This window comes from Aythya marila, assembly GCF_965140915.1.
Source record: "Aythya marila genome assembly, chromosome: 1".
Lineage (NCBI taxonomy): Eukaryota > Metazoa > Chordata > Aves > Anseriformes > Anatidae > Aythya > Aythya marila.
Window position 1 is genome coordinate 199,246,723 of NC_139042.1, and position 72,089 is coordinate 199,318,811.

Genomic DNA, 72,089 nt, shown 5'->3' on the forward strand with positions numbered 1-72,089 from the left:
TACAGCTTGTCCTTGGTTATGTACTTGAGCTTTGTCTGCTTTTCTGTTTTGTTCATTTTATATTTCAGGAATAATTTAAAAATAATGAAATAATAATTTAAGAAATAAGGAGCTATACTCCCTGTAGACCCTCTCTTCAGATGGACATAGCAGAAAAGGTGACTTTTTGCACCTTTAACACTGAGGTGCAGTTCTCTGAACCTCCTCTTTATCTCCTTTCATCCAGGTCAAATATTGTGTGTGAAGCTAGATGATGAAAGAAAGAATGGATACACGGATTCTTCACTTTCTCAGTTTTCTTCACCTTGGAGCCCGGACTTGGAAGTTGTTTGATAAAAGGGCTGGCTGATGTGAATACACAGCTGACCCAGAAGCGTTTTGAATTAGACTGTCTCTGGACTTCTGAATGACACTGTTACTTGGAAAACAACACCCAGTATTTTAGCATTTGGGGCCAATGCAAAAAGTTCAAGAACAAGAGTCATACATTATTAGTAACAACAGATCAGAAGAAAGAACTCAGAGATGTTTTTGACACAGGCACTTCTTTTCTGTTGTAGTAGTTCTCAGCTCCTCATGGAGGAGCTTGTGTGCAAGCTACAGACCAGATTTTCAGTGGGTAAAATATTACCTTTGCATTAGCAATGTTAGTACAACATTCAACCTTACATGATTTTCAATAGCTTAAAACCTTCCATTTGGCAGAGCAAAATGAGCAGTCAATTCATATATCTTTTGGGCAACATGTAGATGTATAAAACATGAAAAAATCCCTTTTATTATTTATTTTTATTCTAGTATCCCAAGATTTAGTCAGAAAGCTATAACTCCTGTGAAAGATAATACCTGAGGTATTGTTACACAGCTAACAGTCACCAACTTTGAAAAGATCTGTTGAAATCAGAATTTTGCAGTGGGGATGCATGATCATTATATTCCCCCCAAAAAAAGTTTTTTTAATAAAAAATTGATTATTTATGTGTAAGGAACAGTTGCAAGCATGTAGCTACTGATCAATTCCATTTATTTTTCTTTGAAATAACTTTAGAAAATAACAACAAAGCCCTTCTTTATACATAGATAGCCACACCTTTCATTCAAAATGATTGCTAAAAATCATTCTTCTAATCTGTTAGAAGAAATACTTCAGAAATGTTTACTTGTTCTCTCAGTTTGGCAGTATGCAGTATCCAAGACAGCTGACTCACAAAGCAAAAGATCTTTATCTGAAAGTTTGAGGAAAAAAGTGTTTTTTTTTTTTGTTTTGTTTTTGTTTTTAATAATTCAACACCTTTCCATGGAATTTCCATTGTCCTCTGACCATGTTCTGAACAAAATGCTGAACAGATTTACTGATATTTTCCACATAAATTCAGCCTCTGGCAAACACCTGGTGTTAAATTGCAAGGCAGCCAGTTAAAGTTTAGAAAGGGAATATGATTGAAAACAGAATTTTAAAGTAGAAAATATAAGGCAATTTGATAAGCTTTGCTACTAGATCCGCCTTTAATCTGCAAGTAATTACGTGCCTGGTACACAATTTGAATAGCATAGTTCTTTGGGTTTGTATGATTAATAAACTCCATGCATTCAAATGGCTTATTAGTCAGCTCTTAGCACTAGTTTTTTAATCATGAGATCAAATATGGACAGAACAAAGAGTTGGATAACTACTGTCCTACTGTAATTCACTGTTAAATCTGAATGATTTTGTGGTAGTTATCTGAGATGTCAGTGTTTCCAGGATGTGTGCAATTTTGAATTTCCAGATGTTGGCTTGCACAGAAAACACATCACACTTTTCCCTACTATTACTTCTCCCATGAAAAGAATTTCTATAGCAAATGCTGAGCTGCTATGAATGAAGAGAAGAAGCACTGTGAAACACAAAGTTGTCAACATTGCAAAGTCTGAGAAACTGAACACTGGAAAAGTGTTTAGTGGCAAAGGAAAAGCTATAATGTGGGAAGGATAGAGATTATATATCATATGTATCAAATTGTAAACTGGTGCCAGTTCTTTGTTGCAGAAAAAGAAGAGCACTGAAAAGATAATTTGTTATTAGTAGTAGTATTAATTATTTGAAATTTATTTTTATGTTCTAAAATAGGAGTGAGATGGAGCTTTAGATGTTAGAACTTGTGAGGGAAAGCTCTGAGCTAATATATATGTGAGCTAATATATATCACATGCAAATCAAAGTAAGGTATTTAGGACTTTTTAATTTTAAATTTTGAAAAAAAAAATGATGACAGACAAATAATAATAAAAATCATTTCAAAAAAGATGTAGTTTCTCAAATAAGTTCAGAACTCACTGAAATCCATGGAAGCTATTAAATACATCAGATACTGAAAAACAGGTCCAGGTTGATTTAGGTAATCATGCTGACATTTATCATCTGTCACATTTACTATACCTCAACCTTACCTTAAAAGCTTTATCCCCGTTCATTTAAAATGAGGTGTTTCTTAGCACTAGCATTTAAAAAGGCCCAACATGTACTAAAAAAATAGATGAAGCTTACAGAAGGAAAGTAAGTTTTTAACTGATTGTAATGAAATGGGGAAAAAAAGGAATGCCCATGTAATAATGATAATGAGGTTCAAGAATTATATCTAAGAAAATACATCCCTCTCCTCTCCTCTCCTCTCCTCTCCTCTCCTCTCCTCTCCTCTCCTCTCCTCTCCTCTCCTCTCCTCTCCTCTCCTCTCCTCTCCTCTCCTCTCCTCTCCTCTCCTCTCCTCTCCTCTCCTCTCCTCTCCTCTCCTCTCCTCTCCTCTCCTCTCCTCTCCTCTCCTCTCCTCTCCTCTCCTCTCCTCTCCTCTCCTCTCTTCCCCTTACTTTCCCTTACCGTCCGTTCTCTTTCTCTCTGTCTCTTTGTAATTTGCCACTACACTGTATTTGCCACTACATTTGTATTTCTGCCATATACTGATGTTTCTTGTAAGGGTAGAATTCAAAATATTTCCTAGATAGGTGTTTGATATAAATTTGTTTATACCTTGACTAACCATTATGTATGAATTTGAGTTTGTTTAACTCTCTTGACACAGATGCCAAAGAACAAGAAGTCTTTACTGTTTTTAACTGTTTAACACTGCAATGAGAACTTATCCAGATGTCAAAAAATGCCAGATGTCACTAGCATGGCTTTGGACTACTCACTCAAAGAAGAATTGTTGGCACTCAAGAGTCTACATCAAAGTCTGTGGAAAGCAACAGAAAGGTTTCTTCTGACTTAATTTGAGTCTTGATCTGATATCAATGTAAATTGTTATAGGCCAATTCATGCAAGTGGTATAGGATCAGACCATGTAGGAGATTTTATTATTTATTATGAAAACAGTATAAATAAATCTATTTTTGATATCTCAAAAGAAGAACAAAGGGGGCTGAAGTACTTTTAAAATCTTTCACCAGGACCAAAAATATAGAAGGAACAATATCCTACACTACACAAGAGAAAAATCAGAATTTAATTATGTTCTGTACAAATAAAATCCAATTTCTATTAAGAAACATTCATTTCCAATGAGCAGACAGACCACTGTTTGTAAGGCATTCATTATACTTTTTAAAAATCACAGTTGCTAGGAATAGCTCTATTAAAATTGCCTGTATCTGAATTCCTTTGTGCTTACAATTATCCTATTACTTTTGTTTCATAGATCACTTTATTTTATGTATGAAGCAACAATCAGATATTATGGACAGATATGTAATAGTTAGGACCAGGGAACATTCCTGGTTATAGGTCTTAATATTACAATAGGTCTCTTAACATGGTACTGGCTGAGCATGGTACAGGTGTGGGCCGGCTAGCACAATTGGACATGGTTTGAGAATTAAGAAAAATCAGGGCTGATTCCCAGTAAGTGGTTTGCAGACACACAGTGTGATTTGGAGTCTGAGTTTACCAACAAGGGTACAGGCTTGATTAGAGCTGGGCATAGTAGAAGAGAATGACCCTGAAGAGATTTCATTTACTAGTGCAGAGACAGCTAATGTGCTTCATCAGACTTGGTCCTAGTTAAGAAATGCAGGAATTCCATAAGAAATCCTAGAGGAACCAGTTCCCATGTGAAAGAATCAGGAGGTGTGATGGGGGGAGGGAAAAAACTCCCTCGAGTCATTTATGCTTTTTTCTATTGATCTGCCAAACACATATCCATGCTATAATTTGCAGCAGTGCATATGTTGTGCAAGCAGTATTTATGAGGACAAAATAATCCAGATTTGTCAGTAAAGGAGACAAAGCAGGCATACAATGTGCTCACTTTGCATCTGGAGCATATCAGGCTTCACAAGAACACTGTGTCATATGTAACCTACAAGATAGTGATTGATCTTTATAGCTGAAATCTCAGGGGACAGTTTTGTGAAAGATGACAGCACGAATGTCAGTAGTTAGTCTAGCTCTTTGAAATGCATTTAAATGGGAAATAATTCCACTAGACAAGCTTGATCTCTATAAAACTTGGAAATCTGGATCACAAGATATGTCACTGATAAACATCAGCTGTATTATTTTAATTTTACCAAGGAGTAAGAAGTTATTGATCACTCTCAGAAGAAACTACACAATATCACAATCCAGAGAATAAAACAACAGAAAAACATAAGTTTTTTCATATATTATCCCACATTAAGCTTAACTAGTGAATCACAAATTCTGAAGCAAGTCATAGTGTCTATCAGCAAGTCTATGTTTTGCTGTAAAAAGTGCACAACTTCATTCGGATTTTATTTTTTTTTCCCCTGGAAAGAAAAGGTGAGGATTAATTACTGTAATTATGATAACTTACAATGACAGAACACAGAAATCCAGAAAGACAAAAATCTCCTCTGGGTTTTCTGCAAATGACACTCTATAGTAACATTTGGCAAAGACCAGTAGAAGTGTTTCAACCTTTGAATCTGAGAATTTGTCTATATATGGAGATATAAGAGAGGTTATGGCAAATACTGTTTCACCAGTTTCCTTATATCATACAAGTTAAGCATCACTATGGTGTGACTGACACCGGCTGGCTTACTGAGTAACATTATTGCTATTCACTTGGGCACTTGTATACATCAAGTGGAAAGCGTTCTTGACTGATGTTGTTAATATTCTGACCAAGAAACACCTGAGGCACCCTATAGGACATGCTGTAGAAACCCATTCAGCACTGATTTTTTATGCTTCTGAGTGTGATTTATACTTATACACATCTAATCTAATGTTCAGATTAGTTAAGAATTTCAAAAAAAGTTCATTGTTTTTCAGAGATATACAAGAGACATTAGAGTTTGTTAATCAGTGACATCTACAAATTTACGTAACAGCCTTATGGTTTTAAGAGTTTTCACTAGATACTAAGAATTTGATATGGGAAACTGCAGAATTGAACCTCTTCCATTACAGGAAACTCTAATAACCACCAGGTAAGATGTAAGGCTGAAAGATTATTTCTTGAAGTAACTCTGCTGAAATTCATGACATGTTCAAACATAAGAAATCGAAACAGAGGGGCTGAATTCAGAACATTCTGTGTGTAGAAACTTAAATGCTAAGATACTATTCATAAATTTTCTGCTAAAGAGCCATAAGATAAAATATATAAAGTGTACAAATGCTTGTACTGCACACTCATTTCCCTTTCCCAGGAAGTGTCCTAACTGCTTGGACCCAAGTGTCTGCATTTCACCTAAACTGCATGTTGGGATTATAAATGCCTCTCTGAACCTCAACCCTAACCTGAGAATATAATATTAGCTTGAGCCTGTGGTGCCTTGAATTCTTTGCCAGAACCTCCTCCTTTTCCATGCCAAACACACAAATGACACATGTGTCGTACTTTCTGTGGTTTGGCAGTAATTTCAATCTGAATCTGAGCCAGGCACATAAACCGTGCATAAGACACCTCCATATGCCACTGGTTACATGGCTTGTTTCCAGATGGAGTGCAGCCAAGAAGCTATTGAGGTGATTGTGGGGAATCAAGGTATCCTGCCTTGGTGCCTGTGTGGTGCTCAGGGCTGATGTCAGTCCTAAAGTGCAATTCTAGTCCAACTGTAATTAGCAACAGAGATTCCAATGTGTCAATGAGGTCAAATTTACCGAGACAGCCCTCAGGGGTGATAGATAAGCATTCATCTCCTTGGGATTTGAGTTGCTGCTATACCATTTATAATGAAGTGGCTCAAGGTTGATGAGCATAAATTAGATTTTTTATAGCCCTTTGCATTCTGTAAGGTGCCTTAGAAGGCAGGATAAATTCTTCCTTTTCTTAAAGCATCACAAATGTTAAAGTACTTTTATGTCCTTTACCAAAGTTAATAATATTAACAAATTATTGAACATAGAGTATGAAATGGGAGGAAAACTAGAAAAGGTGAAGTGTGAAGAGTTGCTTTACCTTTTAGTGAACTCTGTTTCATCAGCTTCCCTTTTCTTTGGGCCTAATTCAAGACAGAGAAGTGAAGCAATATTACTAGATGGCTGTAAACCTCAGGGAAATCCTCTATTGAGGCAATGATGGTCCTTAAGGGAATGTTAGGCTTTATTGTTTCTCTGGTTCTTTGAACACCATGTTCTTGAAATCATTAACATCCAGAATTTTACTCTCTAACTAGATAACTTGGTTATTTTAAAGATATGTATTATAATATTCTATTGAATTTCCATTTCTGCTTCAAAAGTAGTCCACTGGGAAAGGAGAAACATTTCCAAAGGCTCAAACCATAATGGAGAAGACACAGAGTTAGAGCTTCTACAGTCAGAGCTCCTACAGTATTGCCCTAGCCTATAGAAGATGTCAAATTCAAGAGCCTGTTTAGAAAATATGATAATTTTTTAATTTTTTTTTTTACCTTGAAATACAGGAACTTCAAATGCCTTCACAACAATCTTTTGAAAAACAGATTTACACTTTAAAAATATTTCAGATTTATTATTATTATTATTATTATATTTTATTATTATTTATTATTTTTAATTATTTTTATTATTATTATTTATTATTTTATTTTATTATTAATAATTTTACTACAGGTATTCTTACATGTCAAATGTTTTCCACATTTAATAAAGGATTTGATGATAACTTTGCACTTTGTTTAACTTCTTTATACATTTCAGAGCATTCAGATATTTCTTTAGTATGGATAGCTTTATAATATAATGTATATTACTAGACCTGGATCATAATACAGGTTCCAGTGTAAATTCCAAACACTAGAGATGGCCATGATTCCAACTCACATCTGTACTAGTTGAAATCACATTAAGTATTCATTAGATTAGGTATGCATAAGTATAAATCAAATTCAGAAGAAAAAAAAAATGGCATAAGAAGTTTATCTGAAAAACAAACTTAAACATAAAATTCTTAAAAATAGTGAGAAAGCAACAGGTGATGGGCACAAACTGAAACACAGGAGGTTGCAACTGACCATCAAACACTTAAGTGTGAGGGCAACAGATTACTGAAACTGGTTGCCAATAGATTGTAGACTCTCCCTCCTTGGAGATATTCAAAAGCCATCAGAAAATCATCCTAGACAACCTTCTCAAATGCTCCTGGGCAACCTGGTACTACTGCCTGAATAGGTGGGTTGGACCAGAAGACCCTTCTAACCACAGTCTTTCTGTAATTCTGTAACTATTTCCACTTGGGTCAACCTTACTCTACACAGTGCAGCAAGCAGTCATTTCACTTCCTTATAGAAGAAAACATCAAGAGTAAAATAGCTTGTGGGCTTAAGTTTGGAGAAGGTGGTAAACAGAAAAACAAACATTGTTTTAATCCACTTCACTTTTTTAAGATTAAAAAATAAAATAAAATAAAATAAAATAAAATAAAATAAAATAAAATAAAATAAAATAAAATAAAATAAAATAAAATAAAATAAAATAAAATAAGGTAAAAAAAAAAAAGGTTAGTTCGGTTAGTTCCAAGTGAAATTTTGAAAGGCACAAGAAGACAAGAAGATGGAGCTCTCATCTAAATTGCACTCAAAAATATTCTTCCATTGAAAATGCAACCAATTCTTTGCTCTGGCTCCCAGATTCACCATGATCGACACTTTGTCCATGAATAGTTACACATACTCATTTGAAGGATCATGAACACAATTTTATGTATTTATTTTAGTTGAACTTGTGTCTCACCTGATTTTCTCCACAAATTCTCAAAAATGAGTGGTTTATAACCCAAGGCACTAATTTTACACTATGTAATTGCTGTAAAATCACATTTATTTAAATACATACTTTACACATTCGAGATAAAAAGGGAGTTGATACCTTGCAGACAAGAAGGTCAAAAGCATAAGATAGCTGGAGGGCTGTTGCAGGGTGAGAAAATCAATTAAGTAAGGATAGTTTAATTTTACCTCTTTTTAAAAGCTTAGCAACTGGAGGACAAGCTATGTTATTTATATTCCAGCCAGTGATGGGAAAAGGCGGGGGTAGCATTTTCTGAGAGAAATTTCAGGAACCTCTGCTCCAGAAGAAATTTGCATGGACTTTTCTTGCCTTCCACCACTCACTTTTTCTACCCTATTTACTGAAGAGGGCTTTAGGGCAGTGTTGTAAAGCCTAACCAGGCAAGAAATGAAAATGGAAAATGTTTTTGTACTTTCATATCACTCTCCCATCTGTCAGGGCCTTGAGGCCATCAACAGGTATGTGCAACCCTCACCACCTCCAGGGCTTCCCCTACACTTCCCATTTCCACTACCCCATTCCAACTACCCAGGGCCATTGGTTTCTGCTCCAGTGAGTCCATAGGATACTGTGTCCAGCTTGGCCATAGCCCTGCCCAGACATGGCCCCCTCTAAACCAGGCCTACCCGCAGGCCAACATCTTGTTCTAAACCAGGCCTACCCGCAGGCCAACATCTTGTTCTGAAATTGGCCTGTCCCCATCTTCAAGGACATGCCTGGGGCTCGAGGTGCCCTGGCTGTCCCCAGCCTCTCCTTTGCCTGGCCTGGAGAAGACAGGCCCAGGCCACCAGGCCCTGGTTGGCAGTCCCAGACCTCAGACCTCCAACCTCAGACCAGGGAGCTGCAGACCTTCACAGTGTCCATATGACAATGTAAAGGTATAGTAGAAGATGACGTTTGACAGTTATTGTTAGCCCTGGCAAGGAAATTAATTTTAGAATCTCTGAATATAAGAGACCAGAGAGGTGCCTCCATGACCTGATTTGTTGCCTTGCTTTGGTCTCTAATGGCAGAAGGGCATTGTTCTTGTAGAGCATTCCCCTGTGAAGAAAGAAGTGGCTGCTTCTGTATAAACCACATAATTTTTCTTCTCCTTACAGTGCTAAAAATTGGATTTATGTATCGGCTTATATAACTATATTTTATAGGATTTTTTCCTTCTAATATTTGATTTAGAGGGAAGTTTTGTTACATTTTTGTCCCAACTTGTGTAATGTGGTCCATTACTATGGCTTTTCAGAAGCAATATAAGTAATAGCCACATTCACTCCCCGTTCTGAATGGTCATTCCCAAGTTTGAAGGGCATTCAGCAACTTGATGAAGCTAAACTTTCTGATTAGAGAATTTCAGAATGAACATCATTGTTAAAATTATCATCGTTCACTAGGGACCAAGCCGCAGGCTGGCTTTGAGGTTTTCTGCAATAAAATACACAATGAACTCATTGCCCTGTCTGCCAACAGCCAATGTGAGGCCCTTGACAGCATGATGATATCAAACCTCCAAATAAAAAGCAATTCTCCTAGCAGACTGTAGCTTCCGGCAATGTACATAGCTTGATACAGTCATTAGTTTTTATGCAGTTTTAGAGCAAACGTTTTACTAGGAACCCAATTTTCTTCTGACAGAAGAGACTATTAGACACCCCAAGCATGACAAGTGTCAAGAGCTCCTTCCAGCTGAAACATGCTGTTGACAGAAGGTGGTTTGCCATCAAAGCTATATCCGTATATTTTGTTTGCTTGGTTTGACCATTTAAAAAATTGAGGACTATCCTATTTATCTCTTATGATCTCCTCTACTGACTGTGGTTAATATCCTTCCTAAAAGTCTGCAAAGGGGCCTCTTTAAAGGCTGCATTCAAAGAATGCTTTGATTTTTGAATAGGTAACAGCCTTGAGTTTTGCATTATGCAAGGACAGCTGGCAAAGCATGTGGGCTGTGAAATAAGCGGGAGGCTTGATAAAATCCATCCTGAAAGAGAAAACAAGGTTAGGAGCAATGAGCTGTGACTGACTAGAGCTGTGGGAGCTTGGAAACCTTCTCTCCAAATGCAAATGCTTAAGGTTACTTATTTGAATTGTCTGTTGAAAGACATTGCATTCTGCAACAGGATGAAATGAGGAAAGATGAAGCTCAGTCCTCTCTTTTGTTGTTCTGCAATGCCCAGCATCCATTTCCAAAGAAAGTGTGCAACTTGGAATAAGCTACTTCATTTCTACTTGAGGGGCACATACTATATGGGAATATAAAGCCAACTGTGTTCATCTTTTTGAATTTCAGAGTATTCTACATTCTACATACAGGGATTTTTTATTTTCCTAGTCTCCTTTCAGACACAAGAATTACATGTATTGCTTCATGACACTGATCAAGAATTTCTCATTTAATTTTGCTGAGGATGACCAACAAAATATGAGATTTTCTTACCCATTAACTTCATAAAGCATGTCCTAGAGACAAAGTGTACATAAAATACAGTATTAAAAAACAACAACAACAACAACAACAACAAACAAACAAAAACAATAAAACCCACATTTATGAAGGAATACAATATTACTACATTACTAATACAATATTACTGCATTAATACAACTGTAGTAAAAACTCTTTAAGTATTCTAGTAACCAGACAGAAATAACACACCTAGAGACTTTATTTCTTGTTTTTGTGGAGATAGTATTGATCACCTCAGCCAACATTAGCACAATTTGTGTTGTCTAGATATAACATTGCTCTCTTCATTAAAAAATGAGTTACAAGCAGACAAGGTAACCTCACAATAAATTAGGTGGAATAGACAAAGATGTAACACACCTGAAATAAAAATCAAACCTGATAGACTGATGGCATGCCAGCTTGAAATATCAAACAAAATTAACATAATTAACCTTTAAGGAATACTAAAAAGCAATCTGATTTTATATGCTTAATGGTGTGTTACTTTATTAAGCTTTAACATTGTGATTACACAAGTAATCACTTATATGAACAATCCTATAGAAGACGGGATCCTCTTTTTATATTAGTCTAATTCAGGCATGTTTATTTTGTGAGTCATTCTATTAGTTTCAAAATAACTTCTCAAGTCATGCTGCAAATAAATTATCTTTTAATGAGAATTGTATGCTAATTCATTGTTTGTACCAAGATTTAAATCATGGAAAAATTAATACTGAAGTTGTCTCTGACTTTCTTGGGACACTTGTGGAGAATGCCAAGTATGCTTCTCTGCAGTATCTGTACAGATGTTGTGGAAATAATCAAGATGAATAGACATAGTATAGTCACAAATCAAACAGTTACAACATAGGTGCCAAAGATGCATTTAAGCAGACTTCATGGTATGCAGGACCAGAGCAAGGTCAAAAGCTGGAAGGATGAAGTACTAAAGACAGATAGGGAGCTGCAGCTTTGATCTTTTAACTCAACTAAATGCTGAAAATGATTTGTGTGAGAAGCTGCTGCTTCACACAATGAGGTGTGATACAATCAGTGAGATAATCAATAACTTTTTGTCTCAGAAAAGAATATCTTCTGTCCTTCACTGAGTTTCTGTCAGAAAATTTAATCTGTGCTTTGCAAAAGAAAATGTTTTATATCATATACCTCTGAAAAAGTACTGATTTTTTAGAAGTTGTTTTAAAAGTTACTGTACTTTATATGAATGATTAAGGAATATGTGTGGAAAGATACACTTTTTATTAAGGTAGGGTTGATTAATCCCTACCAGAGCAGATCGGAAGTGGTGGATAGGGACAGCATTAAAAAAAATAAAATAAAACAAACTAACTCTCCAAAGAAACATTTAATGGTTCAAAGACAAAGACAATTTCTATTTCCCATTTTCTGTGCAGAAATCTTGGAAGGACTTGAACTAAGGAGATCATACTTGATTAGATTAAGTGATTTTGGAATATATAAAGTACATTTGGAAAATCTAAATGCATACAATTTGATAAAGTGATTTGTACTTATTAGTTATGATAAAAGCTAGTCTATAATAATCTGCCCTTAACCTGTGAAGTTTAAATAGAAGAACAGATTTTAAATATTCCTACAATACAGGGATATATATTTAAAGAAGACTTGGAATTTCACTGAATAGTTTTAGCTTGATTTCACAGTTTGGCAAAAAATATTTTTTTCTCTTAAATGCAGTTGCCATTTAATTCAATAGGGTCCATGTGCATATTCCCAAAGCAAATTCTGACAATTGGAATTAGTGTTTTTCTGTTAATGTCATTTAAAGTACTAGGCAATTGCAGGCTCGATGGCTAACCGTTATGAGAATTTTGTGTATTCAGGCAGAAAAAGTTTCAGAGGATTTGTTCAAAATAAAATACCTTGTAAAATATAAAATCACAGGAATGATTAATAGTATGAAATGTTAGCCTATGGAACACTGCATCAGAAAATTAGTATTGTAACCTATACACTAGTTTAAATGTGATATTTTAGTGAAAAGAAAAAAAAAAAAAAGTCAAAGAGAAACTACACTTGCAGTAATGTAATCACACTGGCTGCTGCATTGCTCTTGTCCATAAAATTCACCATAACACGTCGTTGCACTGATGGTGAACTAATGGCTACAGATTAGGTGATAACCATGGCTACGGAAACCTACAAAAATTGTTTCCTCATTACTGAAAAGAATGTAATATCTTCCTTTGGAGTCTGATCTATCTTTTGCTTTAAGTATCTGAAAAAGTATGTCTAAACCATTAGATGGATTTTTTTTTTTTTTCTACCAACATTTCTCCTTTTAGTTTTATGAACTCAGGATCTGAATGTTCATATCTACAGTTCCAGAGGTCAAACCCTGCATTTGTTTTGGACAAAGGAAAAAGGATTTTCTACATTGTTCAAACTCTTACTGTTAATAAAAATATTCTACAGATTTAAGAAATTAAATTAAAAAAATGCATTAGCATGAAAATATAGATGAATGCAATCCCAGCTTGCTAAGAGACACGTTCTGTTTCTTTGTTTGTTTCTTGTGCATTCTAGAAAGAGGCATATTTTCATAAACAAGAAGGCAAAATGAGATGTGTTCAGTACTAAGAACAAATATATATATTTAATGACTCATTCTATTAGTTATACTTTGCTAAATATATATAACGGTCCTCCTTTTTTTTTAGAAAGATATAATAAATCAGTTATAAAAATATACATACACACAAAAAATAGAAAACACTTTAACAATATGATATTATATAGTCTTTAATAATAATAATAAATAATACTAAAATGTAATAATCAAGGTATCTATCTACATCTGTACTGAAAGTCTTTCAAATGACGTCTAGGACATCATATATCCATTTATTTCTCTACCACCCATAGTAATATGATTCCTTCACTATTTGTCACAGACATTAAAAGCATAACTGACTTCCAATTAGTAAAACTGCATATACACCCCAAAGAGAGTCAAGGCCCACTTTTATCTACATGATGTGAAGGCATCAGATAATTCGTCCCATATGGAAAGAAGCTCTAATGTCTACAGGTCAGTTTCCCGTGATCTACAGAAACTGAGGAAAACATGTTTGTTTACAGATATATCTTGACTACTGTAAAAGACACTGCTTCAGGAATTATTAAATAAAGTATAAAATTGATTTCTGGATACTATTGTGAAAGAAAATTAAACCTGCAGCTACAGAAAAACAAACAAACAAACAAACAAACAAAAACAACACATCAAATCAAATAAAGACCATGGGGAATACTGGAGTACTTTAAAAGGGGTGTTGAAGTTTTCACTATTCTATCTCCTGAAGACAAGAAAGAGGTAGCAAAAGGGAACCTCTTCCCATTTTGATTTTTTTTTTTTTTAGAATCTTTTTTCATTCTGTACTTATTCCTCTGAATACCCTTTTGTTAAAAAGAAAAAAAATAAAAATGTTTCCATGGCCCTTGAACTATTGTATGTACAGTTTGTGCAGTGGAACTTCTATCAACCATTGAGATTATTTATGCTATGACTCCACCTATTCCTTTGTATATGACTCTCATATTCACGAAGACTCCATATTCACAATGTCAACCAGCAAAGCTTAATAAAAGTAAAAATGATAGTCAGCTTCATTAAATGTATGTGTTTCATATGAGGAAAGCCACATATTCTGAATTTGTCCCTAAATCTTTGAATTTCTCCATGGGACTGACTTTAATATCACAGCCCACTGTGAGTTTAGGATTTGGATTCACCTGTCTATTTTGGTACTCTGGTTTGTTAATTCTCCTGCTCTGTCACAACAGTAAAGTAAACAGCAAAATTGTAGGTACCCAGGAGTTTAATGCCTTCTTAGGGCAAAAGCAATTTGCTTCTCCAACAGTGAAATATACTAATATTCTATCAGTTTTAGAGATTATTTTCAGGGTGATGAAAACAATTTAAAGTTTCAAACTGAGTGACTCAGATGATAGGTATTTTCTTCCCTCCTCTGTCAAAGAGAGTTTCAATTCATACACAGGTTTCTCTTTCTTCGATAAGAAAGAATTCTTACAGTAACAGTTCAGTGAACAAAGACAAATATTTTGCAACATATATGGATTTCTGTATTCTCTACAGCACTTGCTTCCCTGTGAAGAAATTCTCCAAAGCAAAGAAGCAATAGGGAGATCGCTCTGGATAAGTGCAAGGAAACTATTTTAAAATTACATTCTTTCTTAGGGAGGATACTGCAAAGGGTGAAAGAATACGAAATAGTGTAGAGATTATCAATCCTGCAAGTGTGACATGTAAGAATTTATTTTTCTTTCCCAATTTAAAATTTAAAAATTGCAGAAGTCAGGATAGGCCAGTGCTTGCATCTCCTGGCTTTTTCTTGGCCTTGCTGATGTCACGGTATTTTTATATGCAGTCTAGTACATTGAGGCTTTATTAGAATTTACAGTCCAGGACCCCAACAAAAGATCTGTGTTCCTTTCCTGACTTGATCTGATTCCTTCGGCAGATCTCCTAATTGGTGCCTCTCAGTCCTTCTGCTGAAGGAAGTGAACTACTGACTTATCCTGATCAAAGTTATGCTTGGTGTCTTAGTGAGGTACTGCACTTTGCAGTAAACTCCATGTAATTTATGGCTACATTCATATACTGGTGATGTTAAGCACCTCTGGTTTTAATCTTAGTCTATTGACTTGATTCAACAGAGTTTTTTCATAAATTTTCTTCATTTTTAAAAGTCTTCTACATCTCCTGAAAGTGATATCTTCTATGTATACATAATTTACAGAATAATTCATGTATTAAATTATAGAAACATTAAAAGAAAAAAAAAAAAGTAAAAATAGTAAAGAGCAAGCATATTTTGTCTTTTGAAATATTTAGCTAGTGACTTTCCAGGGACTCTCATTTTATTGATAAATTGTTTTAGCAATAACTCTTAGATGTTTAAAGATAAATCCATGCTGTAGATAAATCCTGTGGAAAAGGGGAGTTACTATTAGAGTTCCTTAGTTACTATTAGAGTTCCTTCAGAGTACGACTTAAAACTAGTTGTCTTTTTTCACTTCAAGTACAGGAGTGGAAAAAAAAATCTCAGGAATGTAGTAATTTGATTTAAAATACAGCTATGTCATTCAGATCAAATAAATTTAAAGTAGTTGAGCCTTCTGTCTCTTTTTTTAATTAAAAATATCAGTAGACTTCATAGGCTGATGAACATTGGCCATTCACTCATTCAAGTTATTACTGTTAATAGCAATATCTATCCTTCACAAATTGTTCTTAAACGTGCCTGGGGATCTTGAGACCAACTGTGTAGCTGGAGGGAAGGATCCTATCTTGGCTGTATGCATGCCAATAGCTGGAGGTGTCCCTTCCACAAGATGTGCTTTCTGAGGCGAGAGATTTTAATACTGGAATGGCAACCATTGCGTAGCTGTGAGTCAACCCAACCTCGGGAGTCCAAGGTTAAAGCTGCCAAGCATACTCATACAGACGAAATATGAAACTTTCAGAAATGTAATATTATAACCCAGAAGAGCAAAGTACTTGCCCCCAGGACAAAGGACAATTAAGATTTTGCATAACTTCATGTTATTGAAAACTATAACAGCAATTTCAAGTTAGAGAAGTCATTTTAATTCAAGTATCAGTAAATTCATAGCTAAAGAAAACTTCAGTTTTGGCACATCAGGTCCACAGGAATGCTAAATTAAACTAGCCAAGAACCCTTTTAAACCCTTACCTCCATTTTTTTTTTTTTTTTCAGTACTGACCTATTACATTTAATTTGAGAAATACATTTATTTTTAATACACTGTTCTACATTGTGACAATTTAGTGTGGGGAAAGTGATGAGAATGTCATAGGACATTGGCTTTTATTACAGAAAAACAGCAGCATCAAAGCCTGGATCTGTTTTTCTGTTGTACAAAAAAAGTATTCTCATTTTGGCTTAGACTTTCTGAAAACCATTGAGATAGATCACGTAAGTGTAAAAAATATGTTAGTCTTTGTTTCATCTGTTTGACTTGGGTTGTTTGGGTTAGAAACTGGCTGGATAGCCGGGCCCAAAGAGTCGTGGTAAATGGAGCCAAGTCCAGTTGGAGGCCAGTCACTAGTGGTGTCCCCCAGGGCTCGGTGCTGGGGCCGGTCCTCTTTAATATCTTCATCGATGATCTGGACGAGGGCATTGAGTGCACCCTCAGTAAGTTTGCAGATGACACCAAGTTAGGTGCGTGTGTCGATCTGCTTGAGGGTAGGAAGGCTCTGCAGGAGGATCTGGGTAGGCTGCACTGATGGGCTGAGGTCAACTGCATGAAGTTCAACAAGGCCAAATGTCGGGTCCTGCACCTGGGGCGCAATAACCCCAAGCAGAGCTACAGGCTGGGAGAGGAGTGGTTGGAGAGCTGCCTGGCGGAGAAGGACCTGGGAGTGATGGTGGATAGTCAGCTGAATATGAGCCAGCAGTGTGCTCAGGTGGCCAAGAAGGCCAACGGCATCCTGGCTTGTATCAGGAACAGTGTGACCAGCAGGGCTAGGGAGGTGATCGTCCCCCTGTACTCAGCTCTGGTGAGGCCGCACCTCGAGTACTGTGTTCAGTTTTGGGCCCCTTGCTACAAGAAGGACATCGAGGTGCTTGAGCGGGTGCAGAGAAGGGCGACAAAGCTGGTGAGGGGCCTGGAGAACAAGTCCTACGAGGAGTGGCTGAGGGAGCTGGGCTTGTTCAGCCTGGAGAAGAGGAGGCTCAGGGGCGACCTTATCGCTCTCTACAGGTACCTCAAGGGAGGCTGTAGCGAGGTGGGGGTTGGCCTGTTCTCCCACGTGCCTGGTGACAGGACGAGGGGGAATGGGCTTAAGTTGAGCCAGGGGAGTTTTAGGTTAGATGTTAGGAAGAACTTCTTTACTGAGAGGGTTGTGAGGCATTGGAACAGGCTGCCTAGGGAAGTGGTGGAATCACCATCCCTGGAAGTCTTCAAAAGACGTTTAGATGTAGAGCTTAGGGATATGGTTTAGTGGGGACTGCTAGCGTTAGGTCAGAGGTTGGACTCGATGATCTTGAGGTCTCTTCCAACCTAGAAATTCTGTATGATTCTGTGACTTCATCTACTCTTTTCTCCTTTTTAATCTGTGCCTGGCCAGGGAAGAGAGAAGCTCTTCATGGAAGTTGTGGTCTCTAATGTTACAATTTCTAACTCCATGGGGCCTAAGTTTGCTGTAGTACATATTTACCTAATATTTTAGAATTCTTTGAGGTACATTTTCCCCTAACATAATGCAGACCTTTTGTTGTTCTGGTTTGTTAGAGGAGAAATTGTTCAAGGTGCTCATGTGGCTCTTTTAGCATACTCTCCTGACTCTTAGCTGGTAGGAATCACTGTTTAAGAAGGCAAAGAAGACTAGATGACTGAAATAACACTTCAAATATTAACCAGTTTAATACTTCCTGTCCTAATTCCACATCATTTGAAATAAAACAAAATAAAATCTCAGTTCTTCCCACTAAGTGGTAGCATAAATCGTATGAGGGTCTCGTAACAGAAAATGTCCAGCTTTCTATGACCATAGGGTGTGATGATCTGCTGACACTTACTTTGTTGACATCTAAGGATTCCACTTAAATCAGGCATGAATGTAATTTGCATTGAATTAAATGAAATTTGAGGAAGTCTGTAAAAGAAATGTTACATATCTACCATTTTTGGGGTGAAAGTGGAGGTTTTCTGATATAAAGAGATTACCTCAGATGCAAGAGACATTTCCCTTGGTGTTGAAATATTGAGATTTTCCTGTTCCTTGCAATCAATATTTGAAAGCCAATCTTCTTATTGGGTAGCTCCATTTTGTATCTTCTCTGTCTTGTCATAAACAAGTTTAAAAATATATCTCTTTGTTGTCACAAGCCAACATGGATATTTTTTAAACTTTTAATTCTAATTTTCATTAAGATTTACAGAAAATAACAGAGAAGGAAAATTTAAGTGCTAAGTCTATAACTGACTTCACAGGCTATGCAGTCACAGGAATGATAGTTAACTTAAATAGTTGTATCAGTTAAGGTCAATAACAATTTTTATTAAGTGCAATTTAAATAAGTTAATAATGTGTGATCAAGTTCTGCCACTGTTCTTTACATGGATTGGTCTCTTTTCCCTCTGGAAAGCCCTTTCACTATGGGATCAACTACAGTATAATTACACAGTGTTAAGCCTTACCTTGGATGGTAAAAAATAATCCAAATAATATTTATCTATCATTTTTGATACACAAACACATTTATCTTCAAACTATAATTAAGGTGTTTAGAAACAACCATTCTTAGTACGTCTTACTAGGAAGCCTGTGAGATGTAATAGGTTAAAGAGCAGAAAAGGTTAGAGAAATACTAGCAGAAGATCAGTGCTTTCAATTAATTGTGCACATTTGTAGAGTCACTATGGAGGGGAGGGAAGAAGAGGGGAGGAAGAAAAACTGAAAAGATTCAGTTCTTTCATAAATATTAAGGAGTTGTAAGCTGAGGTAAAACCAGCCGTGTAGTATAAAATCATAGAATGGGCTGGACGGGACCTTAAAGGTCACCTAATTCCACCCTCCCTGACATGGGCAGGGATGCTACCTACTAGATCAGGATGCCCAGGGCCCCGTCCAACCTGGCCTTGAACACCTTCAGGGATGGGGCATCCACAACCACTCTGGGAAACCTTTACCACCCTCATAGCAAAAAATTTCCTCCTAACATCCAATCTAAATCTTCTGTCTTTTAATTTAAAACTATTTCCCCTTGTCCTGTTATTAGTTGTTCTCAGTTTTTATAAGCTTTTTTTTTTTTTTTTTTTTTTTTTTTTTTAAGTTTTTATACTTTTTTAAAGTATTGGAAAGCTGCAATGAGGTCACCTTGGAGCCTTATCTTCTTCAGGCTGAACATCCCCAGCTCTCTCAGTCTTTCTTCATGAGAGGTACTTCAGTTCTCTGCTAGAGAGCTCAATTCTTTCTATTTCCATAGCCTGTTCAGTGAAAAACAGGCTTCAGTTCTCACTTGTGCATAAGGCAAGGGACAGATGCTCAGCTCTGTATTCCTCCAGTAGCAAATGACATATTTTCAAGCACAGTTTCTAACCACTGGCTCTGAATGGTTATATATATGTTCTTGGTTTTCAAGTTTTTGTTGTTTTTGTTTAGGTTTTGTTTTCTAAAGTAGGGTCATTTTGCACATGCAGTACATGAACAGATTTTAGCACTGCAAAACTTGTGATATGTCTCTATTCCAAAGAAATATGGTCTTCAGAGAATGAAGACCAACCTAGAGATGTCTTTTAGAGGTGAAGCATATCATGAAGAATGTTGTATTAATAGAAAACATTTCCTTCACAAGAAACAGTTAGCATCATTGCAAACACACTGTAACTGCCAGGTATACTGCTCAAAGCCAAAAAGATCTCACCTAAATCAGCCTCTGTTTATTACATTTCTGCTGGTTGATAACCTTTGCTGAAATAAATAATAATAATAATAAATAAATAATAATAATAATAAAGATATTTAATACCCTAGGGGAAAAAATAAATAAATAAAAAAATATATATCAGAGCTCAAAAATAGCTTATAAATAAAATACTGAAGTGACTAGGAACTATCAAAACTGATTTAATTAAAACAAAGTTCAATGAGTAAAAAATTTAATTTTAGGTAAAAAAATTGCAAAACCTCTTCTTTCCATATGGTTTGACATATCCTGTATCTAGGCTTGCTCAAAATGTGTCAAGAAATACTATTGTGGGCTTATTATACAACTTGTCTCTTATGTATTTAACCTTAGGAGAAGACAGGAAGACTCTCTGTGTATGAAAAGTGAGCAAGAGTTTCACAGCTTTCTGAGAGATATCAACCAGAAGTCACAAGACATTTGAGAATTTATCCCTCTCCTCCCTTCCTACCTCCTCCCCCCAAAAAACAAACAAAAAATAATATGTTGAAAATTCCTACTGTCATAAATTAGAAAATATCATGATGAAGATTGACTCCTGAATAGTGGCTACTTTTGAAACAAGAATGTCTCACTGGCTCCAGCTGAGGAGACAGGAACCCATCCATACCACCTCAGGATCCTCACTGTGCTGAACCACAAAGAATTATGATTTACCTCTCTGCTTGCTCAGAGACCTCTCCACTTCATGACAATGTGTGCAAAGAAAATGTCCTGTCCTCAGGTTTCACTGCATCTTGTCCCAGGTTATCACACAAAAAGGTGCTTAAACATACTATTCTAGTATGTATTTCACAGAAGTGTGATGCAGTTCTTCCTGAACTTGTAAAGTGCTGTCCACTGAAATGATGAGGGAAACAAAACAAAACAAAACAAAAAAACTCCAGCGGTAGGCATTCTTTTTTTTGGCATATTTGTACCTCCTTCTCCATCCTGTTCTTGTCTTCAGATGTGGTGGAAAGAAGGCTATATTTCTCTGCTTCATCCTGCAGACCATCATCTACATTTGCCCTCTCCAAGGAATGTGAGACACCCTAATTAATTTACACAGGTGTCTTCAAGCTAATTTTGCCAAAAGCTCACAGTCTCTCAGTTGCAATCTCTACTGTGCTTGCAGTTCAGCACAGACGTGCCTGCCATCACCTGGGTCCTGTTCAAGCTGCATCTCTCTGGTCTCTGTGGGGGCTAGTCACGTAAGTAGGCATCAAGCTTTTAAAACATGGTTTGTAACCTGAAATATGCTGAGCTCCACAGTGCTGCAAAAGCAGCTTTTTGCAGAAGAACTAGCTAATTTAAAACTTGTTTGGATAAAACTGCAATGCAGTTACTTCTGTGAAATTCATGAGTTATGGATAACCAGCTTTAGTATGCTTTTCCTGTGACTGCAGTATAGGCATACTTTGACGTGACAGTATTCTGCTGCTTTTTGATATACATAATCTATGCCAACCTAATACTGGTTTTAATCTTCATCCATCATGCAAATGTTGTGCCAAAATTCATCAATAACACAAGTCTTGCTAGTGTTATAAAAGGACCATCACCTTGTGGTGTGTGTCTTTTCTATATTAATTTCAATACTATATATATGTATATTATAATTAAAACATAAAGAATACATTTATTTACATATAGATTCCTGCAGACTCGTAATCATCTCCTTACACTGTAACAATCCTGCCTCCAACCAAGTGAGTAAAGACCATGCAACCTATCCTTTTTACTACATCCAACTCACAGCTACCTGAGACAAGTTCCCTGGAGAGTTTTAGATTTGCCTTTTTATGGGGAAACAATACTAGGTTAATCTAGTTCCAATTTTCAAAACAAGGAGCTAAATATAAATGGAATGTACAGTATGTGGATAGAGAGCACCAATACCTATTTCAGATTCTTTGCATTTTGCTGTTTATTAGTTTCCTGCCTCACTAAGATAAATTGTCTTTAATTTATAGCCTGCTTTATTGTGGTAAATTAAAACAAGTGTAGGATAGATTACTTATTGAGAAATAGATGTGTATCTGTATGGGTGTGACAAGTTCATAAAAAGCTTAAAGAAGGATTAGTTTAATGACCTATCTTGTCAATAAGATTAAGCTCTAAAATTTGACCTACTGACCATAACTTGTTTGGAGAAAACTTGCCAGTAACTTATTCCACTTGCACTGCAACTGAATGTGTGGAGAAATAGCTCACTTATAAATAAAGTTATATTGTAGTAGTCATGGGTCTGTTGCCATGCCACCAGCATTAAAGCACTCAAGTAATTTTGTTATCTATCCAATGACAGTTATAGGAAAAATTTATTCTGTGGCTGGTGCACTTGCACTAAAAGTTATTTTAACAGCTCAGACCATAGATTTTGTACGAGTTTACCACCAAAAATGTTAATTACCTTAGTCTTTGAGGATATTTTATGAAATAGCTAATGCTTCATACTATGTTATCCCAAGAGAACTCTGAAAACTACTGTTAGAATTCTAGTGCTAATTTATAGAAATTCACTCACTATTCTAATCTTCAACTATTTAACATATTCTGTTTTGTATCAGTATTACACACACATGCAATTATGTTCTTTTTCTTGAGTGATTGCCATATGTAAGCTATTGTCTTTTAATAGTGATGTACAATTAACTCTCTTCTTTGCAGGAACTATCACATGGAGCTGTTCTCTGCTTTTTAGAGCTTCTTCATGCCTCTGCCTTCTCCCGTTAGTCTTCCCTTCAGTACAGTTTGTTCTGAATTATCACTAGCAAAAGCAAAGACTGTGAAAAATCTTTGATCAAACCAGCTGAAATTATCAGTCCGTTTTAACAAATAAACTGAAAACTGGTTAAGCCATTGGTCAAGGTGGTTCATATACCCATATACCACTCAAGGCTTGAAAATTGTGTGAGCAGTAGTCAGCAGAGACTGTAGATCTAGCATGCTTGGCTATGATTTGGCAGTAGTCGATTGGTTGTGCTTAGCCTCCAACATTTAAGTAAGAAACTAAGATTTATGTTCTCTGGATAGTCAAAATTTCCACTGAAACTTTTTTTTTTTTTTTTTTTACCCCCTCTTGGTGCATCTTGATCCCATCTTCCTTTTTGGAAAAGGTGTTCGTTTGTACTCAAGTTTCTGTAGGATGCAGTCTTCCTTTTCTAAGAAGTTTGACTATTTAAAGAGAGAAATACCAAAAGGGTATATTATCTCAGCCAGATTGAATGTTTCTAAACCATTACACATGCTGTAGTACCTCCCAGTTCTCTGTTATCATCCATCATATGTTTTATGCCTATTACGGTAATGACTAAGCGATTATTAATTATGGGACGTCATTTTTCTGAGAAGTGTCTAAAATATAAATATAAAGATTGTGAAGGAGACATCTCTTGAGAACAGCCTCTAATAGCTACAGCTGACAATATTCTGTGACATGTCAATTGAAGTTTATGCTATACAAAACAATTATCCAAGAAAAATACAGTAAAAATGCAAGTGAATATTTTGTGGCAGAGACAAACTAAAATATTACAGGCATAATATTCACTAGTAGTATAAAACACGTATATGGCTTGCCAGCTGTCTCAGACACAGGGTGTTTCTGTTGTCAATTGTACCAGTTTTTATTTCTGGGTCCTCTGTTACCACCTGCTATTTCAATATCTAAACAAAAGTTCAACATATTAAGACATCTGCTTCCCTGGTGGGTGTTTCTGAATCTTAAAAATATTTGAAAAGCAATCCTCTTTCCTTTCAATAATGTTCTCTAAAGGTGCTTGTCAAATAATGTGATTCCATATGCAAGCATCCTTTTATTTGCCTATTTAGGTTATAAACTAATGGGACTCCATACAATTCTTACAATTCAGATTTTGAAGGTTTGAAAACTTATCAGTTGAGATAGTAACTATTTGGTTCCTTAGACTGTGATTTCAACTATTGTTACCCAGAGTGTCTAAAGAGATGAAAAACAGCTGTGCAGTTCTTAAGCTTTTTGCTTGAAGTAGAATACAGAAAGAGACAGAAAAAGAATATAAATTAAATAAAGATGGCTGTAAATGTGAATGTTCTATATTTAAGTAGTTATCATTATTACTGTAGTAAGGCTACAGTTTGAATATGAAATGACCTAAATATGCATCTGAAATGTACTTTTAAGAGAGTTTATACAAAACCTTTATACCATTTTTATGTTAATATAATACTTGAAGTTTATGGCTCTTATAAAGCATTTAAAAGTGTAACTTTACCTTGAAAGCTATCTGCAAATGAAACTGTACTTGAGTAAGTATCTTCTTTATTCTTATCTACACTAAAAAGGTTTATCTACTGTAGATATTTAAACTGGAATACTGTACTGAGTAGCTATGCTACTTTAAACTCTCCTTTGGATGCAGTAATATGAGGATAGAGGTGCTTCTTAAAGTTCTAGTAGAAATGATTTACATTAATGTAACCACACAAGTTCAGAAAACAAAAATGAACTATAAAGGTTTAACTGTATGCATATGCAACTCTGGAGTGGCAATGAAGAACAGCACAGAAAAAAAAAAATAAAACAAAACAAACAAAAAAAAAAAAAACACAAAAAAAGCATAATTTAAACAGTGCTAATACAATTCTTTTTCTAGGACAGACTATACTAATCTAATTCTCCCTCTATTTAGTACAATGAAAAACTATTTGCTTTATGGCTACTTCCAGGGTTATTCTCCTGAAACAATTTTAGAGATGGATGAAGTTTTTCACTTAATATTTCTTGAGGGGAAAAAAAAAAAAAAAGAAGAAAAAAGTATTCAGCATTACTGAAATGTATTGAATGTATATTATTTATAAACTGGAACCTCCCAAATTATAATGCATTCCATTTTATAATTCATTACCTTTCAGGTAGAAAACATGGATGAAAAAATATTTTGATTTTATTTGAAAAATTAGAAATCAACTTGTTCTTAATCTTGAACTTAAATATATTTATGTTCTTTCTGAATTGACAGATACTTGTTCCCCCTTTAAACAAAATAACTACCCACCAGCAGTATTATCTAGCCAGCACTACAAGTTTGACAATAATGTGAATGAAGCTTTGGGGCTTTAATACCGCATCAAGTCAGCAGCTCTCATGATACATGTTATGGCTGAAACCTGAACCAGAACCTGGGTAATGTATTTCCCTCAGCTTTCCCTGTCATCTGCTATGTATTTAATACTTTCCTGAGTTCTGCTCATTCTGTTTTCCTAATTCCACCTCCTTTTTGCCATTACTGTTATCATCTTTGACCTTTCTCTTGTGTTTCACTGCTCATTTACACACCTTGTTATGCGTTTAGCACATATGGTGAAAAACTAGCTGTGAGTAGAAGCTGTGAATGCCCAGTCTAAAACTCACTGTATGTGAAAAGCCCTCAAAGAGTTTTGGATCAGGACTCTGTGAAAGAACAGTACTAAAACAACTCCCAAGTACATCATTGCCATTGCAGTTAGAAGAACGTTCCAAAATTAGCTTCAGCTTCATTAGATATAACCAAATAAGTGAGTCCATCAAAGAGTATTTTTGTACTGACATTTGACTGCTTCTAAAAGTTCACTAGACTTATTTTAATCTTTTGTTTTGTTTTTACACATCTTAAATGCTGACAAACTGTGTGTCGTGATATTGCAGAATCACTACTGAATTAATATTACTTAGTAAGAGGATAATTTATACTAGATTATGATTGCAGACAATCCCATGCATTTCTCCATCTGGCCCAGGAAACAAACTCATGAGCATGCTTAAATTCAAATGTTCAAAAAATAAAAGCAGAAAGAAAATGCTATCACATCTTGTTCTGCAAATAGTCTCTGTGTATAGGTCACTGGAAGTTGGGAGAATACAGAAGGGATGTCTGGCCTATACTGATCTCTGAAACACATCCTGCTAGTGTTGAGTTGCCATGTTGCAACTTTTTTTTTTTTTTTTTTTTTTTTTCTGTAAGATTCTATGCTTTTTCTTGATTTTTTTTTTTTTCCTCTTGAATCCTGGAGGTGTTATATATCTCTGTCTCAGCAACCTTCTGCTTGCATTTTTGCCCTAATCTTCTTGCATGGCTCTGCTCTGTGAACTTTCTCAAGACTTTCAAGAATGTTTTCCAAAGTGAGAGTCACAGCTACCCAGTGGTGCTGTGCCACTGGCAGCTGAGCTGAGGCTTGGGGAGGTGGCAGGGAACCAGAACGTACATGAATCAGATGATGCAGAGGATGCAGGAAACTGGAAATGTAACCACAACTTAGAAAAGTATTTGTCAAGAACAGGGAAAACAAATGAACAGTATTGTTATGGAATAGAAAGTTTTCAAGCTTTCTCCACACTCTTTTCTACTCAAATCATTTTTTTTTTTCTTATGATTTTATATTTGTGTCAATACACTGACTATAAAAACTAGTTTGCACAGAATTGAAGAAATCAATCCATGTTGGTTTTCTGCAACTGAACACCATTAGCAATATGAAAAAAGTAGTCTGTAGATTTCACCACAGAACTCCCAGTTCCGTTGTACAGTAACTACAGTATTTGTATAAGGTCAAGCAAAATTGAAGTGAATTTCTTTTTTTTTTTTTTGCTTTTGGACATTACCTTACAATAAACAAACATTAAAATCAACTTGAAACTTCTTGTAAAAGTATAAAAACCCTATTAACTTCTAAAGAGAAAAGAAATATGAATTAGAGAATTGAAAATAGCCATTTTTGTATACATTGTAATTTAGTATGCTGTGTTCATACAGCTATTTTCAATGATAAAGCACAACTTGAAAGTGTTATCACGGAAAAACAGATAAAAAAATAGCATTGAACTTTCATCAGTTTATTTTTTATCAATGTAGATTATCTAATTTAACAATGCAGAAAAACAGAAAACCCATTTTTGTGCCAAAATTCTGGCACAGTAAGATCTAACTTCCAGAATCTGCTTTATAAACTTGGATAAGTTAGTTCATATCTAGCACATCAATCTTTGATTTTGGAGCACAAGAATGTTTCACAAACACATAGTAGCTCTGTACATTCCATTACATCAAACATCCTGCAGCAACCTGGACTTTTAACATCATTTCCTCTGCTGACTCAGTTGTTTCTATTAAGGGATTTTTCTTCCATGAAAAGAAAATAAAATTTGCAGAAAAGAACCTAAATGGGAGGATGAATGCATTTTAGCAAAAATGTATAAGCGTATAACCATATTGTGTAATACGCGTACTTGTTCAAAAGGCTAAGCAGATTCATGGGAAAGTTTGCATTAGATCTGTTATTTATTTATTTTTTTGTTTACTATTCTGTGTATTTGATGTGTTTTGTCTGTCATCTGCCCCTGCTCCATCAGGGCCACTTTAAGCAGGTTGTGTAGGACCACATCCAGGAAGCTTTTGAAGCTGTCCAAGGAGGGAGGCTACACAGCCTTTTCCACCCAGCCTCTCTGGGCAACTTGTGCCAGTGCTCCATCACCCACACAATAAAGAAGTGTTTCCTGATGTTTAAATGGCTCCTTTTGTGTTCTAGTTTGCGCCCGCTGCCTCTTTTCCTGGCACTAGGCACCACTGAACAGAGCCTGGCTCTGTCCTCTTTGCACCCTCCCTTCAGGTGTTTATACAATTGATAAGATCCCCTATGAGCCTCCTCTTCTTTAGGCTGAAGTCATAGCTCCCTCAGTCTCTTCTCAGAGCAGAGGTGCTCCAGTCCCTCAATCGTCTTGGTGGCCCTCCACTGGATTCTTTTCAGTATGTTCAAGTCTCATACTCCGGGGCCCAGAATTGGACACAGCTCTCCAGGTGTGGCCTCACCAGTGCTGAATACAGAGGAAGGATCATCTTTCTTGACCTGCTGGCAGGACTTTGCCTAATGCAGCCAAGAATACCATTAGCTTTCTTAGCAGCAAGGGCACATTGCTGACTCATGTTCAACTTGGTGTCTACCAGGACTGCCAGGTCCTTTATTGCAGAGCCGCTCTGCAGCTGGGAGCTAGGTGGCCCCCAGTATGCACCAGTGCCTGCAGCTGTTCCTCCCCACATGCAAGATTCTGCATTTCTCCTTACTGAACTTCATGAGGTTCCTGTCAGCTCAGCACACCTCTCCAGCATGTTGAAGTTCCTCTGGAATGTATTTGGAGGTTGATGCATTTTATTAGTGCATGGAATTTCATCAGCCTGTAGTTCATAACATTAGCCTTTTTTTTTTTTTTTTTTTTTTTTCCCAAAATGACAGATCTCTTGAAGATGAAAAGTACATGTTAGTGATAATCTCTTTTATTCTTCTGAGGAGTTTCCAAAATACCAGGACTCCTGAATCTGGATATCTAGCCCATTTGATTACATCTCTGTTTAAAAATGAATAAATAAATAAAATGATTTTTTTCTCAATTGCTTTAATAAAAGATTTCTAGCATAATTCATTGAAAGTGGTACCTGACAGTTTGTGGTATTCTATGTCACACAACCAATTTTGTGTTCTAGCTTCATAGTCTCTTGTTATGAGGGTTGAGCACTCCCCAAACCCAGTGTTTAACACGTGATCCTCAGGCTTGTACTTGCCCTGACTCAAACAACTACTGTTCCAGTACATTACACACTATGTCAGTACTCACACCATAAGGACAAATGTTTGCTAGATTTCACTGGTCCTGTGTGGGTTTAAGTATGGTGGTGCAGCCACTGTTCATGGCCAAGGAGATTGCTTCTGCACATCTTCTTTATAAGTGATATATCACTGGAATGGTCTACAAGACAGGGTACTCAAATTTGGAAAGCCTAACAGAGGGGGAAAAGCAATCTGTTTCAGTAATGTGAAAGTTAAAAGAACAGATCTGATGATAGTCTGCAGATATCTATGCAAGGGGAATGCTTTTCTTGGTGGAGCTGTCTAATCCAACAGATGAGGCTGGATAGTGACCAGAAAGAAATCACATACTTTAAAATAGGGGTAATGAATCATTGGTACAACCTATTTTGGGAAGGAGGAATGATGGGACGCCTCAGAAAATGAAGAACTGAATGAATAATATATATGTTTTTAATCAAATATAAATAGCATAAATTTTAGGTTTAAAATAATAATAATAATCTAAGCCTGAAGTAGGAGTTCATTTATCTTACTATCAGAAATTGATCAATTTATTTTGTAGAGTCAAAGTAGCAGCTAAAATGATGCTTAACAGCATGAGTAAAAATGGTCATTTGTATTGTAGGTAATGTAATACACTCCCTTCCAACTTGAACCATTCAATAACTCTGTGATGAATCCCAAACATCAGTGCAGACTGGGGGATGCATGGATTGAAAGTAACCCTGGGAGAAGAACTTGCAGGTTTTGGTGGATGAAAATTGGACATGAGCAGGCAGTGTGCACAGGCAACCCAGGAAGTCAATCATATCCTTGGCTGCATCAGAACTGTGTCCAGCAGGTCAGAGGAGGTGATTGTCCCCCATTACTCCATCCTTGTGAGACCCCACCTAGAGTATTGCATCCATTTCTGGAACCCCCAGCACAAGAATCAGAATCATAGAATAGTTTGTGTTGGAATTGACCTTAAAGACCATCTAGTTTCAACCCCCTGCAATGGGCAGGGCCACCTCCCACTAGATCAGGTTGCTTAATGTCCCATCCAACCTGGCTTTAAACACTTCCAGGCATGGGGCATTCTCAGATGCTCTGGGCAACCTGTTCCAATGTCTCACCACCCTCAAAGTAAAGAATTTCTTCTTTATATCTCGTCTAAACTTACCCTCTTTTAGTTTAATGCCATTATTCCTTGTCCTATTACTGTCCTGACAAAGTGTCCCTCTCCAACTTTCCTGTAGCCCTGTTTATGTACTGGAAAGGCACTAGAAGGTCTTCCTGGAGCCTTCTCTTCTCCAGGCTGAACAACCCCAGCTCCCTCAGCCTGTCTCCATAGCAGAGATGGGACACTGAGCTGTTGACTGGAACTCTTTGAGTGTGATCATGAAGCCAGTTCCTTAGCCACTGAATGGTCCATCTGTCAAATCCACATCTCTGCAATTTAGAGATAAGGATATAATGAAGGACAGTGTAGAATATTTTGTGCATTTCCAGGTAGATGATATCTGTTGCTCTTCCCCCGTCCACCAATGCTTTAACCCTGTTGAAGAAAGACACCAGATTTTTCAGGCCTGATCTGCCCTTAAATGAAGCCACTTTGACTATCAGCAATTATTTTCCACATGCCTTAGCATAGTTTCCAGAAGAATCTGCTCCATGATCTTGCCAGACACAGAGGTAAGACTGACTGTTCTGTAGAAAGAAGACCTAGATGAGATAAAGAGGGTCCAAAGGAGGGCCACAAAGATGATCAGAGGGCTGGGGAATCTCTGTTGTGAAGAAAAGCTGAGAGATCTGTAGTTGTTTAGTCTGAAGAAGGGAAAGCTCTAGGACACCTCATGGTGGCCTTCCAATACTTAAAAGGGGGCTTATAAAAAAGATGGAGATAGACTTTACAAAGGCATGTAGTGATAGGACAAATGGCTAATGGTTTAAAACTGAAGTAGAGTAGATTTAGATTAGATTTAAGGAAAAATTTTTTTACTCTGAGGGTGGCGAGGCACTGGAACAGTTTGCCAAAAGAAGCTGTGGATGCCCCAACTCTGAAGGTGTTCAAGACCAGGTTGGATGGGTCTTTGGGCAACTTGGTCTAGTGGATGGTATCCCTGCCCATGGCAGTGGGGTTGGAATTGAGATCCCCTCCAGCCTAAACCATTCTGTGATTCTGTGGGGAAGGAAAAAAAAAAGGTAAACAAACAAGCAACAACAAAACAGAATAGTAAATAACAGCACAACAATAGTAAATAATAACACATAAATATTATCTTTAATTAAATTACCTTTTTTTTTTTTTAAATAAACAATATATCTTCTATATCTATTTCATAATACATGATTTAATTTCCGTAATGTAGGCCCAGGAATGCTATGACTACAATTCACAGAATATTATATACTATATAATTAATATTCACAGAATACTATATACTATATATGTGTATAAATGCTATGTATATAATATTACATATATAATATTATATATATATAAATAATATTACACGTTCTATACATATATATTGCACATTATATAAACAGTAAACATAGTATGCATATTATGATATATATGTGTACATTTGTGTGTGTGCATTTATAGACTGTTTTAAACTATGTAAAGCTATAGTATTCATAGTACAACACAAAGTATAGCACATCATATTATAGCACAGTATATCATGCTGTTCCAAGGATGCAGTAAATTGTCACTCACAGAGAAGGATATTACTCAGGGGAGGAAGCTTCACATAAATCAAGAACTTTGCTTGGAAAAGGCCAGATTTTGCTCAAAGTCATCTCCATTTCATGCGCCAGGTTTGCTGTCAGGACTGTGCCCAGGAGAGCCCTCCTCATGCAGGAGTTCCTGTTGGCTTCTGTGACAGAGAGATATTCCTCAACATGGGCTCAGCATGGGGCAGGTGTTTAGGGGAGCTTTCTGGCAGAAAAGACAGGTTTGGTTCTTGCTAGACATTGTTTTCTCCTTCCTCATCATCCACTTGTTTTCAGACCTGAGCTGATTCTTTATTTTTTTAATGGTTCTTTGCTCTGTTTTTTTTCTTAAATTCTAGACAGATCATCTCATTGGGATCCTTTTATTTATTTTTAAAGTTCTTGGAAGAAACTCAAAATCCTCTTTATTGCATCTGTACTCTTCACTCCAAACTGTCCCTTGGCATCCAATGTCAGCTTCTTACCAATGGACTTCATCACCTCATTTCTTTTACTCATTGAGGTCCACAAATAAGGAAGATTAGGTTCATAGGTGTAGCAGTGAACAGGAACCTCCTTCCCATAATGCAAACATAACTGCTTTCATTATACCTATAGAAATCATAGAAATCATAAGAAAGCGAGAAAGCAAGAAAGTGAGAAAGTGAGAAAGAAAGCAAGAAAGTGAGAAAGCAAGAGAGAAAGAGAGAGAGAGAGAGAGAGAGAGAGAGAGAGAGAGAGAGAGAAAGAAAGAAAGAAAGAAAGAAAGAAAGAAAGAAAGAAAGAAAGAAAGAAAGAAAGGAAGGAAGGAAGGAAGGAAGGAAGGAAGGAAGGAAGGAAGGAAGGAAGGAAGGAAGGAAGGAAGGAAGGAAGGAAGGAAGGAAGGAAGGAAGGAAGGAAGGAAGGAAGGAAGGAAGGAAGGAAGGAAGGAAGGAAGGAAGGAAGGAAGGAAGGAAGGAAGGAAGGAAGGAAGGAAGGAAGGAAAAATATGCTTCCTTTTCAAGTAAATTTAGTGCCAAGAAGAAATTATGCATTACTTGACACCACAGTTCTGACTCACAGAACTTTGCCTCAAGGTTTCTATAAATTATGACAAGACAATGAGAGGTTGGAAATGTTGAACCAGTCAGAAGACCATATCATAAATTCATTGATGATGAGAGTATGTGTAACTAGTTGGATTAAGGATACGATTTTTCCCCACAAGCATACACACATTACACACATGCACATACACACACATAAACACAAAAATAGTAGAAGAGAGCATGGAGGATAGAATATTCTGGAGAGAAAAAAAAAAAAAAAAAAAAAAAAGGAGAGGATTTCTGGATTTCTCTCATCTATACTATGGATGGTCTGATAATGGAGAAGAAAATAAGAATGTGGGAAAAGGAAAAGAAAGTAAACCTCTAAATCAGTTCCTCAACAAAGCTCTATGTGTGTATGTCCTGTGTTGTACCCTCTTGTCACCAATCTGCACACTCTGTCTACATATATGCATACTGAATGCATATATGCATTCATATATGTTCAATACTATGGAAGAAGCCAATATCAATTAAGTGTTTTTATTTACATAAGAATTATGAATGCAATTATCATTTTATAATTTAGAGAATAGAGCATTTTGAAATGATTTTGACATTCTCTGCATGTTTAAATAGCTGTCTAACAAAGCACTGCTCCTAGGTGGTTTCTCTACTGTACCCCTCTCCATTCGGTCAAGACCAAGTACATTTGGATAAATGTATGTAATGTCTTTCTCCTGTTCTCCTGCTCTCCATATGAAGAATTGGAAGGAACAAATTGGGCATAGTATTGCTTCTGCTCTTTTCAAAGTTCTGGGTATGCACTAGGTTTGGATGGATATCAATAAACTTCCCAGGAAAGACAAGAATGCATGAGAAATCAGCACAAGTTGAGCTGAACATTTATCTGCATTATTCATTCCTCACAATGCCTTGTTTTCAAGCAGAGAGCAGACACAATATCATTTGTCTTGGGTGAACAACTGCAGCAAAAAAATGTGTGGGAGGTAATATGAGCCTTCTCCTACCTCTGCTCAGTCTGGCCACTTTAAACACATCACAAATTCTGCTGACAAATGATCCCATGCTTGAGCTTAAATCACAGACACAGGGTAGATTTCTACTGAACTACAGGAATTGAGAAACTGTCTCGATCTAGGCCAGAACAAACACCTTACAAACAAGCTGTGGATGTAGAATGAGTTACAGCTGCAGAATTACCAGGCAGGTAAATTACAAGCCAGGCTTGTAAATTACGAGGCCGCCTCTTTCCTCTGCTAAGGGTAAGGCTTTTGCAACCTGGTGCCACAACCCAACATACTTTTCAAGAGGTTCTGTCAGCCCTTAGCTTCCATGAAAAATCATTCACCCCTCCCAGTGGTGTCAACAGACATCAAGCTACTGTCCCTGTGACTGATGAACTGGGAAAGGTGATGGATTTCACAATGAATAACATGTGTGACATGAGATGTAATTCTGTAGGTTTCAGGTGACTGCACCTCAGAGTGTCATAAAGCTAAATTCTGCTTTTAAAAGGATTGTTGTAAAGTAACCAGAATGTTGTTGTTGTTATTGATTTTAAGAGTACTGCGAAGGGAAAGAAATCATGTTTATGCTCTTAGCACTGCTAAATAGACCAATCTCAGTTTGCTGTACTTCACAGAAAAACAAATATATAAGGCCTACCTGGAGATAATAAAAAATATAGCCAAAATACTGTTTAACTCTTATATCTTAGCATTTGTTCTTTAGGAAACAAGTGAATGTGAAACTTACAGATGGGAAAACTGAGAGAAACAGCCTTACTCAGCTCCCAAACATAACATAACAGCACTCCTGTCTATTAAGTACCACTGCCTTAGCAGTGAATTACTCACATCTCCTTTAATTCCTTTCCAGAATGCCTCTGTAACAGGTATGCTCTTGACAGCATGTACTGAAAAATTCCCCGCAAAACCTTAATGATGCAATCATATAAGCACAAGGGATCACTTATATCGAAGTTGTGAGAAAGAGAGAGGGATGATGTACGTTTCCATCAGACCAGGAGGAACATGGCATCAGCTGGTGACTCCACTCTCCTGCAACAGCACTTGCTAAGGTAGCACAGGCAGAAAAAAGTGAGGGAATAGGATGGAAGGATGAAGCCTAGTATTGTCAGATTTTTGTGACAACAAAGAGAAAAGGAAAAAATGTAGTGGAGTTTACACACAAGTAATTAAAGTCACTATTGCCCTTTGTCTCCTGGGCAGATGGTGGCCCAGATCTCTGCAGGAAATTTTGGCAGTTTCTCTCACCTTTTCTTTCTCCTTCTTACTTTTCTGTAATCACCCTTCCATTATCATATAGAGTAGCAGGAACAGACAGCTAAATGCTTGGCTGAGTGTAACACAGCACAACAAAGACAGACATGTATTCATTCAAACCCCGGCTCTAATGAGAACCCTCTGCCTCCCTTTACAGAAGGGAAGCTGGTTCACTGCTCTTCTGCCTCCCTCCTGGGAGAGCTTTTTCTTATCCATTCCCCCTCATGATACCTTGCAGAGATCTAGAGTGTCACCTAATCTTAATTAGAACCACAGGTCTCACTTATTTATTTATTTATTTATTTATTAAGAACGCAGACCTATTCTGCATAGAGTGGAGGGAATCCTTCCTTGACACTCCCAGTACAAAGAACAATCAATAGCTTAACAGCAATGGAAATGTGGACTGTGTTCATTTTTCTTTGAGGGAGGAAAATAATGAGCTCAGCTGTTCAGACAGTGGAACAGCAGCTTCAGCTGTCTTGTGTATTTCACGCACAGTATATCAAAGTACTTTGTCATAACAGCTGTCACCAACCAATCCATCACCAGTCAATCACCATGACACTTTGATGGAAGCCATGCTATCTTGTTATATCATGGACTGCATGCTGGGAATATCATAGAAGACTGAGACTATCATACACCTGATGACACATTGGAGCCCAGGACTGCACTGCTGCTCTGCTGCTTATCAGTAAAAAAAAAAAAAAAAAAAAAAAAAAAAAAGTATAAAAGTATCAGTGATCATCTTGAAAACTTTAGAAAAATTTATTTCTTTTCACCTTTCTTGGAATGGACTTTCCTTCTCCTTCACCTTAACCATGTTCCTTGGCAGTGGCCCTAAATCAGTCTTTTCCTTTGTCTCAGATTTTGCAGATCCACTCAGTGTGCAGGGTCAGGGACCATACAGGAGCAGCCCTGGTCATACAGCAGATTTGACCAGGTGTGTTGGGTCTGTCTGGGATGGAGTCACCTTTCCCTGCAGCAGCCCACACAGTGCTGTGCTCTGCACTCGTAGCTGGAACAGCACTGATATCACTCCAGTGTTGTGTCTATTGCTGCGTAGTGCTGGCACAGCATCAGGACTCCTTCCAAGCCCCCAAGAGCCAGCAGGCTGGGGGTGGGCAAGTGATGGGGAGGGGACATCACCAGGGCAGCTGACCTAAACCAATCACAGGGATATTCCATAACACCTGATGTCACACAGCAATAAAAAGGGGGGCTCTCGTGGGGGAGGGGGCTGTTCCTCCTGAACAACTGCTATACGTTTTGAGGCCCTGCTTCCCAGGACATGGCCAAACATCACTCACTGATGGGAAGTAGAGAATAATTTTTTTTCCTTCTCTCTGTGCTTCCGCACAGACTTATTGTTTCTTTTGTGTCTCTTTCTCCCCATTCTCTTTCCCTTTAATTAAACTATTCTCATCTCAAACCTCGAGCTCTCTGTGTTGTATTTTCTTCCTCTTCCTCTTTGAGGAGAAGGGGAGTGAGAGAGCAGTTGTGGTGGAGCTCGGCTGCCCACCGGAGTAAAACTACCACACCAGGCCATCTCAGTGAGGTAAGGATAAGTCTTCAAGACTAAACCACTCTTCACATCTTTCCTCCTCTAGTGTCCTATCACTTGTCTCAGTACATATTCCCAAGCCCACCTCTCAGTCAATTAAGGAGGAACAGAAGGTTTTGCTCTGAAGTGTTTGTGACCGGATCCAGGGCAAACAAAAAGGCAGTCCCAGAGATGCATACTTCTCAGCCCAGGTTCAAAAAGGTGTCTCTCTGCCCTTTTAAAAGGGATATTTCTATGTGCATGACAAAATACTTAGGATAAATTCATATAGGAAATAATTCTTCATTTAATTTTCTCAGAATGGGAAGGATACAAGCAGATTTATTATGTTTTACAAGCTCAAAAAGTCCAAAGTGTAAAAGGAAGGGGAAGCTTAAGCCCTGGAGCCCAGGAAAGATCAGTAAAGTATCACTGTCCAAAGCCTAAACGGACTCTGTAAAATCACTTTTCAAACTCTATGTTGTAGATGGCATCTTATTTGGATTCACACTTTTAGAAGAACTTGGAGAGGTTCCATGTTCTCTTTGACAGACTCTGACACTAATACAGAGCAAAAGACACTATCCTGAAATACTGAAGAGAAGAGTAACTCAAGCTTTCCATTAGTTCCTTTATTTTGCAAAAATGTTAAATAACATATACTTCCAAGAGTTCTTGGAAACGTGGGCTCAGATTGTGTACAAAAGGTACAACACATGTTCCTAATTACTCAATTACTATACAATGTATATATTTATACAGAACAGTAAGAAATATACCTTGTGATTCCTCTCTATGCTGTGCAGAATTATAAAGTAAATATTCAGTTAATCACAGGAATCCCACCAAGACATTTTAGTGATCTCACATCTCTGCTTAGGTTTCTAAGTGTATTTTCCTCACAGACATGTTGAAAGAAACACAATCCAAAATTCAGGGTTATTAACGATTTCTATGTATTGTTTACAGCTTTATTTTTGTGTGCTTCTTACATCTTAAACCACCATTAGTTTCCAGTTGAGGAAACCGATAGAAAAAAACATGGTTGAAACTGGACAGGGACTTACACCACACTAAAGTGTCTCATCTAAATGAAGTGCTCACAGATTAAATGACAGACATTACAGTGAAGGATCATCTGAACTTCTTTCAACAGATTTTGCTTTCATTTGATTTATGTGTTGCCATGTGAAAAGCTGTGCTCATAATCCATCTGATCAGCTGGGTCTCCTTTGAATGTTATGATCAATCAAATGGACTTAAGCTAAGGCAATTCTGATTAGGCTCCCATAGCATGACAGTTTATTGTTTGATTGTGGTTGTAATAGTTGGAAAGTCTCATGATGATTTAGCTGCTGAAGAAAAAGAAAATCTATTAGATCTTTCTGTGTAGAAAGATTAGGTGGCCTAAAGTTTTTGGATAACATTATTAACAGACTGACTGGAATGCAATAAAACTGTGCTGTCACTCAAGCTTCAAACAGCCTCCACATAATTTAGCTTTTCAAGAGAGAAGGCAAAACGACAGAAAAATGTATTTCCTTTTCTGTACCAAGTCAGTTAGTTTGAGACAATGAGTAAATCATGCCAGATCCACCTTGTACCATCCAAAAAGATTTTCCCATTATATTTCACAAAGATGATCTTGGAAAGAGCTATCAGTTTGGAATCTAAAATGCCACGTTTAGGTCCCAGATTTGATAAAAAACATCTGCTAGAGAAGGAGGAAATTGCTGTTTAACTTTCTATCTGGGTTCATCTATGAACTGTTCACCAATTTTGTTATTTTCAGTATGGTGAGAAACTATAAGGATTGTGTGTGTAGTGGATTTTTGCAATTACTAGGGAAGGAAAAGAGGAAAGAGACAGAAGTCAGCTGGTATGACATTGTGAGAAAGAAGGCAAAAGGTACTTGGACCGCTAAAACTATCGTTTCTTCCTAAACTATGATGATCTTTCAGTTACCTTGGGAGTGTGTGTGGGAGTGGGGAACAATGAAGAAATGCTGTGTGACTTCCTTTGCCGCTTTCTGTTTCCATGCAAGATGCTGGTAAAATTTGGATGTTTAGCATTCAATTCAAAAAACTATCTTGAAGTGAATAGAGTATTTTGATGAAAATTCTTGATCTGAGGTTAGCTGCTTTCTTATGCCAGAACATTTCATGGAGATATATTATTGTTGGTAATGTTGTTTTCATTGGAAGTGATTCTGAGTTTCCTAGATTCATTTGTTTCTGATGATGAAGAAAGATGAATGTTGAGAAAAAGGAAAGAAATAATAAAAAATCAAAATTTAGCAAGTCAAAAAAAACCAGCCATTTTGATACATTAGCATTCTGCCTAGTAAAGCCTTCAAAAACCTGAAGAGAGGAAACCATAAATTAAAAAATAGGACTTTCCAGTCAATAAAACCAGTCTAACCAGTCCAGTGTTTATTGAACAGATACACTTGTGTGATTAATTTCACAAGTGGTCACATTCAAAAAAGTTTCTTAGACAATTATGATGGCAAAGATGATATCTTTGTTAGACCCTTCAACTTTGTCTTTTCATCTATCTCTTATGAAGAGCAGCAGTTATCCAGTTTTATGTTTTTGTTTTGTGGGTAAGGATTATTAGCAATATGTCAGACATTAGGAATTTATATCCAACAGCTTTTTCAATAAATTCTTTATTTCTTAGACATAAATGTGAATGAACATTGGATGTTGACCTTCATGCTAGTGTAATTTATAGAGCTGGCTTTTCCCCATATCAGGTTGTGAAGGAATGAAATCACTCTGTCATGCCTGAACCTGAAACATTCAAGTAATTGCAGTAGAGATTTTATCTGAACGATGCTTGGAATTTTTTTTTTTCTTGTTTTTCCACTGAATTCTGACCTTGGTGTTTCTATCAACATCAGTGATGAATACCTGAGTTCACATTTCTGTTGTTTATAAACTTCTCTGAACAAAAGTTTTGGATATAGAGCTGTTTCTTTTAAGATCTGAATTTTAAAAGAACAGCTCTGCATGGCATGAATCTCTGTACAACACAGAAAGTTGAACTCTCCACAATATCTTTTTATAGACAAACATTTACAGAAGTAAAATTGCTAAATATGATTCAGGTTATCAACTCCATTTATACAATGTGTTGACAGTAGTAGTCATCACATAGGGCTAAACTATTTATGAAAATTTAAACAGGTCAAGAATTCTTTTTCAGTTTCGGTAAAATGTCACCAGTCAGTTTTGTCCAAAAAAAACTTCATTTTAAGTCTCTTCTAGACCTCATATCACATTCTCATAGTGCTATGACATAATTAATGTTTGTTGAATATTTTTTTTTCAATTTGTAGAACCTGAAGTAATGTGAGGGCAAAGTTGCAGCTTCAGAGACAAGAAATGGGGCATATTTTGCACTCTCTGCATCATGGGCTGAAAAACCTGAGGGTTGCACAAATCTGCCCAAAATGCTTAGAAGGATAGCATAAAGTAAAGGGGGCCAAACTTGGTGAAATTTTATATTTGTTGGAAAAGGCCCTGACACATGAAGTTCCCTGAAATATACACAGACATTGTCAGGGACAATAATAATTGCCATAAGAGTATATGAGCAATTAATTGTTATAAGTTTCTCTTTCTGTTTGAAGTGAAAACTGTATTCACCCAAAAAAACCCTCTCCTGTGATACTCCAGCCATCTGTCACAGTTCTTCCCATCACAGCTATGTTCAATGTTTTTGTTTTTGTTTTGTTTTCCTGAAAGTGGCAATGAGAACAGGGTTTGTGTTGGAAATGACTTTAAAGATCATCTAGTTACAACCCCCTGCCATGGACAGGAACACCATCCACTAGACCAGGTTGCTCCTTGTCCTGTCACTCTATAAACACACTCCCTGACACAGAGTCTCTCCCTGCAGCCCCCTTTAGGCCCTGGCAGGCCACTGTGAGGTCTCTCCAGAGCCTTTTCTTCTCCAGCCTGGCTCCATAACAGGGGGGCTCTAGCCCCTTGATCATCCTTGTGGCCTCCTCTGGTCCTCATGGACCCTTGGTCTGCAAGTGCTTGCTGGTTCATGTTGAGCTTCTCATCAAACATCCCCACATCCTTTTTCGCAGGGCTGCTCTCAATCCATTCTTTATCCAGCTTGTATTTGTACTTGGGATTGCCCTGGCATGGTTGAATCTCATGAGGTTTGCACAGGCCCACCTCTCAAACCTGTTCGGGTCCCTCTGGATCCTAAATCACAAAACATTTTTATTTGTTGTTATCTCTCTCTCTCCTTTTTCTAATGTTTCATATAAACTTCTTCGTTTTAGTTGTATATCAGAAACAATATTAGCAGTTGCTTACCCCCTCTTGGTTTGTGTAATTCTGTACTTTAACGATGATAATCACATCTCAGTCTAATGTGGCAACATTTACTATTTTGACATCATTTTCTATCATCTTTCACTGATCAATGTATCTTCTTGATGAGACAGAGCTCAAAAACAAAGAGCTCAGTGATACTAGCACTGCAGTAGATGGAATTTCTGTTGTCATTACAAAACTGATCTTTTTCCTTTCAATTTCTTATTTAAACGTGCATGCTCCTACAGTGCAAATAACACACAGGTATTCAACAATTGCTTAATTAATAAGTCCTTCCACACCATGACATTCTGGTTTAATACCTTGAAAGATGAACTTCGGTCTGCTTACTTCATGCCTCTTCCTGTTCCTCCTTAGTAGGCTGCACCAAATTAAAAAAGAGGCTTTCTGAAATCTTCTTCTCCCTGCACAAAAAAAGTAAGTCCTAAAGTATGCAAAGAACATGGCCATTCTTCATTATCACCTTTGCAATTTTTAATAAGACCCCTAGAAGTGAAGGATTTCATGTGCTTTATGTCACCATGTAAGGATAGCAAAAGCTAACTGCAGAGGACTGTTCATAGGCTGAAAAGATGTTTTCCATGACAATCAGATGCTTTGAGGACTTTCTTTATATCTTGCAATGAAGACAGTACATTATTGGGTTCTATTTATTTATTTATTTATTTGGGGTGATGTTTTGTTTTGTTTTCAAGAGACTATGTGGGACTTCGGACTTGAGTTAATTCCAAACTGGATTGGTCCCACATTTTATCTCATCATTCTATAAAATCCATACTATAGTACACTCTCGTTAAACTGTCAGACCTGATGTAATAATCCCCATGCTTCAGTAGGTGTTTAATAATCTGAAAAGTAAATTCTGTCTCATTAAAAAGATTGCTCTAGTTACTACAGCACAAAACATGTTCTTACATAAATGCTGCCTCCGTAATCTGTAGTGTTCAAGGAAGATGTAAATTGGTGCCTGGAGCATTAGTTTTCATTAAACCTTGTAACCCTGGAACAAAGACACTCAGGAGGAAGCTATTGATAAGAATAGAGACAGACTTTTTAGTCACAAGTACTGTGCAGTGGGGACAGAAAAGGATATTCAGTGATTTTTCTAGCAAAGTCTAATTTATTTGGAGGCAGAAATGATATTAGAAAGTAATGAGATACAGTAAAAAGGACTTTCTGATCTATGCATAACCAGCATGTGATCTAACACAACGGTAAATTGGAGGCTATTTTCTAATATCCTGGAATATTTCACCTTCAGTGCAATAAGGAGCCCACATAGGAAAAAAATAAATGGATTTCCACTTTACACAAGGCACTTCAGGAGAAGGAGCCTGATGTAAAGCCCACTAGAAGCTAGGCACAGACATAACAACTCCTGAGCACTCTAGATCTTAGACATCCCCTTTCTAAACTGACAACAAACAAAGATCATGGAGCTTAGATCCACATATCTTAATTTTTAGATATCTTCATGGGTTGTCTAACATTAGGTGAAGGAATCAGGAAATTCAACCCAGATTTATTTATTTTTAATATGCCTGTTTCTAAAGAAAAAAATAAATAATAAAAATCCCTTTCTACCACTTAGTATAAAAAAGCTTTCAGTCTTGTAGCTGTGATGTGCTGAAGAACTGTGGACTGCAAAAGTAAGGTCCTGCCTGTTGTTAGCATCAGCTGAAATAGTTCTTGAGCAATTAAACATTTGACTGCAACAGTGAATTTCTGCCCTTCGGCCAATTATTTGTACTGAGAGCAGGGCTTCAGAAGCTGGATTAGGTTGACATGATTATGCCATTTTTGGAACTTTCTCAGCACAGTCTGAGGATCATTCTCAGCTTAGCCTGATGATCACTCTAAGCATGTGGTGTAGAATCAGACTCCAGAAGTTTGCATTTGTGCTTGTCCCAGTTCAAATACTCTGTGATCACATATGAATCACTGGTTCATGTGTCCTCTCATTATGTAATTTACACAACATGGAAGGAGCATCTCCAATGCCATCAGTGGCTTTAGCTGTGAGGAGAATCAAGCACTGAGTTTGGATGCTTATTTGTCCATCCTCAATGCCGTAAATCCTAAATCTGCACATGCCAATAGATGAGCTGTGGTTGTAGTGTGTTTGATTATGTTGCCATGTTGTATGCCTGATGTATACCTCTGACAGAAAATGTGCCAATGACACAGACAAAGTATCTGACTTTGACAGACAAAGTGCCAATGTTCAATTACATGGTTACCCATAGCCGTGCTTCTAATTAGTCATAGTAATACTCTTGAAGTTCCTTCATGCTGTTTTTGTGTGTCATGATAAGAGTTTTGCCTAAGTAAAACTATACAGGAGCATCAGAGTGCAGAAAGTGTCATGGTTTTGGCTGTGATGCAGTTAATTTTCTTTGTAGAGGCTCATATGATGCTGTGGTTTGGATTTTTAATGAAAATATTAGTGATAACACACCGCTGTTTTTAGTTATTGCAGAGCAGTGTTTGCACAGAGCCATGGATTTTCTGCTTCCTGTGCTGCCCTTCCACTGAGGAGGCTTGGGGTACACAAGAAGCTGGGAGGGGACAGAGCCAGGACAGCTGACCCAGACTGGCCAAAGGGATATTATGCTTTAATGGTTTTACTCAGCTGAGCAGCTGAACTCCACCACAACTGTTCCTTCATTCCCCCTCCTAAAAGTGAAAGGGAGAGAAAATACAATGAAAAGGGCTCAAGGGTTGAGATAAGAACAGGGAGATCACTCAACAATTATTGTCACAGGCAAAACTGACTCAGCATAGGGAGATTAATAAAATTTATTACCCATTACTAACAAAATAGAACAGTGAGAAACAAAAACAAAAACAAACAAACAAACAGACAAGCTTCCCCCCATCTACCCTCTTTGTCTTCCCCTGAGCAGCACAGGGGAATGAGGAATGGAAGATGTGGTCAGTCCCTGATGCTTCATCTCCACCGCTCCTTCATGGTCCCTTTCTGCCCCTGCTCCACATGAGGTCCCTCCCACAGGACACTGTCCTTCTCAAACTGAGCCTGTGAGGGCTGCCCACAGGCAGCAGCTTTTCAAGAACTGCTCCCACATGGCTCTGTACCACAGGGTCCACCCCCAGGAGCAAACTGCTCCAGCATGGGTCCCCACCAGGCAGCAGCTCCCCCCTGCTCCTGCGGGGGCTCTCCATGGGCCGCAGCGTGGAGATCTTCTCCATGTGGGACCCATGGGCTGAAGAGGGGCAGCCTGCTCCACCAGGGGCCTCTCCACAGGCCGCCAGGGAACTCCTGCTGCATGCCTGGAACACCTCCTGCCCTCCTTCTACTTCTACACTCACCTTGGGGGCTGCAGGGCAGGTTCTCACTCCTTGCTCAGAGCTGCTGCTACACGCCTTCTCCCCCCCCACCCCCCCTTCATAAATCTGCTCTCCCAGAGGCACAAAAACTATCACTTACTGGTTTTGCCCTGGGCAGTGGTGGGCCCCTTTGGAGCCAGATAAAACTGGCCCTTATCTGACATGGGGCAGCTTGTGGACTCTTCTCACAGAGGCCACCCCTGCAACTCCCCCTCTACCAAAACCTTGCTATGTAAAGCCAATACATAAACACCACATGACATCATGCTCAGCAATAAATGCTGGGGCAAAGAAAGAGGAAGGGGGAAACATTGGGAGTGATGGCCTTTGTCTTCCAAAGAAACCATTATGTGTGATAAGCCCAGCTTTCCTTGAATTGGCTGAACACCAGCCTGCCAATGGGAAGTAGCAAATGGATTCCTGGTTTTGCTTTGCTTGCACATGTGGCTTTTGCTTTACCTAGTGAACTGTCTTTGTCTCAACCCATGGGTTCTCACACTTTTACCTTTCCAATTCTCTCCCCTATCCCATATGTGTGGTATTTGGGATGCCTGCTGGGTTAAACCATGACAGAAGTTTGGAAACAGATAATATGAAGAAGCAGATCTAATCTCAGAAGTATCCACAATATTATACTTAGCAGTAGCAAAACAATAGTTGTCAGAGAGAATGAAGAGAAATTGATAATCTGAGGCACACAGTTTTTGAATTATTTATCAGTGAATAAACTTTTTTGCAAGCTCAGCTTGGCAGAAGGGATGTAACGGATGGTTTGGAGAATCCCAAGACATTTTATAAATATTGGTTCAAGCATTTGATCTATCATTCTTATATACATAACTCATATGAGATGAAAGAAAGAAGACAGAGAGATGTCAACACATCTACAGCTGGCTTGACTACAGATAATTTTTTCTACAGGTAATTTTCTCACTACAGTGTATTTCCCATGGGACATCGACTGTTTCAGATAGTTGGGATAAATATATATGCATATAATTGAGTTAGGTGACAACACTGCTCTACTGTGCCAAGCACCAAAGTCAGATCTGTTTTTTAAAAAATTTCTGGAGTCTCCATGGCAATTACAAACTCTGGGACATGTACAAGACTTGATTCTAGGCTCAACTGGTGTTGCCTTAGAGGCTGCTTCATCTGACACATGAAATTGTTGTGTAGTCTATACCCTTACAGATATTCAAGAACCCAAAAGGACATGGTGCAGAACAGCCTCCTGTAGCTGACTATGCTTTAGATAGAAGGGGGAACTGGACGATCTCCAGAGGTCACTGCCAGCCTCCACTTATCTGTGATGCTGTGATTCTATAAAGCTACAGCAGCTTTGTGCATGCTGAAACAGATGTTAGGCTAGAGCACTTTTGTGCTCTCCTTAGGGCATACTAAAATGCATTGTCTTATGTTAGTACAGAGCAGAGGTTTCATCATTTCATCAGAGCAGAGGTACACATCATTTCTCATCACTTACAGTTCTTTCACCTTCCATTTACACTTGCTTAAATAAAGTGATTTAATCATACCTAGATAGACAGAAAATGTGGCTAAACCTGGAATTTATGAGCCATAACTGAAGTATTTAACACTTAAAGGTCTGTAGAACCCAGCTTTGTACCCTAAAGAAAGAAATATTGAAATCTGGGAATAAACTCTTCTTATATGCAACTGTCTAAGATGGGCCGTGTGGCTTGGAGGAACTGTAAGTGAAAATTGAATGTTTATATGTCAGGTGATTACATGTAATGACTCTTGTCAGTTAAAATATGTTTTACTTTGCATCAAAGGAAGAGAATATACGTATATATATGTATATACTTTTTCCAACACTTCAGTGGATTTTTTTTTTGGAAGTATTCTCCTCATATTGCTACAAAAGCAAGGAAAAGGTTCAGCTGCTGAAAATTCCCAGTCCTTGTATTATCTGTCATGAATAATTACATATTAAATGCTTTTTCTGTTTGTTTGTTTTTGTTTTGTTTTTCTGAATGCAAGTAAAGAAGCAATATTTTAATCACAACAGTATTAAAAAGTATAGAGTCACCTTGTCCATAACACTTGCTTCAGTAAAAAAAATAAAATCATCATTGAAATACACTGGTGCATAATATGTACAGTTAGTGCGAAGGTTGTAATATATAAACACACACACACACACAAAGCAAATAAAACCAAACCAAACCAAACTGAAAAGAATCCATAGTTATTCATGATATTAGATAATCATTGGTTCACAACTTTCCCTATGTAAGACAGGCAGGCAAACTTTGTTCAGAGTCATTTAGTGCACTGAACTAATGCTTGAGCTCTTTTATATTAGGCGGTGACACTGAATAGCTTCAGAGGATCTTATGATTTTATCTTATTAACATTATGGATTTCTCTGACTTTAATTTTTTATTTTAAATTTTTTTAATAAAATATCCATATGCTCTATTGCATTTGGGATTCATATAAGAAAAATAGTTTTGCTTTTTTTTTTTTTTTTTTTCCCCATAGACTTTGAAGAGGAAAGTTCATTGACTTAAGATTCAATTTCAGTTTTAAAAGGGGAAAGAATAAATGGGAAGTATCATCCTAGCATTTAGTTGGTTCAGATGCCAGTAATATGAGATGCTGAAATCTCATTGGTAGGTAGAGAAGTCTCTGTAGGATCTGGCTTCAGCCGCTAGTTGTTACATGTAATAATCATTCATTTGACTACACATCAACCACCACAAAGTCTGGAAGGAAATCTGGAACTGTAGATTAAAAATCATAGCTGAAAACCATTTCAGACATATTTAAAACCCAGAACACGGTCTTCTAAAAAGTCTTAATGAAATACACCCTTCATATATTCTTCAACAATGTTCTCTACCTTAAGACAAGTTCCAGTCTAAATCTGAAACCGCAAATGTTATTAGAGAATACAAATAGCAGAACTGTTAAATTGTATCATGACACTTTAACTGTTTGCAATCTCTCTTCAGAAACAACAACCAAGATTTTTTACTGTGTCTTTCCTGAAAGATAAAACCAAAGGAAAAAGGAAAAAAAATATATATATACGTATATACTGCTTTACACTGGTCAGTCTACAATTCATAGGCAACAGGTTCAGATGCTACATAATTGAATCTTTATTTGTCGACTGTTTTACTTCCTGATATTGGAATTATTTTGTCACAGTCGGACACAGCCACCAAAACAAGTGCATTTTATTATCTCACAGTTTCTCAAGCTTCTCCTTGAGAGTCCTGGAGACTCTTCATGCTGCATTATCAACGCACTGATATTTCCCCACAAATTCTAACTAGTGTCTTGCAGCCACAAACCTGTTGGACTGTGAAACACATTCTAATGACATTTTGCATTCTGAGGAAGAATTAGTTTGAAAATAAATAAATAAATAAATAAAAAGAAAAACGTTTCTAAATGTTAATAAAACCTGGGATTGACTTTTCTTGTTTTGTGTGTGTATGTATGTTTTCAATGTTGTAAAGTAATGGTTGTAAAAAATATGTTGGTTTTTTGTTTGTTTGTTTGTTTTTTTGTTTTGTTTTTTCACTTTTTTTTTTTTTTTAATAAAAATCACAGTTTTAGACCATACTGTAGCCCTTGTACCATTTCTCAAGACATAATACTAAAACATGTAAGGTAAGACATGTACTGATAATCTACATATTAACTAATCACTTCATATAAATTTGGTTGATGGATGCAATAGACCTGCTCTCAAACTTTGGCTTACCTTCTGAAGCAAAGTGTTACATTATTTTTCTGAAGTTCCTTTCACTTTAAGAGATTCACATCGATCATATTTGTTTTCTGGAAGAGCAGTTATTAAATACACAGTTTTGCAGTGTGGGCTGGGAAAGAAAATGTACCAGAGAAGTTAACTCTGAAGAACAGCATGATCTTCAAGCTAGAGGAAATGGATAAACAATTTTTTATTTATCTGATTGTGATGAAAAGAAGTTACAGATCAGAAACCATGAGTTATTAGACAAACAGCTTTAATCCTTTGATATTTCCAGAGATAATATAGAAAAGAGTAAGCCAAAATCAGTGAGAAGAAATTTTATGGGAATAGAGGTGAAGAATTATTCTGGTTAGATTTGAACAGAAATCAGAGCAGGTTTTTTCATCCCTTCCTCCAGAAGACTGTTGTCAAACTCTTAATTTCTCTTTATCCAGTTCTACTAAAAAAAAAAAAAAAAAAAAATCTGCAGAATTTATCAACATAGAGTCAGTCATGTTAATCATGATAGCCCCTTTTTGTTCTGGAGCATATTTTGAGATGATCTCAGATGAAGCAAAGAAACTTTGATTTAGTGGAGGTTGTATAACTTTAGCTTAGCCATTTCCTGTGATTCTATAAGTACTGAAAAATTCCAAATGAAACAAACAAACAAAAAAAAATTATATATTTTTATTTATTTGAGAAAATAAATGGAAAACTTTGAATGTTGGTTAATCTAATGTTGAAAATGGATCTTTTTCATGCATTTTATTGGATTTTATCTGTCCTTTTACTTTACTGCTCTATAGATCTTTATTGAATTTTATTACAGATGAAATATACTGTTTAATAAGAGGTGAATTGTTTGAAATTGGAAATGTTTTTTTCCAGCTTCTCTGTAGGAACAGCCCTGGCTTTATTCCTAGAGAAAAATGATGAGAACTGTGATGCAGGGGCTTTTTGTTTGCTATTCTCCTAAAAGATAGCTCTGTATTTTACATTCACCATGTAGGAAGCATATTAGTTATTCCTTTGATGTGAATTACAATGACTGTATCTTACTCTACTAGATATAATCTCTGGTGTAGTGATCCCCAAACCAAAGACAATAAATTATTAAGAAAATCACTCTACACTTTCTTCCTCTTGATATGAAAAAAAAAAAAAAGTTGTTCTCTGACCATTTGCAGTATAACTCCTCTAGTTGTAAAATCAACAGATTTTCAGAATTTTTGACATAATGCCTAGGTTTACTACCTCCTCAACCATTTCTTCTGTATTCAGGTAAGCCAAGCATCAGGTGAAACATCCAAATTAGGTCTATAACTAGACTCCCAGTGCAACCTCCCAGTCAGATTCCTCTTCTGTGTCTTTGCTTCATGTTCTCTCTTTTTCTTACACTTGTTTTTAAAGCTTCATCTTATGTATATCCCTGCTTCAAGAAGGAAACTCAGAATGGTTTAAGGGGTTGGTACTCTACACAAAATGGGGTGAACATGGAGTCAAGAAACAGGACCGACACTGACCAGATCTCAGAAAGTCTAGTGGGTTCTATATAGCTGAAATAGAAAAGCGAGATTCAAGGTATTTCTTCTAAAGCAGAGAGAGGACAAGGGATAGAATGATAAAACTGCTGGACCCAAAGAGAATTGGTGAATGGAGTGAAATCCAGCTGGTGACTGGTGACCAGTGGTGTTCCCCAGGGGTTGGTATTGGGGCCCATCCTCTTTATTGATGACTTGGATGAGGGATTTGAGTGCACCCTCAGTAAGTTTGCGTATAACACCAAATTGGGGGAGGTGTCAATCTGCTGGAGGATAGGAAGGCCCTGCAGAGGGACCTGGAAAGGATGGGTCAATGGGCAGAGGCCAATGGGTTGAGTTTCAACATGGCTAAGTGGAGGGTCCTGCACTTTGGTCACAACAACCCCATGCAACACTATAGGCTTGGGGGAGAGTGGCCAGAAAGTTGTGTAGAGGGAAAGGATCTGGGAATGTTGGTCAGTGCTCACCTGAACATGAGCCAGTTGGCCAAGAAGGCCAATGGCATCCTGGCTTGTATCAGGAATCGTGTGGCCATCAGGACCAGGGAGGTGATCTTTGCCCTGTACTCAGCTCTGGCGAGGCCACTCCTTGAGTACTATGTTTAGCTTTGGGCCCTCACTACAAGAAAGACATTGAGGTGCTGATGCATGTCCAGAGAAGGGCAATGAAGCTGGCAAAGGGTCTGGAACACAAGTCCTATGAGGAGCGGCTAAAGGAACAGGGGTTGCCTGGAGAAGAGGAGGCTCAGGGGAGACCTTATTGCTCTCTACAACTACCTGAAAGGAAGGTGTGGGAACTGGATGTCAGCCTCTTCTCACAGGTAACTTTGACAGGACTAGAGGTCTCAAGTTGCACCAGGGGAGGTTCAGGTTGGAAACGAGGAGACATCTCTTCTCAGAAAGAGCAGTCAGGGATTGGGACGGGTTGCCCAGGGAGGTGGTGAAGTCACCATCCCTTGGGGTGTTTAAAGAAAGGTTAGACATGTTGCTTAGGGACATGGTTTAGTGGGTTATATTGGTGGTAGGGAATGTTTGAACCAGATGACCTTGAAGGTCTTTTCCAGCCTTAATGATTCTATGATAATTCGGCCTGCTGACCTTTACTACTGTCTTTATTTTTTATTTTTGTTTTTGCAATGTTAGCTTGAGTACTTGTACTTAGTATGAAACATTTCAGGTCTAAAATTATTTATGGCTAGGAATAAAACATTTTTTTTTTTTAATCAAGGGTCCCTTCTTGCACAGTGGAGTGATACAGGTTTCTTTGGAAGGCAAATATACCCACTTGGCTAATTTTATTAGAACGTGTTTAATTATTGTCAAGGGGTGTCTATTTTCCCCCAAGATACAAAGATATTACTAAAGTTTGCCACAGCTCAGGTTTTGACAAATAGATAAAAGTAGCTTAGATCTAAACTAAGATTCATGTGCAAGAATGGGTCAAATATGTATTGATAATGAGACAAATATTTCAGTGAAGGAGAGGTTTATCACTAATCATCAGATTAGCTTGACGGTACATAAATAGAGGTGTTCTTTAATATCATTCTGGACTTTTCCACTTGAAAAAAAAAAAAAAAAAAAGCTTATTTTCTAAATACATTTTCTGATACAGAAAGGTTTCTGAATTCATTATGCATATTGCTTTCTGTTTATATTTTAATCTTAGTTGATCAAAAGCTAAAAAATCTCTATACTTGAAACTGTCAACAACTAAGTAAGTATTCTGGAGAACTACCTATACATACTTGCTTTACATTTATCTACTTCTTTATTCTCTTTTTACTTTACTGATTTCAGTGAAAACCGGCAATTAAAGATGGACTTTTAATTGGACCTAGCACGGCTATTCCCGTGGTTCTAAGACTTAAATTTGGGTTGATCTAAAAGAAAGTTTCACACACATAAACCATTCACATGATGTGAAAATTATGCACTCTGGACTTTCTGCCATATTATTTTTTTCCCACTCACTACTACTACTACTACAAAAGGGCGCTGTAAAATAATATGGGGCAACATTGCTAAATGTGTCATCATTATTTTCTTGTTTGTTTGTTTGTTTGCTTGTTTCAGTCAAATATAAGAATTCTAAGGCTTCATTTTTTCCTGCTTTCAGCCTGTTGTCACTCCTGTGTTGATAATTTGAAATACACTATTTGTTTTCTCACTCTAGAATGCCATACCATAAACTGAAGCATGCATTTTATGAGGACTGTCTTTTTCTACCTTTCACTGACCATTTGATTTTTCCTTTTTAAACAGTAACTCCCTCTGAAAGTGCAGATAATGAGTAACCATAGTTACTTCCCTCCTCAGGGCACTCTTTTTCTATTCTTTGTTTCATTTGTGGTCTTATTCAAAATCATAAACTATACCTGCATGGATTTTATGCTTTGCTCCCCAGTGTTCATTAATATACCCACTGGGCAGTTCTGCAAATGTGATTTCAATAATTTCATTTAATTTTTTTTTGCACTTACTTAGTACAAAACTTTGTCATTTAAAAATAAATAAATAAATAAACCCCAAAAATTATTTCTAATTGTTCTCAGGAAGAAAATAGTGTAATATTTTATAACTCAGAAAACTGTTGGACAAATCTGGGAAAAGAGGTCAGACTACAATCACTGTAATTGTATTATTGGTCCTTTTGATTTGTGTTAATAGTATATGATTTATATTGAAAAGCATTCAACATAGATAGTAACCCAGGAAAACACTTTCTGTAAAGAAAAGGTCCAAGGAATCTTAACAATCATTAACATTTTTCTTACTTAAAGGTTCTCCTGGGCTTTTCTGGACTCCAAAACTGATGCCTGAAAACTGAGTCAAGGCTGTATGTCAACGACACAGAGTAACCATGCAAGTCTAATATCTGTAAATTGATGGAGAAAAGCTAAGTCATAAAGGCAGCTGTTACTTCAGATAGGGGCTTGCACTTCTTATCTGGAATTTTTGCCTAAGCAATGTGATATAACTGATATCTAGTGGAATCAAATAGTATAAAAGTTAAATAAATAAGCAAATGACACCATGAAAATACGGTGGCTCCATATCAATTATTATAAAGCAATGAAAACTTTCTCAGATATCCCCAATTCAGGCTTTTCCTTGGTAGAATAGATATACTGTTATTCAGGCTTTTCCTTGGTAGAATAGATATACTGTTATTCATGCAATTTAAATATTTGTTTGCCAAAATTCTGCATATTTAAATGAATAGAATTACAGAATCATCTAGGTTGGGAGAGACCTCCAAGATCACCCAGTCCAACTACTGACCTAACACTAACAAGTCCTCCACTAAACTCTAGTTCTAGTTCTGGTTCACTAAGCTCTAAATCTAAACATCTAACATCTTTTAAAGACTTCCAGGGAATGGAACGGAACAGAACAGAACAGAACAGAACAGTTGGAACAGACCTTCAAACATCACCTTATCCAACTGCCAAATTTTATTTAAAGTATGCTTGTTGTAATACTGGGTTGCCCCTAAACTATATACTTTCAAAATAATTAAAACTAATTAAAATATATTTCTTTTGAACAAAGAAAGAAGTTTTCAAAACTCCATAACACTCTAACTGCACCAAAACAAACAAACAAAAACATGCCAACGTGGCAATGCCACATTAACAAGCATTCTGATTGCACTATCAATTTATACCTTTTCATGGAATCTTAGGAAGGACTTAGACACATCATAAACCTCAATAACTCTCAATGATGCGGATGTTTTTTTCTGATCCCCTGTGCAATGCAGACTTCACTCCCAGATACTAAAATTTGCTGGGGATGGAAAATGTCTTTTCCAGCAATCGAAGTCCATGATAACCCCAAGGGAGAGTTATCTGTACATCAGCAATGTTTTTTCTGCTTAACCGGCTAATATGTATGTTCTCGTTAAAATACATCAGTCCACAAATCACACACTCCTATGTTACAAAGATAAAAAAATATATTTCACTACATGATCCTTCCCTGGAGATTTCTTTGCTTTCAAGAGAGCAGAATTCTGACCGCAGAGGTTGTTTGATTCATAACCACTTTCAGAATGGAACAAAAAATCTCCTAATGACATAAAAGGGCTTTGAATTAGGCTTGGACCTTCTAAGGAAATTTCCATCGTGTATACTTTTTGCAATATATTTGCCATAAATTACATTTGAAAACTGCATGCCATTGGGATATTGGGATTGTGGATGAGATATATAAAATCTGTAAAAATGAGGTGTCTCATCCAAAAGCTAGGTGTCTAATTTCAGTAATCTATTTTAATATAATAATAATATAATGTAATGTAATGTAATGTAATGTAATGTAATGTAATATAATATAATATAATATAATATATATAAAAATATAATATAATCTTATGTGTTGGTTTAGACCAGACACCTGTGGTGGGTTTTCTCTGCTCTAAAACAGACATTTAAGATGCAGTTCAGATCATGATTCAGGTTATAGTTTCAGACATCTAAATTTAACAATCTGAATCCACAACTGAATTTCACTCTAAAGGTAATTCTCTAGCTTTTTGATATTTCAGGGTCACTGAGATTAATCTTTCCTTTTGTCTCAGAATACTCTTAGAATCATAGAATCATAGAATATCTTGATTTGAAAGGGACCCACAAGGATTATTGAATCCAATTCTTGGCTCAGCAGAGGAGTACCCAAAATACCATCCAGTTTATGAGAGCACTTGCTGCTTCTGAGAAATGGTAATAACACCCTGGGATATAGATTTTCTCTTCCTTTCAAAGTGAGAAAAAGAAAAGACGTAAAACAATAAAAAGTTCAGGCTTTTGACCGTGAAATTTGTTGCTTGCCTTCTGTGACAGAGATTTTGGTTGTAACTGCCTACAAATCTACAACAGGATTTTCAGGAAATAAGTCAATCTGTGTTTTTTAAATTATAAACTATAACTTTAAGAAAAACTTTCTTAAAAACTTTTGAGGCTTATCACACAAAGATCTGCAAATCAGCACAGTGAAGTAACACTTCAGTCCCTTTATCCTTCTGTAGTGACTTAGCAGAACTGTTTGAGACATAAGGGGAGATAGCATACAGAAAATAAATACGTAAATATTGTTACAGGTTAACAGAATACCAAGTCAGAAAATAATAATAATAATAATAATAATAATAATAATAATAATAATAATAATAATAATAATAATAATAATAATAATAATAATAATAATAATAATAATAATAATAATAGGAATATTTCATTAGAAAAATCCTCATCCTTTCCTCATCCTTTCCTATACTGTCTTCACCATCACCTCTTCCATTCCAAGAAGGTTTTTTAATATGATGATTCCTGTAATAGGATCCATCTTCAGAACTGCTTTGTATAGGTGGAATTTGCTCTGGCTTTCTTAGGTTCTTTCCTAGATGCTCAAAGAGGAAAGATAGAAATTAAACTATACATATGACCATCCAATAACAAAAGCAAGAAGCTTGGCATGACTCTGGGATATCAAGAAGATTCAAAGGACACTTATTCAAAGACTTTCTTTCACATATGTAAATTCCTTTACGATCATGAAAGGACAACAGTATCTATAAAGACTGTCTAAGTGAGACACCTTCTCTCCTTGTTCATTATATACAAAGCCTAGACCCCTAAAACCTACAAGACAACTTAATTCTCTTGCCTACTGAACAGGAAGCTGTCTAGGAAACATAAATATCAAGAGTATATTTAAAATTCAAAGCATTGTGTCTGCTTCTGAAAGTACACAGCAGTGAAAGTACACAGGAAACTCTGATAGGAGATCATCTGCAAGGGCTCAGAGGGAAACCTGGTGCAGATCAAGCATTGAACTCCAATATTCTTTTCCACGATACAGGAAATCATTATTTCAATAATGATGGTTTTCAATATTTTCCAAAAGATTAAAAAAAAAAAAAAAAAAAAGAGGCAAAACATGCAGTATCTTGCTCAAACCAACATGAATAACAGTACTAAGGGGAATACTGAATTTAACCTTGAATTATCCATTATACCATGCTCTGAAGTAAACAAAACTTAATTCCTCTTAATGTTAGCCAAGTAGAGAGTTCTCCAGTAAATATCAAGGAATCAGGCCTGATTAGATATAGACTTCTGTCACTAGAGCTTTAACCCTATCAGTGGGTGATGGCTGGGGAGGCCAAAAATGTTGGATTGAGGTTTGGATTTAACAGCAACAGTAATTGATTTTATGTTCGTTGTTGACATTTGATTGGCTGATTAGTCAGTTCAGGTTGTAATCTTTAAAGAGCGGAAATGCCACCCCACTGAAATGCAGAATACTGAAAAGGTCAAAGAAGAGGAGAATTCCCCCTTTAATTCATGAAGAAAGAGACATTAAAGCCCAGGGAGTCCACACGCATGACAAAGGTTATAATGAGAAAACAAAATGGCAAACGGATAATCCGTTTTCATGAAAAATACTCTAAGGGCAAACGTCCCATATTAATCCCTCTTGTAAGTGTCTCCACATGTAGAATGCAGACAACTACAGGAAAAAAAGAAAGTAAGCTACATTAATTTTAAAAGAAAATATATACCCCACATTTCTAAATTTTTTATACACAGGAAATGCTTAGATGTGATATTTTGAAATAGAAAGAGACACTGTGGGAAAGATATCATGAAAAAAAAAGATTTGTAAGTTTGTTAAAAAAAGTCATTCACTTCCTGTCAACTGTCCTTAACCAACTGAAAAGACTGGGGTAGAAAAGACAATTGTGGACAAACAAGAAGAAGATTATGTTGTTTTATTTTTTTAATGTTCCAAATAAAGAAATCTGGACCAAGTAAATGTATTTGTTTGTTTGTTCCTCCATATTATTTACTTACAATATTTGCAAACTCATGCACTGGCATTTATCTGTCATGCAATAATTAAAGTAGTGTATGTTACTACTGTCCAAATTGACTCTGTATTACTGTGTCTGGGGTAAGGTTTCATAAGGAAGTTTGCTTTCACCAGTAGAAAATACAAAGATAAATCATTCTTCTGTCTTCACTCTCTTCAGATATATATATATGCATAAGTATAAGAGATATACATATATACTTATATACATCTATATATACATACATATATATAAGAATATGAATATTTACCTTTCTGTGCATAAATGTACATATGTCTTTTATTTATTCAGACATACTCATGCCCACATGTATACACATGCACACAAACACAAATAAGGACATAGAACTATAAGAAAAGGAAAATAAAAGTATCATAGTAAGAAAAGCATCCTTGAATTCTGTTCCCTTGAGCTTTTCCCCAAGGCACTTGCAGAGAGTATATCTTTAAATATACACTAGTACTATGAATAGTTGTTTCTAAAAATATTCAGGCTTTTGCTGCTAAAGCTGAAATCCAACACTCTGTAACATTCTGTTTTTATAGTTTTTAAATTGAAAAGTGAGTTTTGTGATAACCACTTCTCTCTTTCTTTCTCTCCTTCTCAACCTTTCTCATACACTCATTACTTTGTTATTATATTCAGGCTTATAAGCTCTACACCGAAACTCTGAGTGGTACTAGAAGTATGAGATGAAGACAGGTGCTTGAAGAGAAGAAAAAAGTGATAAAATAGGGTAACATCCCCATGTTATTCCATTGCCTTATGGTTATTTGCAGCTAAAACTGTCTAGGAATGAAAGACATAACACAAAGAGGTTCAAAAAGAAATTCTGTTTCTTCAAGAAAGTATGCAGAGCTATTGAGAGCTAAAATAAGCAAAACTTTTTCCCATTTTGCCATGTCTGAAGTATTGAATTTGCTTAACAGCCTCCATTTACAGAAACGGGAATGAACAGTTACCTAACTGCTCTAAAGAGATTAGAAATAATATTGTATTTCCAGAGGAAAGAAATAACTGTGTAAGTTTCATAAGAGATCAAAAAGAATGAGAGATTCTTGAAGCATTTTAACACCTCAGAGGCTATTAAGTCAGACATGCAATTTTGAATGGTTTGTGGAAACCCTAATTTGAGAAAAGATTATGATGGTGCTTGGAGACCTGAGACAGAACATTTCAACTCAATCTTAAAAAAAAATAAAATAAATAAACAAAAACAAAAACAAAAACAAAAACAAAAACAAAAACAAATGAAATTGCTTTATTCTCCAAATGAAATCAAACCAGATTACAAGTTTAAAAGAGAAAAGGCTTGGGTGAGTTTTCAAAACACAGATTCACGATAGAATCATAGACAAAATAAAAGGAAAATCTCCAAGAGGCTGAAAATGCAAAAGAAGCAGTGAAGAGTATGTGAAATACAGAAGAAACTGGTAGACTTTGGCATTATCCTAACATTTCATAGGATTCTTAAATCTGCAAGATGCAAACCCACTTTTCAAAAGGCTGCAGAGATGTATTTTACAGAATAAAAAGCCTCAGTATTTAGCACAGAGTTCTTTGTAGCTCTAACAACTACTTCAGAGAAGAATACTTCACAGTGGAATTTGCACAAGAGCAGTTACACACTGTGACTGACACCAAGCAGCAGAAATGACCTTTTTAATTATAGGTTTAAAATTTGCAAAAGTTACTGCAATAGCTGAAGTTATAGTTAAGTGCATGGAAAGAAAGCCTGGTCATGTGGAACTGAGGTAGAACTGAAATTATATCAGGGAAAGAACATTTCTACTCTGAATAATCAGAGCTGGGTATAAAAGTCAACACATCTTAGAAAGGTAGATTTACACATGTTAAGGAATGCAAGATCTGTCTGACATTAGTAATTTGATTCAATTACTCAGGCAAAAGCTTATAACATCACATGACAATCATAGCAAGATGTACAAAAAACTTGCTCTGTCTACCTGGCTGGCAGGTAAAACACAAGAGCATCCATGTTTTTGGAGTGAGAGTCAGAGGCCAGAAGCACACATTAAGCTCTGTTGACTACCTTCTTTATTTACTATAAATAAATATATTTTCTCATAATGTGAGATTATGCTACCTGCTATCACCAGGTAGAAGCCTGCATTATAGATACCTCAGCATAGTTATCTACTGGAAGGTGAATGTGTGAGGTAGGTATCTATGCAAATCATTTGCCTGAGGACCATGAAAATATCTAGTTTTTCCCAGGTGTTTCTCTGGAGCTGACAGATAAGACAGGATCAACAAGGCCAACTATGCATTTGTGGATTAGCAAAAGAAGTCAACCATGAAAACTAGATATCTTGTATGTTAGCTGACACTTCTATGTTAACTCACAAACTGCTCTCAACCCCTATGAGTATACTTCAGCAGTAAACTGGAACTGCAACTTAGAAACTGGGTCCCATATATTCTAAAATATTGTTCACTACAAAGCTTAGAAACATCCAAGTTGTCATCAAGCCAATGTTAAAACTAAAGATATTACAAACACCCTCATGTAGGTTTAATGAAATAGAAAATATACCATGATTTGAAATTATACTTGTGAAAACCTTAACAGACCAAAAAGGGGTATGTTTATAACAATCAAACATGAGTGCAACTGTCCTTATGAGTTTCCTATTATGAGTTAATTATTACAGAAATGCAGACTTGTAGTTGCGCTAGCAACTACTGACAGCAAGAAGAAATACAAAAGGAACTGAGCTTGCAAGTCCTCAAATCGTTAGGAACTACTAGATCCTAAAATAGCAATGGCTGAGACTGAGCTTTATAATACTTCTAATAAAACTCTTAGTCTGCTTTAGAAAAATCCAAGATGAAAGAAGTGTAAGCAACATTATCTGCACTTCTATTTTCTCAGTGTCATAAGAAAATATATTTTGGGTATTGTAATGATAGTGATTGTATACATATGTATATACATCTATATCTTGAAAAATATAAATGTTTGTTTTAATAGCAATCTCCATTAGTATTTATCTAAACTAATGTTTATATTCTCTTTCTGATACTGTTTCTTGATTGAAAGCATCATATAGCTCTGAGCATGTCTGTGCTACTAAAAGCGAGTGTCTTTCAACACCTGAAAACAGGATAAGGCTCTGATTACAATTATGCCACTCTTTGCTCAACTATTATTTAATTGGAAGCCTCAGATGACCCTTTACAATTAATTCATAAAATATTTCAATTTCTATAATCACTGTATATATAAAGTGACTTTTTTAACATCTGTATTTTTTTGCTGAAAAAAATATTTTAGAAGAGTCCCAGATTGTGTGATATTACAGTTTCCTAAATGTCTATAACCTTTAAAGAAGTCTTGAATTTAATGTTTTATCTCTTAATGCTTAAAATAAATAAATAAATAAATAAATAAATAAAAGTATGTAAAGATCAAAATAGCATAGAATTCATAAAATATCATCACATTAGAGAAACGTTTCATTTCTAATATGACAAATACTAACTTATCCTTGTAAACCAGGCACTTAAATACTCTGAAATTATTAGCTTAAAATTTCTGTCTACAACCCAGAATGATACAAACATTTTGTAAGACAAAAATCTGTCTTTATATAACAAACTGATCTGTTCCATTGGGAGGGGTAGAGGGTGAGGGTGTTGGGGGGAATGGGAGAATGTAAAGGAACTTTATTATAACTGTGTGTCCTAGAATTATATTCCTTTTATAAGCTTATCATTAACTTTATGTTTACCTTCCAGCCTTCAAGGTAGCAGTATATGTCAATAATAGGGCAGAAAAGGCAAATCTATGTTGGTTTATAGGCTGGGAGTGCAAAATGGGTGTCATAAGAGAATGATGAATGAAAGCATGAAAGCAAAGTCCTCTCAAAGTCCGACTCCTTTGAAATGATACAATGATGATATATGCTTAACATTTTTCAACCGCAGATCTCAGAGCAGATATCAGCAGAGATCAATTGCTGTGTCCCAGTTTAAAGATGAGGAAATTGTGGCCCTTATTGATGGCTTTCTGGCAGAGAAATGAAATTCCATCACTGAATCCCAGTCAGGATTTCAATCTCTGGAAAGCATGGCTTCCCACTACACATTTCCATTGAAGTTTGGTGAGAGCTAGGATAGGTTACAAGGTTAATGATTGTCACAGATAGCATTGCAAATGGATTTTAGGTGGTCACAGCAGATGTTTTACAACTTATGCTACATCAGCATCTACATATTCTGCTTATATGCCCACCTGGGAAACCATGAAAGGGTGATTCCTGAGCAGAAGATCTTGTACTCTAAGAGTGCAGGATGAGGCAGACAGCAAAGGACAATTATACTCAGAAGGAAACTCATTTCTTGCTTCCTGATAACAGTGAAATCATTTTAACAGCTTGAAGTATTACCTTGCTTGAGTAGTAGCTTTTCCCACAATTGAAGAAGGTTATAATTTTAATGTCTGTCTTTATCTATGTATTCTTGAGTCTTTTTGCATATTGAAAATTAAAGATTTAACTTATTTCCTCCAAAATAGTTAAAACAAATGTCTTCTGTCAGAAACTAGCTTTTTTTTCAACTTCAATTAAACTTTGGAATGACTTTCATGCATCAGAAGCTTCACTGAAAAGATCAGTCAGTTCTATCTTCTCCACATCAGCTTTGTACTGCCACATATGGCCAGCATTGATTCTTCAAGCACTGCGGAGAATTTCACTACATTTTTCAATTTTCTGGCAATTGCACCTTTAACTGAGGGTGAAATTATTATGGCTTTTGCTGTCATCTTAACTTTATTCAAAGTACTTAATATATCCCAATTTATTCAGTGTTAAAAAAATCCTGTCCAATCATTTTGTTTTGACACCAACAATTTAATTCCCACATGCTATTTATTAAAATAGTCCACACAGCAATTCATTGTGTTTTGCTTTGTTTGCTGAAAACAAGACAACAATAACAATAACAACAACAACACAACTGATCCTGGATTTAAATTTAGGGGTGCAAAAGTCTTGATTAATTGAAAAGTAACATTCATTGAATGCATGAATGAATTTTCACAGAATCACAGAATCACAGAATGGGCAGGGTTAGAAGGGACTTCTGAAGATCATCAAGTTCAACCCCCCCCCCCCCGCCAAGCAGGATCAGCTACAGCACACTGTGCAGGGTGGCATCCTGGCAGGTTTTGAGTATCTCCAGAGAAGGAGACTCCACAGCCTCTCTGAGCAATCTGTTCCAGAGCTCTGTCACCCTCATAGCAGAGAAGTGCCCCCTCATATTCAGCTGGAGCCTCCTGTGCTTCAGTTTGTTCCCGTTGCCCCTCATAATGTTGCTGGGCATCACTGAAAAGAGACTGGCTCCACCCTCTCAACACCCTCCCATCAGACATATATACACATTGATGAGGTCTTCCCTCAGTCTTCTCCTTTCCAGGCTAAACAAACCCAGTTCTCTCAGCCTGTACACATACAGGTGCTGCAGCACTCTGATCGGCTTTGTAGCCCTCCTCTGGACTCGCTCTAGTCCATGTCCCTCTTGTATTGGAGAGCCCAGAATTGGACACAATTCTCCAGGTGTGGCCTTACCAGGGCTCAGGTAGAGGGACAGGATCACCTCCCTTGACCAGCACTCTTCCAAATGCAGTCCAGGATACCGTTGGCCTTCTTGGCCACAAGGACACATTGCCAACTCACGGTCAGCCTGGTGCAGCATGGTGCAGCTCTGCAGGGTTGCACTCCAGCAAGTCACCCTCCCAGCCTATTTTCAGCAATATCAAAATTTGTGTTCATCTGGTGTTTCAGTGTCAAGTTTAAATGTGAAGTCTAAGAACTCAAAAGCAGATTATTTTAAAGCCAAACAAAATCCTTGTTCAAAACTAAGCGTGTCCATTCATTACGTTATTTGGAAACAGTTAATCACATACAACTTTTCACACTGAAATCTAGCAAGAACAGAATTTATCTCTTGAGACATTCATTCCAACCATTCTTGTCTTTCCAGAGAGAACTTATCAATCAACAATCCTGAAATATCTTATCATGGATCAAATATTTGTTCACCTCTGTTGTGCTAAAAGTTAATCATACAATTGCACAAGTGATTATACATCTGCTTTTCAGTTCTTTGTCCAAGACTAGCCACTAAAAAGCTGATTGATGATAATTTGCAGGGAAGTGAAGAATGGCTGTAATAAGTGGCTATTGAGCAAATTCCATTCTTACCTCCACTTCTGTAAATCCAGAGCAGACACAAGTCCAGAGGACTTACGTCAGTAAAGGACAAACATTTCTGTGTTTGCAGCACTAAATTCAGCTAACACACTGTTCAGTTCCTGCTGTTGGTACAGCTCTCTCTTGTGATTTTGGGCAAATGCTTTAACTTGTAATTGCCACAGTCTTAGCACAATAATATCACTTCGTCACTCTTTTATTTTATTTAAATCCCAGAACAGCAAGCAGCCTACCACTCTTGCAGAAATGCTGAGTTAATGCACAGTGGACAGTCTACACTTGAGCTCAACACTGCTATGTCATGCTGCCTAGGGTGCTAAAACGTCTTTGTCTAAATTTAATTCTCCACATTTGTACTATTTTCAGTCTGGCTTGTTGATGTAGATTTCAGACAACAAGAGAATGGGTTCTTTCGTATACAGTGCCCAGAAATGGGATATTTCTTTGCTGAACCCCTAGATGCCATAGTATTACAAACAGCAATTGTTTGCAACCTGGAAATAAAAACATAATACAGATGAGACTTTGAGTTCATCTACCTTCATAGAGAGTGATAGAAGGAGAAAGGAGAAAGAAATATATATTTATATATATATATACATATATAGTGTAGCTGTAAAGGGTGAAGCAGCTTGGATAGGTAGACTAGGCAGCTCTATCACGAAACCCCCTTTTGCTGTCGAGATGCCTGGAGCCGCCAGGTGCCGCTGTTGCATCTCCCGATCCGCCGAGCCGGGGAACTGGTGGTGGGTGCACCGAGCTGTCCCCTGGCATGTCACAGCGCGACGTCCCCTCCTCTGCTACCGTGGCAGGGGTCTGAAGCAACGCTTTCTTCTAGATGCATGGGTTTCTTCCTTCCGACTATGTCAAGCTGTTGAAAAATTCCCTGGAAAGCTGCATAGGGAATTTAAATACAAACAAGCAAAACAAAACTAAACACCCACCTGTTATTGAAATAGTCTACGCTGACTTTTTTTTTTTTTTTTACTTAAAATTCAAGCTTAAGAGAGAAATTTCCTTTCCCTGTTTGAAGAAAATCTTTGCTGTCATTTGTATGTCACAGTGATAAACGTGATACAAATCACTAGATAAATATAAAATTAAACAAGGGCAAGTCACTATCCATAAGACACCGAGAATTTGGAAAATTTTTAGCATGTGCATTATTGCTCAATTCATTGTTTTATTTTTATTTTTTAATACAAGCAGGAGGGATGCAAGCCTCCCCCCACCTCAAGCACTACTGAAGACCAGGAAGAATCCTGCAGAACAGCTCAAATGGTATGAGAAAATCATGTGACATTAGCAAGTACTGTAACTCTCCTTTAAACATCATCTCTCTGGATTTACTGTGTTCAGGCACCAACACACAAGGTCAACTTTTCAAAGATGTTTTCTTTTTGTAGATCTGAGCACAAAAGCCCAGGCCCTTGGGACTGAAATTCTAAGCTGAAGTGTATTTCCTGACAACATTAATAGTAGTCCCCAAAATGGCATTTGATTCACACTGAAAATGTACATAAATATTAAGCTGAAACATTCACACGATCTTACATTCATCAGTTCCAGGGAAATGTCATTGGTGAAATGCTAATGGAATGTGACAAAATACTTAAGCCAGAAACCTCATGAAACAAATTAAGGCCACTTGACTTTTCACAACCTTTGTAATAGTGACTGAGGCACTGACAGAGCCAAAGAAAGACTTTGAGCTGTTGTTGGGACATAATGATGTGACCCATTGAAAATATCTTTATAAGTTCCTGGCTGACCCCAGGTTTCCAAACTGCTTTGCAGGACAGTAACAGAAAGTAAAGCCTCTGAAAAGGAAGAATTCTCAAGCAGGTACTGAGACTTTTTTCTGTAAATGTTGCTTATGGCTCTTTTGGTCCTTTCTGCTTTGCAGAGTCATTTAAAAGTAGAAGAAACATCTTTAGTTTATGAGATAAATTAAAGGAAATAAGCATTGAAAAACTTTTCTCAGCTAGTTTCCCTCCGCTGTCTTTCATGATTTTTATTTTCCAGGTGTACAACAGGTCTCTTCCAACATCTAATGCTAAATACAGATCTCCTTTCTGAGGAATACCTAGTGCTGGTTAAATTTATTCTATGTTTGAGAATCCAGCCCATTGCTTGTGACATGATAGAGAACTAGAAGAACACCCTCCATCCGCAAACATATGTGATTAAAGCAAACAGGAAGAAAGAATAAAGTGTTTACCCCCAAGCCCTAGATTTGAAAAGAATGGTTTCTGGCAGGAGTCCACAAGAAGCAGAAACTGACTGAAAGATAAAAGCCAGCACTATAGGCATCCATACCAGGTACAGAAGAGGTGGATCAGAGGCAACCAAACAGGAACAGAGACCTCCATTTATCTCTTGCAATGAAACAGAATATAAATGAAACTTGGCATCAGTGTGAAAGGATGGCTTGATGTTAAACTGCACCAAGTCCCAAGAAAAAAAAATAATAATAAAATAAAATAAAATAAATAAAACAAAAACATTAACAAACAAACAAAAAGTACAGAAGAAAAGAATAGGATATCTGTGAGAGATGGAAACAACTACACCTAGGATCCTGATAGAATTTGTAACATTCATTATATACAAACCAAGATAATTTGAAAGATGGGTGGTAAATTAGTTTAGGTTATGCTAAAACTGTACCTGGAAACCAAAGTAAGGCCCTCCAAAGAGCAGAAGTTTTATCAGTACTTCTAAAACATTTTATTGATGAAATAATGAGAAATACATATATATGTATATATATAGATATCAGTGATAGATATCAAGCACAAATAATCAAAGCCAAGAAGAAAAGTGAAATATTTGTGGTTATTGAGGGGTTTTTGTAAAGGATGGGTTTTGTAAAGGATGCACATAGCTAGTAACATGTTTGAAATGATGATTCACACAAAAAAGAAACACTCAAGAAAACTGATACCATGTAGCTTAAGAAGAAGAAAGAAGCTGTGGGTTTCTTATCTATCAATTAATTGCATTCTGCTGAGCTCTTCACTTGATACCAGGAACTTTTTTTTTTTTTTTTTTTTTTTTTGCTTATCCTCCTCTACTTTTCTTTAGAAACAAGATTCTTTATCAGTCCCCAGTGCATTTCTCCAAGGTATAGGGCAGATGTAATTAAAGGCTATACAATTAAAAAGGGATTGCACCTAAGTCACTATACTGTAACCATTTCTCATTCAGAATCTGCTTTATAGAACTGCAGAAATGTAACACATCAATGTAACTTTATTCTAATCCATGTCTCTGTATCCATGTGTAGTAGTGTGGTAGAGAGACATTTTTCCACCATAAAATCCTCAAACTCAAAGAGCAGTGGAGATTGTGAAGCTGCGCTTTTTTTGAAGGGTGATTTTTCTTTCAGGTTACCTATTGAAGTTCACACGTTTCTCTGATCAAATTGTCATTTAAGCACAGCTATTTGTCTACAAATTTGTTATGGATCTACAGAAGTCAATAGGAGCCTGTCCCTTGATTTAAAGAGGCTTTAACTCAGAATGTTTAGGGGCCAAATATTAATCCTACTGAACATAAACCCTTAAAGTCCTTCTGATTTCAGTAAGGTCAGATTCTGCCTCAGATGAAAGGTTTATCTATTGCCACGGAGATTTAAATAGCATAGGAGAAGCTATGAATCATTGTTTTTTCTTGTTTATGTAAAGAAAATATTACTGAACAAAACTAACTTTGGAGCACTGTTAAGAACTATATAGAAAGCAAGCTTAAATGGAACACCAGTGTATATATGGAGAGGCTACATGCACTTACAATTTTTTGAAAATAGTGCTATAACAAAATTCATTGCAATTTTGTGTTCATTATCAAAAAAAAAAAAAAAAAAAAAAAAAGTAAAATAACATCATTCTTATATTGCATACACCAATTGTCACAATATTACAGTTGCTCAAAAAGATGATCTATCATGGGGCTGAGATAAGGAAGTGTTTACATCACCCATCTGTACGCAACTAACTTTGAGCTCTGGTTAGCCCTGATCTCCCAGGGGTTCCCAGATGCAAACAATGTGGAACCTCTTTCAAAAGAGCTTGAACATCTCCAAACATATCTCCATCATCAGTGGCATCTCTTCCTTTCCCTTGTTGTACCCCCTATACTTCCCAGCTGCCATCACAGTCTTTTCTCCATATCTGGATTTTATTTCATTTGCACCTAGTCCTAGCTCACTATTCCTTACCCCTGCCTGGGTGAGTCTGTGGGGGATGCTTATCCACAATGAGGATGTAGTAATGCTAAATCCAGCTACGTAATTTTGTCTATGATGTAAATTAAGACAATTTTGAATTTCACCAAAGGACAGAAGTGTGAAAATATGGAATTCGCCTTTAGACTACAGTGAATGGGGTTATTTGAAAAACTTAAAGGTAATGGCAGGGGTAATTGAAGTCTCAGTAAAACTGGCACACCACTTCTACATTTTCCTAAGTGCAACCAAGACCCCCCAGGATGAGTTTGATTTCAGAGCTGGGGCAGGAGCACACCTAATATTGGGTGAGTGCAAAGGGTATCATTTCAGCTCATGCTCCCTGCTGTCAAACCAAGATGTGATTCAGCCAAATAATCTCACTTTAAGCAGACAATGAAAATATACCCATTCAAAGCCACCACAAAGGAAAACAATACTTATATTTTTCTATTCTGCATCACTTCTAAACAAACAATATGCACAATACCTCAAAGCGTCTGTGGCTGTGGATAAAGTAGGAATGAGCATGAACATCAGCTTTGTAGGGTACAATGGTAGCAGTCTTCACTGTAGGTGTTGAATGCTGAGTTGCATTTATTTTTTTATTGCCTTTTTTTTTGATTTCTGTGTTCCTAATGCAGATTTTGTGTGGTATTTATTGCTTTAAAGCTATATTATCATGAAGTATGGAGATGTCTCACTCCAGAATGAGGTTTGCCTATGCACTTACTAAGCAAAATCAACTCTTACAGGACTGCTACCAGCAATGGATACTGGGGTATAAGATTTAAGGAAATATGTTTATTTTTCAATAACCTATGAATGAATGTAAAAACTACGAATCATAAACACACACATAAAAGGCCCAAGTTTTTTTTAAAGGAAATTTGTAATTAAAAAAAAAAAAAATCTTTATAAAATATCATTTTCAAAACATTTGCATTATACTCCCTAAAGTTCACTGCTAAACTGCAGACATCTACAGTGTGTATTTGTTAAAAGTGCCTGCTATCCTAGGACACAACAGCGTAATTAAGTATTTAGGAACACCTTTGATTGTTCATAAGATCTTTTTCCTGCTTTTGAGACAAAGAAATGAAGTGAGTAACATAACAGGCAGTTAGGACAGAGTTGCATTCAGAAATACGAATAGAAGAACTGCTAACAAAATTACAATTAATAACAAGCATTTGATAGAAAAAAAAAAAAAGTATAGAAAAAAAATGTTATTGTTGCAGATACTTGCCCTGTACAAAAGCATTAATAGCAACAACAATTTATTATTATTGTTGTTATTATTATTTATGTAATAATTATAACATATATATATATGTAAAGCAGAAAATTCTCAGCATCATTAGTTCACATTACACAGATTCTGCCTGGGTTAATACATTTCGGATGATGTCTGTCACTGAAAGCCTACTTTTGAGCACAGCAGTGTTTCTGCCACCTAAGGAAAACCTGGAAATTCCTGTCATTCTCATATGTAATTTTCTTTTTCCCCTTGGGAGCATGGCTTCCCATTGGCTACTGACCAACAAATGTACATGACAGAATTCATGTGCACAGGTTTAGCTGTGACTTCTCTGATTGCATCAAGACAAATACAACCAGTCAGACACAAACTGCATCCTTCATGTATAGCCTTCAAAACAGTGGTTCAAAGACCTTCTGTAGGATGTAAGTATCTGAGTATTTAAGGCAACCATATTTTCCTTATCTCACATGTAGACATGAATTGCTCCAGCCCACAACAGAAATACTGGCTGTCAGAAGATATCTCAAAATTTGTGTCTGTGTGACAAACGATATTTCCCCATCTCAGTTCCACATAACACCATTTCTGATCCTTATTTCCTTCCTTTTTTTTTTTTTTTTTTTTTTTTTTAAGAACTGTAGCTTCTGCTTTCTATTTTGTTATTTGAAAGAAGAAAAAGAAACTTTCTTCAAAGTTTTAAGTTTATTTTAAAGACATTTGTGCAAGTCTACATCAGAAAGAAAACAATTAAAACCATCTGTATCAGGGAAGAGGTTTTAGCAATAAATCACTGAGACTAGAAAGCTAAGGGAAAAGACCTTTACTGCTTATTTACATTTCCCTAAAAATCAATCTTTAAATTTGAATGAATCTTTGTCATTATAAATGCTGGGCAGCTGCAACACATCAAAGAAGATATATTTATACACCCCTCTGAATATTGTTTTGCAGTCCCTGACTATCTTCCACTGCAAACAGTGTCTGCATCAGAAATTGTTATAACTCAGCAGTTATTCATTAATAATTTTTAGCAATTAACTTTTTGACAATACTGCTATCTATGTAACAGCACAGGTTTATAACAGATGGCAGTCTCTGCCCTCAGTCTGACTTTTAAATTCATAGTGGCATCACCTTATGTTGTCTCCTAATCTACTTATCACAGTGCAGAAATATATGTTCATTTCTCTTCTGGGAGCCAATAATACATCAGAAGGTGAATTCAGACTGTGCTGTTATAATATAAACAATAGATATAGTGTACACAGCCTAACATTTCTAGAATTCAAAACTTTTTTTCTGGATTTATAAAATTATATGTCAGCCTGTCAATCTCAGTCTGTTTACGGCTGCTTTGTTTCTTGCTTATTTTATCTGATGGCTCTGTGTGAACTGCAGATCCTCCTTTTCTTCTCCTAACTGAGCAAAGCACCAGAGTATGCTTTGCATCTGTAAAAGCACAGAAGACTTGCCTGTTTTGAAGTATTTCTAATTATCTTTGAGTCTGCCAGTTTTGGAGTAACTTAACTATGTCTAATAAAGGTTTAAGGAAGCAAGAAAGCTCTGCACATGTTTGATGCACAATTAATCATTCCCCACAGAATGCGTTTAACCCCGTGGAAGGAGGTCAGACCAGAGCAGCTAAACAGATGACTAACATACAAGCAGTTCTTAGAAATCAGCTCTACAAAAAGAATGCATGGAAAGGACGGAGTGAAGGAAGTTGTGCTACAGTCCTGTGAGCTCCATGTGCAGAATGAGTGATCATTTGCTGCTGTTCTCAGTTAAGCAAAGCATAGAGTAAACCTCGGTAAACTTAAAAAACATCGAGAATTAGAATTATACACTTAAAATTTATATAAATCTATATTGTACTGGGACAAATAAAGAAAGAAAATGGAAAGAGCAATGCTTTGGAGATAGTAGAAAAGAAAGAGTGTATGAGGAAAGGAGATACAGGTTTAAATATGTTGTTATTCTTCCATTACTTATGTTCATATCCAGATCTGTGTAGCTTTTGTATCCTCTACCAAGTGAATGAGATCAGAACATGCACTGAAAGCTTCCACCTCAAGATGCTCATACTGACATTCTTCAGAAAAGCCAAAGCTATCAAGTTGAGAGAGTGTGAAAGACACATCAGATGTGTGAATTTGTCATCTTATCCTTGGCTTTTTAAAAAATAGCTACATTGTCAGGGACAATAAAAGCAAGGGAAGGCCTTGAAAAACAAGCCATACATTGGGTCAATAAAACTCTCATAATGCATTAGCTTTATTATCATTAGGAACTTAGTGATAGTCATACTGGGCCAGGTGAATATTTTTTCTCATTCAGTAGCACATTTCTGTTTTCTCAAGGAGAGATAAAAGAAAGTCCACAAGGATAATTCCTTGCTAACATTTCCTGTCAGTTGTTGGCTTATAGCCATTCCATGTAATTTAATTCTCATTATCTACATGAATGTCCAGTTGTCATTTGAACCATGCTATTTTTGAGAATGATTTTCATGGTCCTGCTGTTCACTGTGAGAAGAATATAAACATTCTTTGAAAAATTACATTTCTTCTGTCTGTAATTTGAAGTCTCCTGCTTCTTAAATGGTAGTACAGAATAATAATGGGGCAAAATCTGTAGATGGGGTGAACATGAATTTAAAGTAGCAAAATAGGATTTTATACACTTGGTACTCCTGAAGATTTTCTTTGTGGTCTTTAGTAAGTATTTAAATCCCTCTGTGAATTAATAATCAAACATCCACATGTTCATGTGGTTATCCATAGTTGTCCATTAATTCCTTGATTCTGATGCAATAATTACTTAAGGATTATCTTGTTTCCTTTCATAGATCTTCCATATTTATTTTATGCTTTATTCTCTACCTCTTGTAGAGTAGATAAACAAATTTCCTAGTTAAGGACTCCCTAGCCTAGTGTCTGTCTCTGGAGTGAACAATATTACAAGCCTAGTGAAAAAAGAATTAAAACTAATGCAAATATATTAAGGTCTTATCTCAGAGGAACCCACCAGTAAATTCCAAGAAACTTACTTAGAAGTGACACCTAACCTGTTGTGGATCTAATATATTTTACAAATCTGCGACATGGTTGTTTCAATGGATGTCTCCACTTCATGAACTGCAGAGAAACATGCAAACAGTGCTCTGTGTGCAGCCACCCCATCCAGTTCATGGCTTCATAGGTCATTCTCATACTCCATCCCTCCCTCCAGAACAGAATAGTTCAGACACCTTTCACCTTTTCACACTATAATTAATCATATCTAGACCTTCTAACATGGTGCACTGGGACTTAATAGCCTGAACTATTGCTTCTCTTAGCTTCCATTAGTGGAAGTTATGTAGCTAGTATTGTATATGTTTTATGGACAATCTGTCTCCTGCAGTATTATGGCTTTTTTTGCTACAGCCGTCAAAACCCTGAAAAAGTAAATTCTTAGCCAGGATCATCCATCAAATCAGTTTTTCCTTCATTTTGGCATTCTAAGCTTGTTGACGCTTGTGACACTTAACATGCCTGTCTGTTTTCATTCCCTCATGAAAAAAATGAATTTTCTGTTTATGCTTTAGTCTTTATGAATCAGAATAATGCACAGCTAATAATAATATGTTGCTTTGATTCGTTGTAAATAACATGAAAGTTTGTTGTTGTTGATGATATTTGATTGTTTTTTGTTTTGTTTTGTTTTTTTCTAGCTGAAACATTTTGAACAGAAGAAATGTCTGCTTGAGATAGGCTAGTGAAACATATTTGAGGTGGAATCATCCAAATATTGAGTTAAAAAGATTTATTTTATTCTTGGCAGCTAAAGAATATCTAACTGAAGACTACAGTCATTTGAGAAATCTTTTCGGGGTAGGCACACCATGATGTCAGTTGTCAGAAACAGCAAGAATAGAGCTGTTCTAAGAGAAAGAGGAGCCAGGAGACATGGGTGCCCACTACATGGCCATTTTCATCAAGAGGCCACAACCCTGTTATATCTGAGCAGAGCACAGTTGGTGACAGTAACAGGTCTGTGACAGCTCAATGAGCATCTGACACCACACTTGAAGCAGAGTCGGGTCTGACATTAATAAAAACAAAAAGTGAGGTTTGAGAGCACAGGTCAAATATTGCTCTTGGGACATGGGCAGAGGGTGTGCA